Here is a 51,590-nt window from a genome sequence, read left to right as displayed (position 1 = left end):
AGACTCGGGGAGCAGAATCAGAGCCTTCCAGATGCCGCACCCCAGAGGAGAGCCTTCTCCGGCAAAACGCCGCAGCAGAGGATGCCTGGGGCTTGGAGCAGGGCTCCTGGGTTCACCGTCTTCCCTCTGGGAACCTTCCCCTGTGACAGCACTCCCCTCCCCCCTCCCCTCCTCGCAGAGCTGCTTCTGGCCAGCCGGCTCTCACACCCGCTCCTCCAGGAGTGGTGAGGAACCCCTAGCCCCCGTGGGCTCCCAGTCATGTTCAGTCTTTTGGCCTGGACTGGAAGACCCTCAGGCTCCACTCACCACCCCCTCCTTCTCCAGCCACAATCACAACTGGTGCAGGCCTGGACATAAACGGCATGCCAGCTCCAGCCACGTCAGACTCCCTGCAAACCCAAAATGTCAGACAGGGCCTCCCTCTCACCTCTGTTCCTTCTGCCTGGAATGCCCTTCCTGCCTTCATGTGGCAGACTCCTATTCATCCTTCAAAACCCTATTCAAATGGAATGAGCTCTCAGTACAACAACCATATAATTAACTGTCCCAACCAAGATTCTTGAGAGTTAAGAGGGGGCCCCTGAGTGCTTATGCTGGGACAATAGACATAAATTGGACTTGTGGCCACCTACCCACCATCCAAAGCTCTGTTTCTACCTCTAATCTGTGCAGATAGTTCCAGGGACAGGGGCACTGGCTGCTGGAGCCTGGGACTACGAGATTCCTTTCCTGGAATGGACTCCCAGGAAACAGGGCCCCCGGCACCACCATCTCCACGGACAGCCTTGGTGTTCCATCCCAGTTTCTGCCCGGGACACTTTGAAACTGCTGAATCAGGAAGATTCCTGCTCCCCACTGACCCTCACAGAAGTCTCAGCAACTCATTGTGACAAAGAGCCGGCTAAGACCAGAGGAATGAGATGCTTTTTCAAGGTCATGCAGATCCAGGAGAGACCCTTCCCCACTGGGATCCTGGCCCCCTTGGTGCCCCATGTATGCTTCTGTCATCTGCCTCATGGCAAATGGAAGGTCTTGACGGTACAGCGCCATGTCCCAGCCCTGGTCCCAGACATGACTCACAAGAGTTCAAAACCTACAGGCCACAGACCCAAGGCACAAAGTGAGGCAGCATTTTACTTCTTGCCCAGGGAATTTATTCAAGATGTTTTCTTGGGAATGAGCTTCCAATTTTCAAACCAAGATGCTACAAAATTGTGATGTTACACATTGGATGGGTGGATGGATTGATGGATAGATGGTGAATGGATGGATGATGGATGGTGGATGGTGGAGAGGTGGATGGGTGGGTGCAGAGACGGATAGACGGGAGCATGGGTCAGTGTAGGTGTGAGGACAGGTGTCGACATACGAATGGCTGGGTGGGTGGATGAGGGGTTGGTGGGAACCTGGAAGGGTGGATGGACAGTTGGATGGAGGATTGAACGGATCGTTGATTAGCACTTTCTTTGCCTAAAGGGCTGTGAGTCTGAGTCATGGAGAGCGGCTGGAAAGGTACCCTCCACCCTGTGAGGCTGTGGCTCCGCGCCGCGACTCCCAGGGCCGTACATGCCATGCGGCTTCTCAATCCCCAAATAAGGTGGACAAAGTCCACTCTGGCCGCCCAGGGAGCAGGAAGCCCGGGTGGGGTGGGAGGCCCTGCTGCCGGGGCTGAAGTCAGTTCCTTCTTCTCTAAACAATGGGCCTGGCCTGATCCTTGCCCTCCGCCGCCCTGCTCCACCCAGGCCGCCTCCACCTCGATGGGGTGCTGGGGCCCTCGGAACTGGACGCTGGGGGGCTGGGGGTGGGGCAGGGAGCAGAGAAGCGCCCGGCTGTGGAAAAGGTGCTGTCCCCCTGGGCCGAGGGGCCTGGCCCGGCTCCTGCTGCCCTGGCTTCCCCCAGGCTTTCTGCAGGTGTTGGAGAGGGGGTGCGGGGCTGCCTCCCCCGCAGTGTCCAGAACACCACTCGGTTTCTTCTCTGTGCCTTTTTCCCTCAAGTCACTCATTTCTCTCTCTCGTCCTCTTTCTGTGGCTGTCCCAGCTCCCGCCCCCTTCCCCTCCCCCACCATGGCCAGTCTGGGCTGTGCGCCTCCCACAGACCACCAATTGGCAGAAGAGGAGACTGGCCGGCTGAGTAGGGTTCAGGCCCTACCCAGATGCCAGAAGAGGGCGGAGGGTAGGGAGGGGGAAACTGAGTCAGCCCACTGTCCACGGCGTCTGACAGTGGCTCCTAGGGTTGGATTACTCAGCTGGGAATCCCTTGGACCTGAGCCGGGGCTGGCAGGGCTGCCCCACCACTGCACCCGTGACCCCCGGGAGAGAGGGCCCTCCCCCAGGACCCCCTGACCCCTGAGCCCCCACTGTCCCTGACCCCCATCCCAATCCAGGCAGAGACCAAGCCTCCGGGGGATGGGGTCCAGTGTTGGCCAGGTCAGCTGGTCTGGGAGGGTCCAGGAGAGGCAGAGTGAGGGGCCCCCTCGCTACCTGCCCAGCCCGGAGGGGGTCGGGGTCACAGTGGAGGCCTCTTTTCAGCCCACTGCTGCTCTGCCAGCCCTGCCGACCCAGAGGCACAGACAGTGCTTCCGGACTGCTGTCAAATCAGTGAGTGAGTGAATGAGTGGATGGATGGATGGAGGATGGATGGATGTGTACGATTGGACAGCAGGGCAGACAGACAGAGGCACAGAGGGGCAGCACCCCATCTTTACCTCCTGCACTTGTGCTCTCACACACGCATGCGTGTGCAGTGGGCCTCCCTGGTCAAGGCCTCCGGAGCTGTCCTTCCTTCCTCAGGGCTTTAGTGACCAGGCAGACCCAGGGCCAGGGTCCCTGAGCCCGCCCAGTGGCCACCGGGGTCCTCCGGCTCCCAGTAGGGAGCCGCCCGGCCCACGCACATGGCCTCCCGCACCTGCTAATCCCCTCTGATCCTGGCAACCTCGAGGTGAGGGCGTCCGCGGGGACCCCAGGCGGCCCAGAGGGGAAGGGAGCCCCAGGCAGGCCTCGCTCCAGGGGCGACTCCGTCCAACGCCGGGCCCCGGGGAGCCTGAGCTCTGCGGCGACCAGACCCCGGGCAGGAGGGTCTCGGCGCCTGCCAGCGGCAACCTCAGCCGACATGCGGCTGCAGGCCCGGCCTGTTGCTAGGGTTAGCGCTCAGATTAGCCCACCAAGTTTCCAGAACCCCGGGCGTCAGATTCACCAGTGCTATAGAAACCTGGCTGGGCTCGGTGGGCGGGACCGGCTCCCGGGGGGCCTCCCCTCCAGGCCCAGCCGCAGCCCCCCCTCCAGGAAAGGAAGGGCCCGGGGCAGGGACCAGGGCTCCCTGGGCCCGAGCTCCCACCCCCAGCCCTGCTGGGCGCCCTCCTCCTCAGCGCTCCTTGCCCAGGGAAGTTTTAGGTTTCCAGAATCAGCTGTTTTCCAGATACTGGAATGAAAACTAATGACCGAATCGTTCTGTGCCTGCAGTGGAAACGCAGAGCACTTTCCTCCGCCCCCCCCGCCCCCCCGCTCCCAGACCCCAACTCCTTAACGCAGAAAATATCTGAGCCGATTGACCCCGTGGGCCGAAGCGTACCTTGGAACCTCACTTCCCAGGCCCAGCCCAGGGGCCCCTCCTCAGAGCCCCTCTTCCCGCAGCCCCCCTCCCCGCCCGCCTCTGCTCTGGGCAGTGCGTGGGCCAGCCTGGCCGGCCAGGAGTCTGGGGCCTGGGGCCAGCCCTTGCTGGTGAGGCGGCCAGGACGCGGGGCCATCAAGGGGGAAGGCCCTGAGAGTTCCTGCAAACACGGCGAGGCTGGCCCGAAGCGGGTGCCCGCACCAGGGCGGGGTGGGCGGAGACAGCAGCCAGGGCCCGACCCCTTCCCCAGGCCACCCGTCCAGGGCCCACACAGCAGCACCATCTACCTGCAGCCCCCTTTCCCTGACGTCCCGGGCATCTCAGAGGGCCGGCTCCAGTCCCAGGCCCCACCTGAGCCTTTCAGAGCCTGCTGCGCTGAGGCCCACTCCTCCGCTCAGCGCGGGCAACCGCGTTCCTCCGGGGGCTCAGGACAGGCCTGGGGCTCATCCGTCCTGGGCACCTCCAGCCCCTCAGCAGACGCCCTCGGCTCCACCTCAGGCCCCCATTTGACCTCAGCCACAACCACCTCCTCCTCAGCGCCCCCAGTGCTCCGGCCTTGGGCCCCGGCCCCTTTGGTCGGTTGAATCATCATCCAGAGGACCCGTCGACGCTGAACTCAGACCCTCCACTAGCCCCTGCCTCAGAGAAAAAGCCACATCGTCTCAGAGCTTTCCAGGCCCTCACCAGTTCCCCGTGGCCTCTGACAGTCTCTGAGCCACCCTCCCCGCCCATGTGGCCTCACCACCCTCCCCCTTCACCACCCCCCAGAGACAACACCTCACTGTCACGCAGGGGACACTGCGTGCCGCACTGCCTGCCACTGCTTGGCCTCTCCCCAGAAGCCCAGCTGGGTGTTTAGCTGCGGACGGACAGGTGGACGGATGCACGGAGGGACAGATGGATGGATGCGTGGAGCGCTGGCTGTATGGTGGATGCATGGGTGCATACTGTCCCGGCCGCCTGGCCCTGACCTCCCACGTCTATCACCCCCAGCTCCCTGCTGTTGGGCTGCACACAGCCCTCCCCCACCCCACCCCGGCTTCTTAACCTCCAGAGGTTACCCACAGGTTGGGTACTTAAAATGTTCTCTTCAACCGCTTCACCCCCACCCACGTGCATAGACTCAACCCTTCCAAAGATGCAGACCCACCCCGTCCTGCCGTTTCTCAGACCCTCCAATTCTCCCCCACCCGCACCCCGTGCTCTGCCCCTGCGGTAAAGACCCAGACCCTTGCGGAGACGGGGCCTGCCCGGCTCCCTGCCCCTGGAGCCCCTTCACCCTCCAAGCCCCACTGCAGGGCTTAGCGCGTGCCCTTCCCTCTCTGCCCCAACAGGCCCTAGCTGCCCTGGGCCACGCTGCACCTCCTACCAGCTCAGGTCAACGGCCAGGGCCCGGTCACCTGCTCTCCAGTCTCTCAGTATCACCCTCCGACCCCCACCCCTGATTATACTGCAAGCCGCGTGAGCAGGGGGTCCTGCTGGTCCCACCCCAGGCTGAGCGTCCAGCTGCGGAGAGAGCCAGGCCTGTGTGGGGGCCACGCTGGAGGAGAGAGTGTGCATGAGACGGCGGAGGGCGATGCAGCCAGGTCTCCTGACACCTGGGGACCTCGCCTCCCCACGAGGCCAGGGCTCCTTGACTCCGCAGCCTTTTCCTCCCTCCCTCCCTCCCTTCCTTCCTTCCTTCCCAAGGAGCATCTCAACCCCTCTGCTCTCCCCATCCTCCTGCCCCGCGGCCCCATCACCGTCCAGGTCCCGGCCTCCTGTCTCCCCCCCGACCCTTCCCGCCCCCAGGCTGAGCCCTCACTCCCCTGCCCGAGCCCGCTGCCTCCCCAATGTCATGTGTTGCCTCTCCACCGCCACTGACGCCCCTTCCCCCTCTGCGTCTGTCCAGAGACAGGCTCAGCTCTCCCCTACTTGGGATGAGTCCAAGCCCCAGTGCTGCGAGCAGAGTGTGCCAAGAGCTCTGTTAGGGAGGCTGCGAGGGTTCTGGGGTGCCCCTGCCCCCTGCACCCCTCCCGTGCTGTCTTGGCCGAGAGGTCCCCACCTGGTGCCGCCCCTGCTGAGGGCCGTCGAGGCCTTCCCCTGCCGGGGCCCACCTGCCATTCGAGGACCCTTCTCCCCGCGCTGACCGTGGCTTGGGGAGGGTCAGAGCGTTGCTGGGCCCTGCTGACCAGGCCGCCGGACGGACGGGGCTGCTCCCCTGGCCTCGCTGTCCAGCTTTCCCAGCACAGAGCCAGTCCCGGGCTCCACCGCCCTCCCCGGAGCCCCTGGCCTGGCGCTGCCTGCTGGGCAGAGCGTTTAAAAGTGACGCCCGTTGTGCAGGGAACGTCATAGGGCCCTGGGGCCAGAGCCGAGCGGGGTCACTTTTTTTTATTCAAAAGCAAAACCTAAACCAAGAAAACAAAGTGATTAAGTTTCTCCTCGGAGCGACGGGCCTCGCGAGGACGGGGCCGCCCAGCTCCCTGGCGCTCGACCCTCCGCCACCACCGCGGGAAACGACCGGATTCTGCACACAAACAGGAAGCAGCTGGTTTTCCCCAAACGTGAGGCCTGGGCTGGGTCCCCAGGGCGCGGGCTGCGGAGACGGGGGGCCGGAGCCAGGAGCTCAGCTGGGTGGGCTGCCCATGTCCTCGAGGGAACAGTCAGGAGGGACCCCCTGGGCTCGGTCCTGGGCCAGGGAGACGAGGGGGGGGTGTGGGGGAGGAGGGGGCTCCCGCACGCGTGCCGCCACCACCGTGGGGCTCCGTGACCCCTCATGGGCTGCCTGAGCCGCCCGAGGGCACGTGAGTTTAAGCGGGGGCTCCGTGGGGGCCGGGGGCAGGGGTGCTGGGCAGATGCTGGACATATCCTGGGAAGGCCTCCTGCAAGCCGGCAGGGGTCCACCCCGATACCCCCGTCCTGCCTGCCGCTCCACGGCTGGATTCGATCCTGGGCCGGGACGAGGGGGATCTCCCCCCTCCCAGCCCTGGGGTCCTCCCGGGGCCTCTCTGTGGAGTTCTGCTGAGATGAAAAGCTGGGAGCGGCCCAAGCAGAAATGTGTGCAGCCTGGAGCACGTGGGCTCAGCCCAGCCCCGAAGGGGGGCACCCCGAGGGAGGCCCCACCTGATGGGAAGGGGACACCGTGGGGTCCCAGGAGGAAAGCCAGGGTCAGGGGCTGGCAGGCAACTGTCAGCCTTGGGCAGTAGTGAGTTTCCTGTCACGGGAGCATGTAAAGAGAAGCTCACACAGAGAGGGCCCAGGCAGAGTGGACAGAGCCGGCTGGGCTCTGCATGGACGCCCCCCCCCCCGAGGAACCCCATGGAGACCCAGGCTGGAGGCGCCCAAGGCGGGGACAGCAACGCTGGCACACCTTGCTCACCGTGCAGCACTCAGATGGCACTCGGGGCGGAGGCCAAGGCGGTTTTGACACGGCCCCTCGTGGGGAGAGGTCCTGAGTGTGGATCAGGGGCTGGTTGCACGGGGCTGTGAGCGTGCACGGACGCCCCCCCCCCGAGAAACCCCATGGAGACCCAGGCTGGAGGCGCCCAAGGCGGGGACAGCAACGCTGGCACACCTTGCTCACCGTGCAGCACTCAGATGGCACTCGGGGCGGAGGCCAAGGCGGTTTTGACACGGCCCCTCGTGGGGAGAGGTCCTGAGTGTGGATCAGGGGCTGGTTGCACGGGGCTGTGAGCGGTCTGGCGCACGTCCACGTGTCTGTTACACTTCACCCGAAACTTACAAAAAGACTGCTCAGCCGATTGATTCGGCCTGAAGGCTCCGGCCAGTCTCGCCGGGACCCGAGGGGCAGTGTCTCATCTGGGCTCTTCCACAGACAGAGCGAGCTCCTGGGGCGGCCAGGAGGCCCTGAGCTGGGGAGTGAGCTCCCCACTTTTCCTAGCGGGCCAAGGGGCACGACGCCCCCCCCGCCCATGGCCGGCTGTGAGCAGAGAGCCTGGCTGCACCCCAGCCTGACTCTGAACCTCAGGGTCAGCACGGGGTGGGTCCTCCACACCCTCCCTGGGCTGGAGACCCTGACCCCACCGTGGTGATACTGCGGGGTAAAGGAGGTCTCTCTGAGCCGGGTTTGGGAGACAAGTGTCTTTCAAACAGGGTTAAAGAAGAGGCCAGTTTTTCAGGAATGTTCTCAGATAGCAGGGCAGAGCGGGCTTTAGCCCGGCAAGACGTGAGAACACGTCCCAGGGAAACCGTGGCTGGGACCGTGCGCCACTGACACCAGGATGGAGCTGTCACCCGATGCGGACAGACGGGGTCTGGTGATAGACCCAGCCGTTTACACAGGGAGCATTAAAACCACAGAGAAAAAGAACACTGCAAAGTTACAACGGCATACGACCCACCAAGCCCTTCCGACAAGGGGCCAAAGAGGAATTACCTTCAAAGTTGTCTTGAGGTAACTCCCTAGTAATTTGGAGTGAGATTAGATTAAAGGGTAAACCTATGTTTATAGGAAAACCTGCACACGGATGTTTACGGCATCTTTTTGCAGAACCGCCAAAACTTGGAAGCAACCGAGATCCCCTTCTGCAGGTGAATAGATGAATAAAGTGTGGACCATCCAGACGGTGCAATATTATTCAGTGATAGAAAGGAGCTATCAGGCCATGAAGAGACAAGGAAGAAACGTAAATATATACGACTGAGAGAAGAAGCCAGTCTGAAAAGGCCACATACTGTATGTGTGATTCCAACCACATGACGTTCCAGAAAAGGCAGGACTATGGAGGCAGTAAAAGGATCAGTGGTTGCCAAGGTTTAGGAGGAGGCGAGGCATGAACAGGCAGAGCACAGAGGGTTTCCAGGGCAGTGAATCTACTCTGTGTTACCGTGATACCGTCACGGTGGGTGCATATGCCCTATACGTCTGTCTAAACCCATAGAGTGCCCGACCCCAAGAGTGAACCCTAATGTGAAGTGTGGACGTCACCACCAATAATGTCTCAAAATTGCTTCATTAATTTTGACCCAGTGTCCCACCCTAGAGTAAGGTGTGAATGGTGGGGCCGCTTTGTGTGTGGTGGGGGTGAAGTGGTAAGGGCAACTCCCTGTACATTCTGCAAAATTTTCCCATAACCCTAAACTGGTTCTGTCCTCATCCGAGGGCTTTCTGTCACCGATCTTCGACGCCACCTACTTCATGGAGCACAGGCTGTTCACACAGCCCACCCGTGTGAGCCCTTTGCTCCTATGGTCTCTGTCTTACGCACAGGGAAGCTGAGACATGGCAGGTTTGAACCCAGAGCTGCTCCCCAGCCCAGGCCCTGGGAACTCTGCTCCCCTTTAGTCTCTCCTCGGGACCCCTTTATATTCCTAAACATTCTGGAGGATGGCAAAGAGCTTTAGGTGACGTAGGGCCGCACCTGCTGAGATTTGCTGTATTCGAAGTTCAAACTAGTGCATGAAAATGTTCTGAAATATTTAAATTTTTAGAACATTTTAAAAAATTCTAAGTGAATTAAAAGTCACAACAAGAGGGACTTCCCTGGCGGTCCAGTGGTTAAGACTCCGCACTCCCACTGCAGGGGACACGGGTTCGATCCTCGGTTGGGGAACTAAGATCCCGCATGCTGCATGGTGTGGCCCAAAAAAAAAAAAAAAAAAAAAAAGTCGCAACAAGATTCTCCATATTAACATAAAGTTTTTTTTTTTTTTTTTTTTTTACAAAAAAGTAACTAAGCTTTTCTAATCAAAACACGTTTAGTGGGAAGAGTGGTATTGTTTCAGGCTTCGGACATCTCTGCGGCTATGGGGGGAGGAGGGCTGTCACGCGGGCATCCTCGTGCGGTCCATCGCCATACAATGTGGTGTTGGGGAAGAAGGAGAGCCATTTGGTGGACTTCTCAGGTGCGCCTGGGTCTCCTTTATGATACTACACCTAAACGTGACAAGAGGTGGGTTCCTAAAAGTGAGACGCACTGTGGGGTCGGAAACCCCGTCCGTGATCTCTCCGGACGCTGTCATGCGAAAACCCATCCGTCCAGGAGACGAAGGAGATGGATAAACAAACGCGTCTTGGCACCTGGATTGGGAACAGAAGGAGGATGGGGTTCAGAAACATGGGTGAAATCCAGGTGAAGCCTGGAGCTGGGTCAGGGACCTTCGCGGTCTCTTACTTGACGCAAATGTAGGGCGATTCGGGAACTCTACCACCTTTGCAATTCGTCTGTTAATCTAAAATTGTTCCAAAATAAAGTTTCTGGGAGGTGAAAACCCACCGGTCTGTCCTGCACGCTCAGAGGACGTTTTCCTGGGCGTGGTCACTGGGAAATGCCCATCTCCGGATTAGGCAGATCTTCCAAGGTCCACGCTCTCCACCGTCGTGCACGAAAACTCACGTTCATGAACATGACCCGCCTGGCTCCTCAGGGGCCTCTCGGGATTGGAAGGCTGTCCAGTTCAAGGTGGCAGGTGCACGCTTCCCAAAGTTCTGCTTTCTGCTCGAAAGTTCAAACGGGATCACCAACAACAAACGCCACGGGCTGTTTTCCCTGAGGCGACAGGATGGTCCTTCTCCGACAAAGCGGCCAGCACATGTGTGCAGGTGGCCAGCTGAGTTTGTAACTCCGGCCGCCACACGAGGGCTGCTCCTGGACGAGCCGGGTCCTTCCCGGAGCGGCGCCACGGCACAGCAGAATGTTAAGACACACTCCGGGGTCCAGCTTAGTGGGATTCATCGAGTTGACTGCGTCACCAAGTGCTGCCAGCGTAGGTGCCTCCTCTGAGGCTGCCTCTCGGAGTGGAGCTCCGCGTGCTGGGAGCCCCTCGCTCCAGCCCCACCCCGGCCCCCGATCCAGGCAAACGTCCCTCTTGTAAAGATTCCTGGTGGAAGAGCAGCCCTGAACCCACCCTCTTCTCCGTGCACCCACCTGCCTTCACCGACTCTCCTTCCTCCCGATTCAGGTCTCCTCGGCCTTCAAGGCTTTCTCTGAGCCTCTCCTCTTCCAAGGAGCCCTCCCTGATCAGCCCCACCTAGAGGAACACACTTCCTGGAGCTCCATCCTTCTCCCCAGAGTGTTCCTGGCTCCCCCCACGTCGGGTGTGGACCTCTCGGGGGCAGAATCCCCCACTCCCCGACTTATCTATCTCCCCCTTGTCCACCCTGAGGTTCCCCGCCCGGCACGCCCGTCGCTGCCCCGTAAGCCCCGACTGCAGGCCTGGCAGCAGCCAGACTCCTTTGGTTCTGGGAATTCTTTTGACCCCCCGGTGAACCGCTGAGAGCAAACACTGGCCTCTGTGCTAATTACAAGCAGAGCGTGGAGGGAGCGTGCGGCCCTTGCTGCACGGCCCTGTCCCGCGTCCCTCGGTCTGCGCAACTTCCTAAAACGTCACAGGGAATTAGGCCTGAAATCCCCGCGCGACGGGAGGGGTTTCCATGGAACTCACGGTGGGCAGGAGTGGCCAGGATTAAGGGGCCTGAGCCCCCTCAGGCTTCCTCTCCCGGGAACCCCCAAAAGGTCAGGCAGGATGGGTGTTGGGTGCTCCAGGGGCCCTGCCCGAAAGCGACCCCTTCTCTTCAGCCGTGCCTGGAAGCGGCTTTTGCCAGCAGGGCCCCGTCGCCCACAGGACGGGGTTCCTAGCCCTCGACACTGAGCTCAGGGCATCTCCCAGACACCCCCGGCCTGCAGGACCCCGCCTGTTCGATGCCTCCGGGTCTGGGTGCTGGCCCCGGTGGGAGGGCCCTGGTCCAGCTGCGAGAACAGACTTGGCGCTGACCTGGCCCACTCCTTCTTCCAGGCCCAGTGGAGGAGACCTGCCTGTCCCGTGACCCAGGGAAGGGACCCTGGACACAGGGACAAGAGCCTCCTTCCCTCTGGGCCCCTCCTCCAAGCTCCGGGCCGTGTTTCTTGGGCCCTGGATCTGGGAGATGCCCTGGATCTGGGAGATGCCCTGGAGGGACTCCAGGGCACAGAGTGGCTTCCCCAGGCAACCTTGAGTGACCTTGACCTCCCTCGCCATCTCCATCTTCTCACCTGGACAACAGGGCTGGTGACCACAGAGCCTGCCTTCCGGGGCTGTTGAGAGGATGCAGGAGGGTGTGTACAGACAGCCCAAGAGCAGCCCTGGCCCCTGCAAGCTTTGGAAACATGCCGATAATTCTCACTCTTCACGTGAGGGGTCCAGGAGAGTCTGGGGGGATCCGCAGCAGGTTCACCTCTGCACCTGTGACAGGGGCAGTTACTCAGAGCTGGAAGTGAGGCTGCACCCAGCAGGGGCTGGAGATCCGACCCCACACCCCAGCCACACTGGCCCCCAGCTTGCCCTGGGGTGGCGGGGAGACAGCAGCGGGGGCCAGAGCACTGGAGCAAGCTGAGCCTGGGACTGCCCAGGAGAGACTGGCCCACAAAGGTGTCTTGCCTCAGCCTAGGGAGGCGAGAGGACCTGGGCCTGCCCCTCGGCCTCGGGAGGGAGCCCGGGGACAGTGGTCTTGCCAAGACCATGAGCCCCGTTATTCTCCGCAGCCCGTCATCATGTAATCGGCTCATTAAACACCTTGTTAGTTGTCCAGCTCTCCCTCCAGATGGTGAGCTCCCGGGGCAGCCAGCCCACCAGTCCACACGGCAATGGCCAGCCTAGGGCTTGATGTCGGGCACTCAGGAGTTTTCGATGACCATTGACAAGTCTTGACCTTCCTCGGGAGACCATCTGCAAAATGGGGGGAATGGGCTCCACTTTGAGGATGAAATGATAGCACAGATGTACACAGGTGCAGGAAGTTTCCCCCGTTGGTGGAAACTTCTGGGTGAAGGCTGACTTGTAAGTAGTAATTCTGGCCAGAAAACAGTCACCTCAGGTGTGCAAGGTGAGAGAGGTGGGAGTTTCCAGCACCCAGAACGCTGGCGTGGGCAGCTGAGTGTCTGGGACAGCCATTCCTTGGGATGGGGAACCCAGAAGGAAGGCCACATGTGGAACGTGAAGAATTTCGGGTGCTACTGGGTAAATGAGCAGTCACTGGATCCATGGTCCTGACCTTGGGCAAGTGGAACCAGGATCCACGGTTGAGGGTCTTCAGGACGTATGTGATCACTGAGGCTGTGGGAGGATGCCCTCCCCCAAGGGGAGAAGTCCAAGGAAGGAGAGGAGAGAATGTGCTAAGGTCAGGACAAGGCAACCAGCACTTAAGGAAAGGGGGACCGAAAACCCCCCAAAAGATGGACAGGGAAATGACCCCGCAGCCACAGCAGCCAAGGGGAAACCATGTCTGAAGCCTTGAAAATATGGTTCCATTGTCTGCTGGCCTCCATGGTTTCTGTTGAGAAGTCTGTCACCATCAACACATTGTTCTTGGTTATGTAATATGTCCTCCTTTCAAATCTGTCTTTTTGAATTTTCATTTTCATCAGTTGGACTTCAATGAGCCCAGGCATGATTTTCTTCAAATTGATCCTATTTGGGGTTTGCTGAACTTCACGAATCTGTAAGTTTATATTTTTAGTCAATTTGGGCAGGTTTTAGCCATTATTTCTTCAAATATTTTTTCTCCCCCATTCTCTTGCTTCTCCCCTTCTGGGACCTTAATTACCCATGTGTTAGACATTTTAATACTATTCATGTGACCTTGAGTCTCTGTTCTTTTTTAAAAAAAAATTTTTTTTCTCTTCTTCTTTGCATTGGATAACTTCTATTGACCTATCTTCAAGTCCACAGACTCTTTCTTTTGTCCTCTCCATTCTGTCACTAATATCATCCAGTATTTTTTTTTTATTTCAGAGGTTGTATTTTTCTGTCTTAAGCATCCACTTAGATATTTTTAATATTTTCTATTTGCTGAAATTGTCCATCTTTTCGTTCATGTGAATGGGTTTTCCTTTATCTTCACTGGCATAGTTATCATTGCTCTTTTAAAGTCCTTATCTGATCATTCCAGTGTCTGAGTGACCTCAGAGTTGGTCTCGGTTAATTGTCTTTCCCCTTGAGAGGAAAACACATGTTCCTAACCCTCAGGCATGTCATGTAATTTTGGATTGTATTATAGACTTTGCAACTGTTATGTTGTAGAGGCACCCCACGCCAGGAACATGAGCAGAGTTTATACATAAAATTTGTAATGTCCCTTCTCTGGCTCTTTTTGGGACTCCCATCTCACTCACCGACAACACTGATTCCCCCAGGCACCTTCTCCTGGTTCCTCCAGCCAGAAAGATTGGGATTTTAGATGCCTGAACTGTACTGTGACTGCCCTTCCAAAATGACCTGCTTTTGCTAACTAACTCACTAGAGCCCTTGGGTGGTTTTTTGTTTGTTTGATTGTTGTCCAGGTCTATGACTGTTACCTTCAGGAGGGCTTGTTTGTTAGAAACTTACTAGTCCATACAGGAAGGGTCACCAAGAGAAGTTTCAGGGTGGGGGTGGGGGTAGGCGTCAGCAGCAGCAAATGCTCCTGAGAGGCCATGTCTTATAAAGAAAAAAGTGTCCATTGAATTTGGCTGCAGGGATGTGGGTGGTGCTGATGAAAAGAGTCATTCCAAGGGTAGTGGGATAGCAGGGTGGGATAGATATGGCAGGGTGAGTCATAAATATCCTCTCTTGTGTTAAGGAAGTTTCTTTTTATTCCTAGCCTGGTAAACATGTTTTATAACTGGTAGTGCAGGGGACTTCCCCGATGGTCCAGTGGGTAAGACTCCACGCTCCCAATGCAGGGGGCCTGGGTTCGATCCCTGGTCGGGGAACTAGATCCCACATGCTGCAATGAAGACCCAATGCAGCCAAGATAAATAAATAAATAATAAAATAAAATATTTCGGGGCTTCCCTGGTGGCGCAGTGGTTAAGAATCCGTCTGCCAATTCAGGGGACACGGGTTGGAGCCCTGGTCCGGGAAGGTCCCACATGCCGTGGAGCAACTAAGCCCGTGCACCACAACTACTGAGCCTGTGCTCTAGAAGCCATGAGCCACTACTACTGAGCCCGCGAGCCACAACTACTGAGCCCGTGAGCCACAACTACTGAGCCCGCGAGCCACAGCTACCGAGACTGTGCGCCACAACTACCGGACCCCATGCATCTAGAGCCTGTGCTCCACAACAAGAAGGGCCACCACAATGAGAAGCCCATGCACCGCATCGAAGAGTAGCCCCTACTCGCTGCGACTAGAGAAAGCCCGCGCACAACAACGAAGACCCAACGCAGCCAAAAATAAATAAATAAATAATAAGTAAATAAATAAATTTTTAAAAGACACTATACGCTGTAAAAAAAAAAAAAGAAAAGCTACACACATAACTGGGAGTGCACTTTAAATTTTATGGAACATGTTTGGGCACTTATCTATATTACTATATGGCTTTTCTTCTCTTTTCTATCATACGGCCCATTAACATGATGATATTAATGGATTTCTTAATGTTGAGTCATTTTTGCATTCCTGGAAGTAAACTCTACTTGGTCATGGTGTATTATTACTCTAATTCAATACACTGCTGGATTTAATTTGCTCATTCTTTTATTTATAATTTTTGTGTCTATCTTCACATGTGAACTTGGCCTGTGGTTTTTCCTTTTCTTGTACTCTCCTGATTGGGCTTTGGTATCGGGGTTATGTGAACACAGAAAATGAATCAGAATTTTCTGCATCTTCTGTGCTTGAAACATTTTGTGTAGTATAGGAATGATCTTGAACATTGAAAAAAAGAACTTACCCATAAAACTCTCTGGGCCCTGTGCCTTTTTCTAGGGTAGGATTTTATAGCTTTCAGTGGGCAACCTGTTTATTGACAGGTTTAGATATTCTAGGTCCTTAAGACAATTTCCAGATACATACTCAGTTAAACAAGACCTTTAAATTCCATTTAATCAACAAATATATTTCAATTCCTATTATGTTCCAGACTCTAAAGGCAGATATATTTCAATCTATGAGGATAGACATTCAGTAAATTTCAGTCTCTTTGCTTTCCTCGCTCCTCCCCGACTAAGGATGTCACAAGTGACAACACAGTAGATATCCATTGACATGCACTTGCCTTATACACAGCCACGTGTCAATTCATACATATATCCATCCCTGTATCTACCTATTCATCCATCCATCCACCCACCCACCCATCTACCCACACATACATACATACTTACATACATTCATATGTGCATACGTATACACACCTACATCCTTCTACCTGTCCACCCGCTCACCCATCTGTCCATTCAGGGCAACCACACTGAGTCTCTACTCTGCAACAGATACTGGTCCAGGTATTGGGGTCCATGGAAATGTAAGCTAAGTGCTTAAGTGCTGGGAGACCAAATAAAGGATCAAAATGGCCCCAGGAGGCTACAATACGAACAGAGCTGAACAAGATAAGATGCTGTGCTAGGATCCAGGGAACCAGGGGTCCAGAGTGGCAGATTTGAGTGACTGATCTCGGGGTGGGCCACCCCACCTGAGCAGGGGGGCTAGTTTTCAGCTCCTGCTTGGAGGAGGCAGCCTGGAGAAGGAGAGGTCCAGGGTCCCAGGTGAGAAGCCCCCTGGGGGGTAACTCCCCCGACCTGGGCATGCCCTCCGCTCCGCTGTCCCTGTTACCCTTGAGTTGACACACCAGGTTCCTCCTTCACTATGATTGTCTTGGGGGCAGGAATGGAACCTTATCCGTCTCCGTGGCTCCGGGGCCTTGCTCAGAGCCCGGCACCAGCGCTTACTGGACAAAAGATGAGGCCAAGGAGGACCGACGTCTGGGAGGCTGTGCACACTCACGCGGATGCCGTAGAGAGCCGGGTAGGGCACTGCCTCAGCGTGGGTCTGGGTTTCTTCGCCTCCCGCTGAAGCTCTGCACCCGGGTCCCTGGGGGTGGGAGACGCCCCACAGCCTCAGCTCCCACCTGCTGGAACACCTCAGCACACAAGAGGCCTGGAGAACCTTTCTTCCCCACAGCTGCCCAGCAGGGGCGAGACCCTGGCGGAGGAGCACCCCAGGGCCCTGGGCTCCAGGAAGGTGGGGGTGGGAGCGATTGTTCTCACTCCTCCCCCTCACCGCTCCGCTGAGAACCAAATCGCCTTATCAGAGACTCCCTCGAGTGACTGGTTAACCAAATAGCTAGAATTCCTGCTCAGAGGCACATCTGTTCCTGATCGAGGGGAGGCCGGGGATGACAAGGAGGGGAGTGAGGAGCAAAGGTACGAAGCCAGGCCTTCGCCAAGTGATGCTCGGGCCAGACCTCGGGGAGTGGGGTGCCGGCCTGGCAGAAGCAGACCGGATTGTCTCCAGGCTGGGGGCAGGACAAGCCCCCCGCCTGCACCACCCGCCAGTAGTGGGGAGCTGGGACCTGCCCACCAGGGTGGGAGGGAGAGGGACGGAGGCGTGCGCGCGCGCGCGCGCACGCACACACACACACACACACACACACACACACACACACACACACACACACACACACACACACCCGGTGCGCCGGCTCAGGGACCCTGGGCCGCACCCGAGCTCTTCCCGGTGGGCGTGCCTCCCCTCGGGGCTCTGCCCCCTCCACCCCCTAACACCCCCCCAGCCCTCAGGCGCCAGCGGGTCCCACGTTTAGACCATCCCTAGAATGGCACCTGCGCGGCTTTGCTCGTGAAGACCACAGGTCGCTCCAAAGCCTCTCTGCCCCCTGCCCAGAAGGCCCTTCCAGCCTCAGCGTCCGGCCAGCTCCTCTGTGACTTCTTGAGCAGAGTCTCCCCATCCAGGTGGTCCTCCTCCGGTGCAGGGGTTTCCAGGGCGCCTCTGCCTCAGCCCCACCGGTGAGACTGGGGATCTGCCCCATGACACCCGAGCCCTCAGCCCAGGCATTCCTTCTTCTTAGGCTCTGGCTCCCCGGCCCCCAGCACAGAGCACGAGATAACGGAAGGATGAGAGAGGCCTCGCGGGGAGAAGGCAGAGGAGGAGGAGGAGACAGGCTGAGGCCGAAACAGAGGAGGCGATGAAGAGGGAGGCTGTAGGGGGAACTGCACACAGCGGTCAGAGTGGGAAGGGCCCAGTCCCTCCTCCTGGCCAGAGCACCTCGAGTCCTGCCTGGCACCCACCTCTGGGCTCCAGCGTGGGCCTGGCCCCGCCAGGGCTTGGGAGGAGCCCTGCCTTGCTGCTGTCCCCCAATCTGGGCTGGGACCGCCAAGCTCTACACCTGCCACTTCACAGACACTAGCCTTCCTGGGCGCCCGCCCCCAGGGCAGAGAATGTGCCCCCCACCGTGGGCTGCACGCTGAGCCGGGTGAGGGGACGTGGGCCCCGGGCGTCAGGACAGGAAGGAGTGGGGAGAAGGGGCTGCCGCGCAGGGCAGGCGGGTGACGGACCAAGTCCGGTCACCCCGTGGCTCTGAGCTGGGGGGCTGACAGCAGACTCCGGTGGGGGCTTCCTCGGAGGGGAGCCGCTGGGGGCAGCGTCTGCCCGCCTCCCCCTCTGGGCAGTACTGCGCGGTATCCCCAGTCCAGCTAGACGGAGGGGCACCTCCAGCCCCCAGCGCGCTCCCTGTCCCCGACGCCCCGGAAGAGGCGGCGTCCCCTCACCCCAGCCTGAGGAGCCCCCCACCTCGGCCAGGCCCCGCACCCCTTCTGCGAGGCCGCCCATCGCGGAGGGCCTGGCCTAGGGCGAGGGCCAGTGTAAACAGATCGGTTCTGTCTGCCTGGGGGGTGGGGGTGGGGGAGTTGTCTTGAGCTTTGTTATGTTCTGAAAAAAAAGGCAAAAAATTTGGGTCACAAACCACAAACTGTTTTGCTTTCGGCGTAACTGGCACAAACAGGCATTTTCTCTGTGGTTTCTGGCCGCTGAGGCCTGGGCTGTCTGGGGCTGGGGCGGGAGAGGCTGGAGGCTGCGCTAATGAGGCCAGAGGGGGCTGGGCAGGTAGGGGCCAGGCCTCCTGGGGCGGCCTGTCGGCCGGTGGCCCCCCGGGGCGGCCACACCTGTGCAGGAGTGCCAGCTGGGTGCCAGGCCCAGGCAGCCGGGAGGAGCGGGGACCCCGGGAGCCAGGACCAGCCAGGCAGGTAGACACAGGTTGCTGGGGGTGAGGCCTGGGGCCCAGGGCCACATGCGCGCCTGCCGAGGCAAGGAGGCCTGCCTCCGGGAAGGCGGGGTTCTCCCCTGAAGGCGGAGAGCAGACAGGTGGCGAGCGGTCCCCGGGGGTGGATGTGATGGGGTCCCTCCCCACACCCTCCGGGGCCTTCTCCCCGGCTGGCTCTGCGCTGGGGGCTTCGCAGAGAGCTCCAGAGAGCTTGGGAGGACCTGACAGCAGTTGAAACTATGCACCTGTGGTTATGGCATGCATGTCTGGGGGTCACGGGCAGGGGCTGAATGCCAGACCGCTGTCTACACGGGAGGGGAAGCTCTGGACACCAGAGACCCAGGAGTGCGGGGTTGGTGGGCCAGGACAGCACAGAATGATGGAGAGGGCACGGGGGCGGGGGGTTAGAGGGCCCAGGAGAGAGCAGCCAGCCTGTGTGAAGCCCGAGGGGTGAGGGGGTGGGGACCGAGACACGACCCACCGGGAAACCGGAGGGTGCCGGGTGCTTAAGACCCCAGGAGAGGCTGGCCTGGCGTCCGCACTCTACCCAGCGGCCCACGGGAGCCATGGAGGGGCCTAAGGGGAGAGCAGCAAGCTATGGGCCTGCAGAGCAAGCTTGCCTAGTCGCACATGGAGGGCGCCTGGAGCGGAGGCTGGAAGCAGCGTCCAGCTTCCAGTGGGCCTTGGCGACCCACTGAACGTGGGGGGAGGGGGCAGAGGACCCTGGAGCAGGTGTGGGGTGGTGGCGATGAGCCCGCTCTGGTCAAGGGTCTGCAGCACGTTGAGGCAGCTGAACAGGCCCCAGCAGGTGCTGTGCTGCAGCTCAGGTGAAAACACCAGGTGGAGACACAGGTGGGGTCAGCAGCGGGGAAGCAAGTCCAGTGCCTCCAGCTTAGCAAACTCAGTCTCCTCCCATGGCTCACGGTCAAGCCTCGGTGTCCTCCCGCCCTGCCCCTGTCCTCTCCACTCAGCAAGCGGTCGGGGGCCGGGAACACACGGAGTGCTCCTGAGAGGGTGCTCGAGGCAGGCCTCCCCGAGGGGGGTGCAGTTCAGTACCGAGTGATGAGGGCAGGGCCCGGGTGGACGCCGGCAGGGAAAGGGGTCCGGGCAGAGGCAGCCCGTGCAAAGGCCCTGAGGCAGGAACACGCATGTGGTCCAACCAGCCCCGCGGTGGGCGGGCCAGGGCGGCCTTGAAAGTCATCACGAGGGCTCGGTTTGTCTCCAGGGAAGCCAAGAGCAGAGGTGGGACCTGTTCTGATGTTTGAAAAGACCACCCGGGCTCCGCGTGGAGGTCAGGAGTGGAGACGGGAAGGGACCATCCTGAGGGGAGGTGCGGGCGTGGCCACCCGCTGGGCTCACTGCAGTGCCCTCGGCCTCTGGAACGGGGCCAGGCAGAGGAGGTGTGCCCTCGTGTAACTCGTTTCCCCGGTGACCACAAGCTGGGTGGCTTAAAACGGTAGAAATTCATTCTTTCTCAGTCCTGGAGGCCAGAGGTCTGAAATCAGTTTCACTGGACTCAACTCAAGGCGTCCAGGGCCAGGCTCCTTCCAGAGGCTCTAGGGGAGGGTCCTTCCTGCCTCATCCAGCTTCTGGGGGCTCCTGGCTTGTGGCCGCGTCCCCCCAGTCTCTGCTCCGTCTTCACACGGCCCCTCCTCTGTGTCCTTTCTCCTCTCTGCCATGGTAGGAACCCCCGTCCCTGGACCTGGGCCCTCCCTAAATCCAGGATGGTCTCACCTCCAGATCCTTCACTTCATCACATCTGCAAAGACCCTTTTTCCAAATCAGGGCACATTCGCAGGGGTTTAGAACATAGACACGTCTTTTTGGGGAGGACACCTTTCAGCCCACCCCCGTGGGTGCCCATAAATATTCCTTGAATGAATGACAATAGCCTCTGACCTCATCTCCCACACTTCCCCCGCGCCCCCCGCGGCAGCCCCAGCCCCAGCCCCGGACTCCCCAGGTCCTGCTTCACCCCTCCTCCCAGGAGACCCCACCCCCCACCCTCACCTCCTGAGTCACTTTCTCCAGGAGGTCTAGCCACTGGAAAAAGCACCCCCACTGGGACTTCCCTGGCGGTCCAGTGGCTAAGACTCCGCGCTTCCACCGCAGGGGGCAAGGGTTCGATCCCCGGTAGGGAAAGTTCCACGTGCCGCACGGTGTGGCCAGAAAGAAGAAAAAGCACCCCAATAAGTCCCTCCATGACACCGAGCCTGGGGTGCCCCGCACATGTGAGTGAGTGGATGAGTGAATGGATGAATGGAGCCCCGGGGTAAGCTGAGAGCTTGCAGAGCATGTGGAGAGACTGGGCAGATCCAGGGCACCTGGGACACGGCTGGGCCAAGCAGAGCGGAGTGGGGGCGGTGATGGCAGTGGGGGAGGCCGCAGGAGGGCTGGCTGGGCCCTGCTCGTGGCGGTCTTGGGGAAAGCAGGGCGGGGGCGGAGGCACGGGTGAATGCACTGCGGTGAGGGTGAGCGGGCTGGGTGATGGGGCAGCTGGGAAGGGCAGGGGCTGCCCAGAGCTGGAGGAAGGGAGACCCTGGCCCAGCATCCCAAGGCTCCCGGGAGGGGCCCCGGGCAGGGCTGCAGTGGACCTTTCGGGGGGTGGGTCCTACCTGGGGCTGGCAGGAGACAGACTCCAACCTGGTCTGGGGGTGGGCAGGGCTGGGCAGAGGGTCCCGAGCTGTTTCCACAGCCCAACCCCCCGGGAGTGTCTCAGCACCTCCTTGGGTTGGGGGGGGGCCCTCCGCCCCACCCTGGCCCCCCGGGCTCCCCTGAAGGGCCCCGGCTGCCCCGAGGGCACGGTGCGCCCCCATCCAGCTCGCTCTTTCCCAGTCCCCCAGCCCTCCTCATTCTTGATCCCACCTCCTCCAGGCAGCCCTCCCCAGCCCCTGGCCGAGTTCACAGGAAGCCTAGGCAGCATGACCGCCCCTGGGGACGCCATCCAGACCCCAGAGGCCACAGCCCGGCACCAGGCCGGCAATAAGTACCAGAGGTGGAGCGAGCGGATTCAGGTGCAAGGCGTCCCCCCAACCCAGACAGGGGCTGAGAGTCCTGGGCGCCCACTGAAGGCTGCCCAGCCCCCGGGCACAGCCCACCGCCCTCTCCCCACTGGGCACACCCGCTGACCGAGGGCTTGGGGATAGGTGGGGTGAGGGGAGGGCCCGGGCCGGCCTCGAGCATCTCGGAGGCCAGCCTCACTGCCTTCTCAGGAACACAGGGATCCTAAAGGTCAGTGGTCAGAGAGGTCTGGGCGGCGGTGCAGGGCGGAGCAGGGGAGGGGGTTTCCAGCGCCCTCTGATGTGGCCTCCATCTTGGGGGCACGGGGAGCCCGTGTGCGTGTGCAGGTGGGCACACAGGTGACAGGGAGCCCTAAGTCCCCCATCTGTAGCAACAGCTACAGTTTCCGGAACCTGTCGGAACCTGGCCCACGTCCTTCCCCCTGTCCCCCGAGGCTGGGAAAATTCCCTGCGGTTGTCAGACGGCGACGGCATTTTAGTCCACTGATGAGTGGGCTCTTGGAAAAGCCCCCCGGGACCCCTCCCGGCGCCTGGAGCCCTGTCTTTGAGGACTTGGTCCCTGAGACGGTCCCGGAGCCTCCCGAGATCCACGAGAGTGGTGGCACCACTGCTGAGAGCTGCGGGCCTTCGGGCTGTTCTCCCCGCACCCCGTCACTGTTCTGTGAGTCCTTTACACCGCCTTCGCTCTTTTTCTCTATTTCTTTTCCTCTTGCTTCTCTGATCGAATGACTTCTGCTGCCCTGTCTTTGAGTTCACAGATTGTTTTCTTCTGCTTTATCTCGTCTGCTGTTGAACCTCTATATTGAATCCCACAGGGGCCCAGAGGAGGTGTCCCCATCTCCAGGGTCTTCCTGCCCCCCCCTTCCCACCTACCCCGCCCCCTCCCCAGGGCTCAGACCTCCCCTCCCTCCCTCCGCCAGGTACCCAAGTGAAAAAGCAGAGGACTCAGAAGAAAATAAATTTAAATGCTTTATTGGGATTGCGAGCGTTAAAAGTTAAAGACAAAACCCAGGCTGTGGATTCTGCCAGAAATAGCATGTTAGGGGCGAGTGGAGGCGAACACGGCCACGGGATGGACTGGGCGGCAGGTGACACTCGGTGTTCTGCGCGTGGGGGTCCTCAGATGATGGCGTAGAGACCCAAGAGGGGGTCCCGCTGAAGATAGCTGGGGGGACTGGGGGAAGAGACACGATGGAGGGCCACGACCAGGGCACGGAGGTCGGAAGGGGCCCGGGTCGGGATGGCGATGACCCACAGAGAGCTGCTCACTGGGGGACACAGAGGAGCCTCGGAGGACGCCCCCAGAGCCCCCACCCAATCGAGGCAAACGGACCCCTGGGTGGGTGGCGTCTGGCTGAGTGGGCAGGTAATTTGGGGTGCCTCGAAGACAATTTGGATCTCAGGCCAATCTGTCTGGCTTCTCCGATTAGGACAATTTGGCTCTTTGGGCTTCTGTCCAATGGTCCAAATGGCCCACTCCCCGGGCGCTGGCCGGGGGACCCTCTGTGCCTTGGGTGGGCTGGCACGGACCGCCCCCTGGGTCGTGCCGGCCCCGTCACCGGGGCCCAGAAGCTTCGGGCCTCTAGATTGCTGGTCGGGCTGCCGCGCAGGGGGGCTGCACTGGGGGCAGAGGCGGGGGTGAGGTAAACCTCCCAGCCGCCCGGGTCCCTGCCGCAGCCCTAGGCGCTGAGATGGTGGCTGGGTCGGTACCGCCAGACCCAAGGGCCTCGGGGCCCAAGCGACCCCAGCTGTCGGACACACTCGCAGCTCTCCTGCTCTGCGGGGCTCGCGCCCTCCGGACCTCTCCTACTGCCCGGCCTCACCCCACCTGGTCACCGGGAAGCCCTGCGGAGCTCCGAGCTTCCTGGGGCCAAGACGGGGCACTGAGGAGGCGGGCAAGCTGTCACCGAGGGGTGCGGGGAGGGCTCCCCAGGTGCGCGGAAGGCGGCCGCCTGCTCCCGCCCGATGGAGCCCCTCGCTCACGCATCTGCAGCCCCTTCCCCACCGGCCGGCCGGGCCGGCCGGGGGCCCCACCTTGGCGGCCTCCGAGCACCTTCCTGACACCTGAAGAGACGCCTCCCCGCCCCCTCCTCCGCCCCCCAGGACCCCCGGGGACCAGCCACCGTCCCCGGGGGCCAGGCCAGGCAGCGGCCGTCTCCATTCCCCTCTGACTTCTCGGGGGGCACAGTGGCCAGCACCCCCGCGGAGGCTCCACTCTCCACTCAACCCAAGCGACAGGGACAGGCAAAGATCAAACCAAGGGTGATAAATGGCGGAGGGCAGGACGGCGGCGGGCGCCGCGGAGGTGACGGGTGGTTGGCTTCGTGCGTTCCTTGTCCTTGGTCACTGCCCCCCTGTTACACGGGGAGGGGAGTAAGTTTAATTTGGTACATGAGCGCGTAGAAAGCTAAGGAGGGATCAAAAAAAAAAAAAAAAAAAAAAAAGGAAAAAAGCCCCAGGAGAAGCCAATTAAAGGGGGGAAATATAGATCAATTGGCGTCAATTTGGGTTCCTGATTCGATCTGTAATTCTGCACGTCTCCTCGTCAATCCTTCCTCCTGACCGTTTTGTCCAAACCCTTGCTGGACCACTTCCTACCCCAGAGCATCCCCCCCCCACCAGCCCCCACTGCCCCCCCACCCACCCCACCAACCTCCAGACTTCCCACACTCCCCATCACCCTCGCCAGCCTCCGGGGGGCCCTCATTTCTGACAGGCTCCCCCAGGAGGCTGGCAAAGATGATCCCTAGGCGCGCTGGGGGGGGGTCCCCAGATCTCGCAGGAGCACACCTAGGGGGTCAGGCGACGTGGCAGGGCATGTCTTGCTTGGCCACAGCCATCTCCAGTCCGGCCAAACCCGTTCCTCACTCGGCACGATAGTAGGTGCGTGGATGCCAGTGGGGTCTGGAGGCATCGGGACCCTCACTGCAGGGGCCGTGGGGTCAGGACGGGTGCCGAGAAGGAGGGGGGATCTTCCTCATCTCGGAAAGATGGAACCACCCGCGCCTGAGCCTGGGACACACACCCTCCCACCCTAGGGCGCATCCCAGGGGACCTGAGGGGAGCACAGGACGTGAAAACCTCGTTGCAGGGCAGCTTAGAGAAGAATTTGGGATGGAATGCGGTCTCATCTGCACAATGCTGGGTTTGGGTATCCCACATATCTGGGTGTGTGTGCGTGTGCGTGTACGGATGCACGTGAGGGCCGTGGATGTGTGTGAGCTTGAGTGGATGGGCGTGTGTGAGGGTGCGTGTGTGAGTGTGTGTGTGTGTGTGTGCGCGTGTGCGCGCGTACAGGGTTGAGTGTGGGTGCGTGTGCTTTCAAAGGTGAGAATTCAGACGTAAGATTTTGGAGCGTGTGGGCGTTTAAGCCAATTAAGTTTTATCTGCGCGAATTCGGGTTTTCTGTTCCGTGCACCGCTCCTCGGGTCTTGCTGGGCCCCCCCACTGCTCCATAGCGGTCTCAGGGATGGAAACTAGGGGGAGGAACGGCTTTGGGTCTTTGGTGCCATACTGCCAGAGCCCAGCGAGGGGTTGGCGAAGGAGGGAGATGGCTGGCGAGCAGTGACAAGCCTACCTGCAAATTTGGTGCCTTCCTTTCTCTTGGATGGTCAGCTCACAGCCAATTGAAGTCCAGGTCCGAAAGGAACGAGAAGGAAGGGTGGGGGCCAAATTCTTTTATTTTGCCAATTGTTTTGAAGCCAATTTATTTTTAGTATTTTTTTTCAGCTAATTGATTTTTTTTTTTTTAGGGTTTTCTGGAAAGCTAGTCAGCTTTTCCAGTGTTGCTAAGAAGCCAATTCGTTTCAAGGGGGCCGACACGTTTGTGATTGCAATTTTGTGTAATTTGGGGGTGATAATTTGGGAGAGAGAGCTAAAGCCAATTGGTTTTGTACATTTTTAAAGATTTTGTTGTGATTCCCTCAGCCCGATGGAGGGGGCCGAGGAGAGACCAGCCTGACGTGGGGAGGTTGGGGCACGGGGGCCAGGTCGGGGGAGCCCGCAGACAGGACGGTACAGAGGTTTCAGAGGTGGGACCTGATGGAAAGGTCCCGGTCAAGAGGAGGTCACGAGCGGATGGTGCCACTTTGCAGAATTACGACAATTTGGCTCACTTCCGATGGCCGGACGCCTCAAGAGAGGCACCCCCGTGGGCGGCGGGGTCCTGGGTGGGCAGGGCGATCAGGGGACGGTGACGCTTGGCCTCTCTGAACACCTCCAGCTCCTTGGCGAGCGTGCGACCCCGGCGGGCTCGCAGGAGGGCAGGCAGGCCCCTGCGCAGGCGTTGGGCGGACTGCTTCCAGGTGTCATATTGGAAGAATTTGCCCACGGGGTATCTGGGGAAGTTGTCCTGAGAGGGGAAGGGCCGGTCAAGGGGTGCCTGGCCCCCAGCCCCTGCCCCCAAGCCACCACGGTGGGGCACGTGGCAAACATGCAAAGGACTCCCTAGCCGCACTTCCAGCTAAGGAGCTGCCGCACCCTGGTCCCCTGGCTTAGAGGTAACAGCCCCGAGGGGCTCCAGAGAGAGGGGAGGGTCCCGGAGACCCCGGTTCCCCTCACAGGGGCTGGGCCGCCCACTGGCCCAGAGCTGGGGGGCCGTCCACGGGCCCGAGCTGGGGGGTCGTCCACGGGCCCAGAGCTGGGGGGTCGCCCACGGGCCCGAGCTGGGGGGTCGTCCACGGGCCCAGAGCTGGGGGGCCGTCCACGGGCCCGAGCTGGGGGGTCGTCCACGGGCCCAGAGCTGGGGGGTCGCCCACGGGCCCGAGCTGGGGGGTCGCCCACGGGCCCGAGCTGGGGGGGCCGCCTTACCGGAAGCACGGTCGGAGGGGTCGACACGTCCCTCTCGGACTTGGCGGGGGTGGCGCAGTAGGTCTCCAGCAGGGCCAGGTCGCAGCTGCGGAAGCAGCACTCTTCCACGATGCCACGGCTGCGGCGGTTCACGCGGCTTGCCGGCCTGCCTGGAAGTCCCACAGGAGGAAGGAAAGGACACGTCAGCACCAGGGGGCTCCCCAGGGTTCCTCCAGCCAGCCGCCCACGGGCCCGAGCTGGGGGGTCGCCCACGGGCCCGAGCTGGGGGGGCCGCCTTACCGGAAGCACGGTCGGAGGGGTCGACACGTCCCTCTCGGACTTGGCGGGGGTGGCGCAGTAGGTCTCCAGCAGGGCCAGGTCGCAGCTGCGGAAGCAGCACTCTTCCACGATGCCACGGCTGCGGCGGTTCACGCGGCTTGCCGGCCTGCCTGGAAGTCCCACAGGAGGAAGGAAAGGACACGTCAGCACCAGGGGGCTCCCCAGGGTTCCTCCAGCCAGCCCCCCGGCCCTGCCCTTGGGACAGGATGCCGGTCACCTTGCAGGGACAGCCGGCCTCGGCCTGGAGGGGAGGAAGAAAGCGAGAGGGGGACGCGCAGGGGCCCCAGAAAGGAGAGAAGGGACAGCGGGGTGAGCGCGCTCCAGGACCAGCCCCCTGGCCTCTCGGTGCCTCCCTCGTCGTATGTAAAGTGGGCACGGCCTCCTGGTCCACCACCAGGGGCTGTCTGGAAAAGGCACGGGGCCCGGCCCCACATCCTGGGGTCCCAGGGTCCTGACCCAAAGGCCGACTGCGACCCAAGTGCCATCCCCGAACCAACCAGGAGCCTGGGTGCCTGCGGCCCTAGAGACGCCGCCGAGACAGGTGGGAATGGGAGGCAGAAGGAGAAGACGGGAGGAGAGGAGTGAGGACCTGCAAAAACCACGCCCTCCTTTCTTCCCGTCCTCCCCCTCTCCTCCACGCACAGGCTCCGGACTCAGCTGCAAGGAAAAGCCCCCGGCCTGCCTTCCGCCATCGGTGGGGGGAGGGAGAGGAGCCCCTAGTAAGGGGTCCAGGTGCAGGGTCGAAAGGGTTGGGGGCTCAGCCCAGCCCTCCTTTCAGGGAAACCTGGTGCCAGGGGGCCACTCCCCGGGCAAGGGCCAGCCGGCACCAGACCGTACGGTGACATCTCCTGCCCCCAAATGTGGCAGGAGAGAGAGGCCACGGGAGAAGCCAGGGCAGGCAGGGGCCTCGGAAGCGTCAAGAAGCAGGAATGCTTTTTAAAGAGAAGCTTTGACATGCCGAGACGGGCATTTTCGGCCCGTTTCAGAGGGTGGGTAAGTAAAGGCTGCAGAAGAAGGTGCCTCGTGGTGGGTGATGGGCTGGTTACGACGAGCCTTCGGGCCATTGCCTGCTTGCCCCGGCCACGTCCCCACCCACACGCAGCCCCGAGCGGTGTCTGGCTGAGCCCAGGGGGAGCACACACTCCCTCCCGCCTTGAGGGTCAAGAAACTGCTCCCCCCAGTTTCTCCCGTTATCCAGGTGGACAGGCTCCGGACAGGCTCCGGAACGCCCCTGACCCGTCCTACAGCTAAAGAAACCGAGGCCCAGGTTGCTGGGAAGCGAGGGCGAGAGCCCACACCCCGAAGGAGAGGTCACCTCCAGCGGGAGACCCGCCCTGCCACGCAGGGCACAGGGGCAAGGGAAAGCAGGGGTCCCCACGTGCCCAGCCAGCTCCCGCAGGTCGGCAATCAGAGAGGAGGGCGAGGAACAGCCAAAGCACTCGGGCCAGCAGGCGGGCACCCTGCGTTGTGCCCTGCCCCTTGGGTGCAGGTCCCACCCGGGCCTGGGGGCCCCGGCAGTCCCCTCCCGTGGATGGAGCCGAGCGGCCCCCAGCACGTGGGGCGTGCACGCCCACGCCACCAGCGACGTGTGCTCTTATTCTTAAAATCTAACCATCCGTGGGTATCTGCCCGTCGCCAAGGGGTGGGCAAAACGTGCGGGGAAACCAGCGCCCGCAGCCCTGCCTGTGGGCGGGTCAGGGAGAAGCAGGAGGGGAAGGGCTGCCTCCCTGCGGGGGGCCTGGGTCACCCCGCCCGGAAGCCCGGCCTCCAGCCCACTGTGCACCCCACCCGCCCCTGCCACTTAAGGTCGGGCCCCCCTGGAGATACCACCGTCCACTCTCCCTCCCACCTCGAGTCAGGCTGCAAGAGATGAGGGAGTGCGGGCGCCGCCCAGGCACACTGTAAGTGCCTAATAAATGCGGACTGCCAGGGCGTGACCGCGCTCTCAGAGTCTCAGAGCAAGGGCCCCGGGCTCATTCACCTCCGCGGGGCCTCCCTGGGCCCGACCCCCAGGCCAGGTGTGCCGAAGGACCCGCAGAGGCGTCTGACGTGAGGTAAGGAGGACTCCAGCATCTATCGAGCACCAGCTGTGTACACCCCTCCGCCCTTGCCCCGCTGAGCTACTTACTGAAGTAGAAGCCGCGGTCCCCGCAGACAAACTGGAGGGTGTCCACCAGCTCCCCGCCGCACAGAGTCTCACTGGGGCGGTAAGCAGCATAGCAGCACGAGGCGAAGGCCAAGAAGGCGAACGGCACCAGCATCGACTTTCCCACTCGGATCCCCATTGGTGCCTGCGGGTGGAGACAAGAGGCGTGAGCCCACCAGCCCGCCACGTCCAGGCCCAGGCCTCTCCCACGGTCGGCCAGCGAGGGGACGAGGGCCTGCTCCCTTTGGGGACACTACGCCCAGCCATCTGTTAACTTAAGGTCCAGTTACAGTTTTCAAGCGTGGCTTTCTCCTTAATCTTAACTGTTTTAATTACAGGAGAGCGGGAGCTTTCACTGCTGAGGCAGGCAGGACGCAGAGCTGCCCCGCGTGCTGGGCCGTGTGTGGAGCACGTCTTTGAGGGGCACGAAGTGCTCGTCAGTAACTTCACGTGGGGATCACTGTCCCCATCGTTATTACTGCGGGGGCTCAGCCACACCCAGAGCTGCAGGGGCCAGTGCTGGACACTGGACCTGGCCTCCATCCTATGATGTCATGGGGGCGGGGCCGGCACAGGGCAGCGGCCACTCCTCTGGCCTCCCAGCGCCAGCCAAGATGGCAGACGGCCCCACCCCAGCACAGACCATGTGCATCCCAGAGGACCAGCTAAGCAAGGGTGCCAGGAGGACCAGCCTCCCTCCCAAAGCAACAGGGGGCTCTGCTGGGCCGGCAGCACCCTTCTCCTTCCCGCGCTGCCCTTCCCACCCTCTCGGTCTGCGGCCGGGCAAAGCCTGGGTCGAGGGTCCGACGGTCTGCACGGCGGTGCCAGCCACGCTCCCAGGAGCCTCCTTCTCCTCCATCACTTAGTCCCTCGACTCCAGCCCGCCCTGGGCACCCCAAACACACCTAAAAGCCCGAAGCCTCCTTTCCAGGCCTCGCATCACACTACCCAGGGCCAGGGACCTCAAAGTCCCTGCAGGACCGCCAGACCCTCTCCCCATTTGGGGTACCAAACCCCACCCCAGGAGCCGGAGAGAACAGGTCAGGCCACCTGGAGGCCAGACCCCAGGTCCCGCAGGGTGCCATCTAGAAGGAGAGGCACATCTCGAGACACACCCCCCAGCAAGGCTTTGTGGCTGCAGACCTGGGGCAAGGGTTAATCAGGTCCCCTAAGGAGTCGGGGGGGGCTTGAAAGGGACCTTGACTCCTTTGGGACACAGCAAGCCACCCCTGCCCCTGCAAAAGGTGGAAGCCCCCCAGGCAGGCAGCCCCAGCCTGCCCTCTGCAGGCCCAGGTACGAGCCCCTTCTGGGGGGACAGTCACGGCCGGGTGCCCCTGAGCCCCGGGGCACCCGCAGGCTACCCTAGTAAGGGCCTGGGTGGAGCTGCCCACGTGTGTCCCTCCTAGGCTGTGCACCCAGTGAGCACAGAGGCACCGAGCAGCACGCCCCTTGCCAGCCTGGAGCAAGGCTGCTGCATGCTGGGCCCAGGGGAATTTTGATGCAATAAATCGTGTAGGAAATGAGGAGCTGAGGAGGAAGCACAGTCTCGCTTAAGCTCCTGACGAGCAGGGCCAGCTCCATGGAAGATGGAAACTGCCGCCTGGCTCAGCTCACCTCCTCCCTGCACCAGACCCCAGCCTGTCTCCCGACACCCCAGTGCCGCGCCCCCCCGCCCTCCGAACTCTAAGAACAAATTTGGCCAGCTAGGGATTCGGTGCCGTCCGCGCGGCAGCTCCATCCTTCTGCAAGCCCAGCCACTTGGTGCGGGGTCCAGTCCAGGGCACCAGCAGAGAGCAGAAGAGTAGACGAGGGGCATGCAGCTGTGCGGGCCAGGTGAGCAAGCGGGCAGGGGAGGGAGGGCAGGGGTGAGAGGGCAGAGGCAGAGAGGAGGCATGAAGGGGCTGAGTGAGAGGCAGCGGGCAGGGGCCAAGGGGCTGAGGCTGGAGGTGCTCAGCAGCCGGCAGGCCGGAGCGGGAGGGCAGCGGGGTCCTCGCTCAACAGCCCTGGTTACCTGCAGCTGGACAGGAGGCTCGCTGGGGCTGGAGGAGGAGGAGGAGGAGGAGGAGGAGGAAGAGGAGGAGGAGGCTGGAAGGCTGCCTCAGAGGAGAAGCTAATGTCCAGTTTGCAGGCTGGTCAGTGCCTCAGCTTTTATGTCTGAGCCGGCTCCTCCCAGCCCCGGCTCCACCCTACCCCCACCCCTCTCCCTGCTGACCACTCCCCCCGCCCCCTTTGCTCCCGCCCCCTCCCTCCTTCCAGCCATTCCCTTCTCTGCGGCACCCCCAACCGCCTTCCCCACCATCTCTTAGCAGAGAACGGGGGGCGGGGGGGCTCATCCTGCACCCCCAGCCCATCTTGGCACCGGGAAATGGGCGGGGGGGGGGTGGTGGTGCAGGGAGGGGGGCTGCTTTCCACCTCCTTGTATGGAAACTTCCATCTGCCCACTGGGGCAGGGGCAGTTACCCTCTCTGGGTTGTCCACTCCTGCCCTTTTGAGCCCTGGACCAGGCCCTCTCTCCAGATTCCTGGTTGGCAATGCTGGGGACAGGGAAAGGGAGGCTGTAGGGGGGTGCGCTGCGAATGCGGTGTCTGGCAGGACTCTTTTGCCAACTCGGCCCCCCTCGCTCCATCCTGGCCCCGCCCACCCAGTTTTCCTCTCTCGGTCTTGCTGGCACCGAGTCAACATACCAGGGTGGGTTTCTGCGACTTGCGCCCGTCCTCGTTGCACTGCCCCCCGCCCCCGCCCCCGCGGCACAAATCACAGACTTTCAGCAACACCCGCTGCACCCGTAAAGCGACCAGGAAGTCGCCTTGCAGACAGCTCACACCTCCCTTGGCACTTCCCAAGTCCCCACCCCCGCCCCCCCCCCGGCCCCCCCCCCCTCCCCCCCCGCACCACGACGCGGAACGTGACCGACAGCCCCCCACCCCGCGTGCCCCGGGCCCAGCCGCCCCGCCCGGCCCGGCCCGGCCCGCACGCAGCTTACCTGGAAGCCGGCGCAGGGGCCGCCCACCTCCCTGCTGCGTATTGCAAACCGAACAGCGGGCGTTGGCCCTCCTGCCGGGCACTCCTCTGCCAGCGCCGCTCTGGCCGAGTCGCGGGGGCCGAATGTGCGACGGGGCAGAACGGGGGGATGGCTTTTTTGGGGGGGTGGGAAACTCGTCTGATTGTTTGGGGAGGACGGGCTGTCTGCGGGCTGGGGCGGGCCAGATGTTGTACTTTTAGGGGGGGAAAGGGTATCGGGAAATGAGGTCAGCTGTTGTATCGAGGATAGAGAGGGGCAGAGATAGTGAGAGAGACAGAGTGAACGTGAAAAGGGGGGGGGCCGAAGAGAGGGCGAGAGAGAGAGAGAGGACAGTGAGAGACGGGCAGGCGCACAGCGGGAGAGAACAGCGGAGAGAGAAACAGAAAGCGTATAATTAATCCACTTTGGGACGGCGAAGGCGAGAGGGCGGGCGTGGAAGGGGGAGGGAGTTGGAGGCAAGGAGCTGGGGGGGGGCGGGAGGGAGCAAAGGGAAGGCTGCGGAAGAAGAGAGGGGGCCGGGACCAGAGGCCTGAGAGGGGACGGAGAGCGCAGGGGGGGGGGGGGAGGGGGGGGGGGGGGGGGGGGGAGGGAGCAAAGGGAAGGCTGCGGAAGAAGAGAGGGGGCCGGGACCAGAGGCCGGAGAGGGGACGGGGAGCGCAGGGAAGCGAGGAGAGGGCGCAACGTCGGGGGCCGGGGAAGGTGCTGAGGGGGGCGGAGCGGAGGCGTCACCCGGGCCGCGGGCGCCCAGCTCGGTTTGGGCCGACGGAGCCCTCGGCCGTCGCGAGCCCGGGCCTCGGGGGGGCGGCGGTGGCGGCGCCGGGGCCGCTCGGGACGCAGCGAGGAGGGGGAGCGGCCGGGCTGCGCGCCGGGGAGGGCCGGGAGGGAGCGCGGGGGATGACAACGCCGGCGGCCTGCGAGCCGGACTGCCTGCGGGGGGGACCGCCTCCTCGGGCGAAGCGGGACGGGCGTTGAGGTAGATGAGGAGGAGGCGGCGGGGGATCCGCAGGCCGGCGGAGCGCGACCCCGCCGACGGCGCCCGAGATGGGAGTCAGCAGCGTGGCGGCGGACGGCGTCGACGCGGGGCCGCCAGCCGGGTGGAGGCGCTGGCGGGCCGAGCGCGGGCGGGCGTGGGCCAGGAGGCGGGGGCGGCCGGAAGGGGGGGGCCGGGGGCCGGCCTGGCCTCACGCAGCTCCGCCGGAGAGCAGGCGAACTCCGGGCGCCAACGCCCGGCTCTTATAGCCGCGCCACCCCGCGGCTCGGCGCCCGCTTGGGCCCCGCTGGCCGTGCGCCCGCGCCAATGGGCGCCCGCGGGGCCCTCGCCCCGCCCCCGGACCGCCCTCGCAACTCGAGCCAAGGGCGGGGGGCGGGCTTGGGGTCCCGGGGGGCGGCGGTCGTGGGGGGGGGGGCTGGGGGGCCGCGGGGCCCTCGCCCCGCCCCCGGACCGCCCTCGCAACTCGAGCCAAGGGCGGGGGGCGGGCTTGGGGTCCCGGGGGGCGGCGGTCGTGGGGGGGGGGCTGTGGGGTGCGCGGGGGCGAGCTTGGATTGGGGGCAGGGATCGGCAGAGTTCGAAAGAAATCTCGACTCGCCATGCTAAAGTGTTTGGGGGCCCCGTCTTAGGTTCCGGGGTGCCAAGGTCCCCGCATTAGTGCACGGGGGACGCGGGGCGACCAGGGTGGGCGGCGTCACACGCCCTAGCGACGGCCGGGTCCCCCGCGCCCGGCCAGGGGGCTACGCGGCGAGGGTGCCCTGTCGGAATGCGGGCGCAGGTGGCTCGACACTGGGTCGGGGGTCCCCGAGTGCCGCCGGCATGTGCAGGGGGAGTGGGGAGTCCCGGGGCGCGGGCGGGGCGCGCAGCCGCCACCTGCCCGAGCAGAGGCGCAGCACCTCGGGCCGCAGCCGGAGCCCGAGCGCCCCCCGGTGCCGCGCGGGAACCGGGGAGTAGCCTCGGCGGCCGCCAGGTGCGGTACGTGGGGAGGGCCGGCCGGGCCGGGGCCGAATCTGGGCCAGGCATGGGGCCGGCCCGGGCCGCGCCTGCCGGGAGAGACACGAGCAGGGCGGGAAACATCGCTCAAATCCTACCTGCATGACCGGGCTCACCGGGGTGCATCTAAGCAGCTCGCCTTTGGGGCCCACCCAAAATATCCGGATACTAGTTCCCCCGTCCTCAGTGCGTTGGGCTTGCGTAGACTCGGGTTCAGCCCCAGGGGCCACCACGATAATTTGGGGGTCTGGGGAAACCATCTCCTGGAGAGTTTGGACGATGTAAGAAGTCGTTGTGATTTTTACCCAGTCAAAAACCACGCACGAGCCCCCGCGCCCCGCCCGCCCCCAGGAACCCCGGCCGCCAGCGCCCCTCCGAGGGGAAGGGGCCGCCGGCGGCGGAAGCCCGCGCCCGGCTCGCCGCCTCGCTCCGCCATCAATCACGTCGCCCGCGCTCGGCGCGCGCCTCCCGGAGTCCTCCGCCCGGCGGCTGGAGGCGCCGCGCCGCCCGAGCCGGGTGCGCCTCTCCTCCGCGTCCCTCCTACCCTGCGCCCTGCCTGCCCCGCTGGGGTGCCGCCGAGGCGCTTTCCCCACGGCCGTGATCTTTGCAGAGAGCAAACGAAAGCGGCGCGGGTTTCGGGGCGTCCGGCCTAGCGAGCGCGGCCGCCCGCCGAGGGGCTAGCCCGCCGCAGGCTCCCGCGCCCCGCGCCGGTGTCCCCGGCAGCCGCTCAGGACGGCGGGACGGCGGCGGGTGGGTCTGGGAGCCGGGCCGGGACGCGAGGCGGCGGGGAGCTCACCGCGAGGCTGGAGGCCGGAGGCTGCGTCCGCGGGCGCGCTAGGAGCCGAGGCAGAGAGCGAGCGCTCTGCAACGGGCTGCGGACGGGCTGAAGGTGAGCGAGACCCCGGGGGCAGTCCCCAGTGTCCGGGGGCAACGCCCAGTCCGTTGGAAGACCCGGGGACAATGCCCAAATTTGGGGGCAACTGGGGGCAATGCCCAGTCGTTTTCCTGGACGCGGGAGAAGCACTGCCTACGTCCTGGAGGACACGCTGCCGGGCCAAGCGTGTTTGGGGAACCCAAGAGAAATCTTCCAACTCCGAGGAGCTCCGGGGACTTCGTAGGAGACGCAGAGAGGCCCAGAACCAGTGCCCGTGGTACGCGGGATCGGGGAAGCTGCAGAGACCGCGGCGGGGCCGGGAACAACGCCCAAAGGCCGGGAACGCAAGTCAGAGCCGCCTGATTTGCGGGCGAGAGGACGAGTGTCCCGAAGTGGGGACCCATGGGCGGTTGCGTCGGTGTGGGGAGCCGCGATTCGTGACTAAATCCGAGACTCCAGAAAAAGTGTCCGCGTCTGAGGACCGGGGCGGGGGGCGGATTTCTCCCTGCAACTGGGCGACAGGGGAGCCGCGTCTAAAATGTGGGGTCCCCAGCATCTGGGTCAGCAAGCTTGTGGGGGTCCCACTTTGTGGGGAAGTAGGTTTGGGGATGACCCGAGGGAAAGGCTCAGCGTGAAACTTGGGAGAACCCCAGAGGCGTACCGTCTAAAACTGGGGGCAGGAAAACAATGGACACATTTTGGGGATCTAGGCAAATCGTCCATGCGGTGGAGAAGAGTGGAGATGGATTTCCGCAACTTAGAAATTCAAGTTAGTGGCCTGGACGCTTGCAGCACCCAAGGAAAGTAACTTCCATAATTGCTGTGGCTTTCGAGAAAATTCTCAATGTCCTTTAGGGAATCAAGAAACACGATCTAAATTCGGGGCAGCCTGGGGTGTGAGCAGGACATTTGGAGAACGCAGAAAATCAATGTCCCCGTATATCGTAGTTTTTACATTGGTTTCAATTAGTTTATTTTTGGTGAACAGGAAAGAAATATATTTTCCCGGGCACTGTCTGCATTTGGGGAACCCCAGTAAGATGTGGCCCAAGTCTGGGGGATCCATGAAAATTGTTCAATAGAGACTGGTACCTAAGTTTCAGGGAACCTGGTTAGCAGCAAGGAAGCTTGTAGGACGCGGCCTGTGATACCTGCGATTTCCAGGACCCGGGGTTATTTTTCGGTATCTGGGCAATTTCGCTTTGGGAGGCCTGTGGAGAATTGCCTAAATTTAGGGGGACTCGGGGCAAGGATCATAAAGTCAGGGGACCCATAAATCAATGTTCAAAAAAAGTTCACTTCTTTTGTGGAGGGGGGAAAACAGTCTCAGTTTATTTTAGAGGGCTGGCAGGCAGTATCTCAATCTGGAGGCCCCAGAAAAATCATTTTTGAATCTGGGGATCCAAAGAAGTTCTTCAGAGTCCTCAGGAGAATTGAGGGTCGATATCTAAGTTTTAGGGGGAAAGGATTAAGAGTTCCTGAGTGGCGGGGCCTGAAGAATCAGTGCCTGAAGTTGGTTATCTACAGGGGGACTGCAGCGTCTGGGAGACTCAGAAAACGTCGACTAAATTTGGGGTGACTCAGTGGGTGCCTGGAATGCTTTGGAGCCCAAGAAATCAGTGCCTTTCTGTGGCAGAAGTGTAACATTGAATGTGTCTGGGGGGCCTGGAGGGCAATGCCTAATGTTGAGAGCCCAGCGTGTCCAAATAGAGGAAAGGGTCCAGTGTCGGTTGGCCTGGGATTTGGGATCAGTTCTGAGTTTTAGAAAACCTGGATTCTTGTCAGTAAGCTCGTGGGGCCCAGGGAATTTTTTAATATTCAGAATGTTATGAGGCGGAGAAAATATTCAGAATATTTGGTTCCTGGGACACTCAAAAGAGCTTGGTATAACAAGATATAGGCTCTGTGAAAGAGTTTGTTTTGTGCGGGGTTTGACCCAGGGGGACCTGGGAGATTTGTGATTTGGGGGAATCTGCCTGTTCCATGATCACAACCGAGCAAGCCTTGGATAATTGCTCCGTGTGCTTTCGGGGCCTGGGTAACAGTGTCTAAATTTTAAGGAACCTGATTAGCGGCAAGGAAACTTGGAGATCCCCGGAAATGAACGCCCCATATCTTCATGGCCCACCAAAAAAAAAAAAAAAAAAAAACTTGGGGGGGGACCAGAAATGAATGCGTTTTGGGGACCAGAAATCATCCTCTCAGTTTTGTGGAACTCAGGAGATCAGAGCGCAGAGTGTTTATGATTGAGAAAGGGGATCGGATCGGCGTACTTTGGGTGTAATGCCTAAATTTTGGTGGAGGTATGGGAAGCAACGTTCAGACTCTGAGGGTCCCGGGGAAATGGCTTAGTGTGTTGCGGAGGTGGGGGGTGCCTAGGATTCTTTGTGGAAAATTTAGGGAACCCAGGGTGAGGCCAATACATTTGTGGGACTCAGCAGATAATGCCCCGAACTCTGGTGAACCAGGGGAACAGGGCTTCAGTGTGGGGGGCCCAGAACAGGGGTGGTAAGCTTGGGAGCCCCTGTCGTCCAAAATTACGGGGACACAGGAAGAGAGCTCCCCTTGTTTGGGAATGACGCCTAAAATGCCAGAAAAACACTGCACATTCTGGGGAGCCGGGCGAATTGGTCAGCCTGACCACAGGACCCAGGGTAAATGTTTAAATCTTCCTGGATAGGGTTTGCCACTGTGTAACTCTGCAGAACCTGGGGGTGGGGCTGGGGGGTATATAAAATTGTGAAGCGCCTGGGCGAAAACACCCAATGATTTTGGGGACCCAGGCCACTACTGTAAACCTGGGAAAGCCAGTGGGGGTTATGCGTTTTCAGATCCCCAGAAATTAATGTCCAGAAAAACCCAAAACAAAACCAAAAAAAAAACCCCTTGTGACCTGGAGAAATGTTGAATGTACGGGGGGGACCTGAGCAAGGCTTAAATTTGGAAGAGACCAGAAAATATAATGTCTGCGATCCGGAGGAGCGGGGAAGGTGCTGGGTGGGTTGGGACCCTGGCAACGGAGGGCTGCGTTTGAGAGGCTGAGCTCCGGGCCCGGGGAAGCACCCGCCGCCGGGCATCGGCCGCCCCCGGGACTCGCGCGGAGCAGTGGCGCCCTCCCCGGGGGACGCGAGCGCGGGTTGCGCGGCGGCGGCGGCGGCGGCGGCAGCCCCGGGGCTGGTGCGCGGGGCTCCCAGGGGCGCCCTCCACCCCGGCTGGCACATCGCTTCTCACGCTTTCGCCTCCTCGCCCCTGCGAGCGCTTCCGTGCAGAAGCCCGGCCGGGCGGGCGTCGGGGTGCAAGGGAGAAACCCGAGAGCCGCGGGGGAGCGATGGGGCGCCGCTACCCCGGCGCTCCCGGGGCTCCGGGCTCCCCGCCCGGCCGCCTGCGAGGAGGCCCGCGGGCTCCCCGCCGCCGCCGCCGCGCCCCACGCGCTCCCGCGCTGCGAGCCTAGGCGAAGCCGCGGCCGGGCCGCCGCCGCGGGCAGGCTCGTCCCCGGCTCGGTTTGGGGGCCCGGGATCACCCCCGGCGGCCACCCCCTGCTCGCCCCGGCGCTCCGCGAGCGCCGTCCGGGCCTTCCCCAGCCCCCAAACGAGAGCGAACCCAATTTTGTTTTGGTAAATGCTGGAGAACAGAAGGGCTGGGGAAGAGGAGGAGAAAGTGGGGGGAAGAGATGGGGGGCAGGCCTGCACGGTGGCCGGGGGCCAGGGGTCTCCTTTCGTTTTTCTCGAAGAGAATTTTCACGAAAAGCCTCCCTCTCCGGGCTGTGAGAGCCTAGCTCCTTGAAGACAAACACTGAACCCTACCCAGCCCCAAGGCACTGGCGGGAACTGGATCACCCCTTCGGAACTGGGCACTGTGGGAGGTGGGGGACAGCCACCCCAGGGGCATCTGTGGGTTGGGGGCGCTGCCAGAGAGGGCGTGCTGCTGGGGGCAGCAGAATGGCAGGGCCCCGGGACCGGTACGCGGCCGCCGCTTGTCCCCGCTGTCACCCCACAGAGGGATCCCAGCTAGAAGAGGGGCACCTCAAAGCCTGACACTCTGGGAAGGCAGGGGTTAATGCCCTTGGACAGGTGTGGGGACTGGGCAGGGCTGAGGCAGCCCTTTCACAGGAGCTTGGCAGGACAGGGAGGACACCCCCCCACCTATGAAAAAAAACAGCCCATTTTCCACCCAGAGCCCAAGGCACGTGGGGAATGTTCCCCCTTCAAATTCCAGTCCGTATCAATCACCCCCGTGTCCATTCCAAGAACATCTGGCCTGTCTCGCCCCCCCCCCCGCCCCTCACTGCCCCCCTTCCCCCCTCCACCAGCCTTCTGCAGTCCCCTGCGTCCCTGGCTTTCAGGCCTATGCCTATAGGAGGGAGGGCGGGGAGGGAGCCTCCGGAAGGGAAGCCTGGCTGCGTAGCTCCCTATTCTGTGGCAACTTGTAAATTTGGGGGCGAGGGGTATTTTTAAGTGCCTGTCTGTGGACCCGGCTCCCTGGGATCCCAGAGCAGATTTCAAGTCCTGGATGAGGGCCTCTGCTGCCCTTGGCCCTGCTCTGGCTTCCCCACCTCTCCTCCAGTCCCGCTTCCCAGGCTGGGGGCGGCGGAAGGCTGGGGTGAGACGTGTGTCAGTGGGGCTGCCTGGGCGCATCCGTGCCAGTGGCCCTTTGGTGAGCCCCTCCCCTGCTTTGTGCCCTGAGCAGGCGCCAGCCCTGGAGAAGCTGCCGCCGGTGCTTGCAGACCTGGACCTTGGAGGTAAGACGGCCGAGGCCACCTTGGGGTGCCAGGCTGGGCCGTCAGGGCGAGGGGGAGGGGGGCAGAGATGCACTCCCCGTGAGGGGCTGCCTGCTGAACTCTCGCCTTATTTAGTCACGAGTTCGGCTAAAGGGGCAGGGTTGTCGGGGGCAGATCCGGGTCACCGCGGGGCTCAAAAAGGGCACTGGCCGCCCCCAGCCAGGACCAGCCGCCCAGGTCGCCCCGACTTCCGGCCCCCCACGGTAGGAAGGGACCTGCCAGCAAGCCTGGCATGTCGTGGGGCTGGGGTCTCCCCCAGCACAGGGCTTGGCTGGCAGGAACTTCAGCCCCGAGCGCCATTGCCCCCCCGCCCCTAACGACCTCCCCCACCACCACCCTGCAGCAGCCCTGGCCGCCCCTCTAGATCTGCAAACCATATTCCAAAGAGAATAACATCCCCCCAAAGATTCGGACTCACCCCCGCCAGCCCCGCCCCCGCCCCCCGGCCCGCGGCGCCGCCCCCGCCCGCCCGCCCGCCCGCCCTGCAGCCGGCCTTTCCCACTCCCCGGTTTCCTCCCCCGGCTCTGGCTCCGAGCTGGCCGCCCCCCCCCCTCCCTGGGACTAAGCCCAGCATTTTACAAACGCGGCTCGTTCTCCGAGAGTCCCCTGAGCGTCCCTCCTTCACCCCCCACCACAGGGCACCCGCCACTTGGGGCAAGGACCGTGCCCTCCAATCTAGGGGGGACACCCGCTCCGGTCAGCCCAGCTGGAAGCAGGGGGCCCAGGCCCCAGCTGGAACGGCGGGACCCGACGCACAAGCCACCCAAGGCACAAGGCACCACAAGCCACTGATCAATAAACCAAAAGTCAGAAGTATGTATGGGTCGGTGTGTGGGCGCCAGGGGAGGGGGCCAAGCAGGCGCCCTCGGGAAGGACCGAGGCATTGCCACGATTGTACTATTTTAGGTAGTGTCTGAACTAAAGACACCTTAAAAAAACATTCTTGGTTTCTCTCTCGGATGGGCAGACCGGCCTGCAAGGGGGCACCTGCTGGGTCCCCCACTGCAGGCCCTGAAGAGTGGCCTCTGTCGCTTTGGGGTCAGGAGGAAGAGCACAGACCCACCCACCTCCACCTCCAAAGCTCTCCGAGAGCCTGGAGCGAGCGCCCCTCTGGGCCAGCTTAGCCTGGGCCCCCACCCCGGTACCTGATGCGTGAACCCTGCGGCCACCACCACGGAGCTGGCTCCAGAAGTGTCCAAGGAGGCTCTGGCCCCTGGGCCTTTCTAGTCACCCTCCCCCCGGCCCCCACTCACACACAGGAAGCCCCGCCGGCCTGAACACAATGGAATCATGACAGCAGCACTCAGAATGCCTCTCCCGGCCTCTGGTCATACCTCACTTGTGCCTCACAATTCTCAACAGCCAGGAGGGCTGCGACTGTTGCCCACTTTGACACATGGGGACACAGAGAGGTCAAACCACTGGTGTGAGGACACACAGCCAGCAGCGCAGGGCAGGGAGGACTGGGTCTCCCATGCCCCAGCTGAGCCCAGCCTTCCTGGGGTCCCCTTTTCCTCCCCAGCGTAGGAGTTTTTCCCCTGTGCCCTCCTTCTTCCCCCCTCCTCCAATCCTGTCCGCACCTTGACCCCCTCCCTGGCTTCTCCCCGCTAGGCTGCTCCCCTCCCCCTTCCCCTGTCCTTCTTCTACCAGGAGCTCCCCTCTGAGGACCATGCCGCTGCGCTGCCCACACCTGGAGACGACCACCTGAATCCCAGATTCCAGCTGTGTGACTCTGAACACACCCCCAGCCCCTCTGAGCCTCCACTCCTTGTCAAAGGGGGGATGGGAACTGAAACTTCCCCGGGGGGCTCTGAGCACCGGAGGAAATCAGGCCCCTGTACAGAGCCTGCTGCACAGAGATCTGTACCAGGGGACGCTCGGTCCTGTCCTGGGAGTCTGGAATCACTCACCTTCGCGGGGCTGGAGCTGACTGCCGGCTTCAGTTCTGAGCGGGTGGGGGTCGCCTGGGCCACAGGCCGCAGCAGCTGACCTCCGGGCTGGGGTCTCGGGTGGCTCTGGCCTGCTGGCGCTCGGGCTGCGGCTCAGGCTCGGGGTCGGGGGCAGCCTGGGCAGGGAGCTGACCCGGAGGCGATGTGGGGCCTTGGGGCTGGGAGCTAGAATCCACCTCCTCTTCCTCAAGCTCAGTGGTGACTCTTCGGCCCCTGGGGAGAAGCAAAAGGGTGTTCCTAAGGTGACCGCTTTTTAATCAGACCCACCCCCCCCCAAGCCAGGGCCCTGGTCCCCTGCCCCTCCCCTGGCTGTTGGGTGGAGAGGCCTGCAGGTCACCTTGTCAGGGTTTGGGCGGTGGTTCCCCTTCCGGTCCCTCTCTGGCTGCCCAGCTCTCCCTTTCTTAAAGCACTAGGGAAGGAGGAAAGTGAACTGCGGACGGCAGCCCAGCCTGCAGAGGTGCCCGTAGAGCAGCAGGGCACCCGCTTGTTGGACAGGCCGCCCCTCCCCGGGGTGGACCTCTGCCTGGGCGTGGGGGTTGCGCACCCACAGCCTGCCTCGGGGGGTCACAGCACGCGACAGCCAAGCGCTCCCCTCTACTCCCCAACATTCCCACCTCGGATGGAAGCAAGGAGGGAGCCGGGCACAAACCGAGGGACACAGCTCTGCCTTGGGAAGGCAGCTGAGAGCGGGTGGGGGGGAGACCGGGCTTCTCTGGGGAAATGAACCCCTTCCCCGCAAACACCACCCTGGGTGGACGGAGGCGTCTGGGACCCTGGGTGGTGGGAAGAAACACGGCATGCGCGAAATAATGCACTCCTGGAGAAACTACCCAGGGCAGGGGAGGCTGGGAGGGGGTCCAAGGGAAAACTGTGTGGAGGAGAGAAGTTTTAGTTTTTAAAACCTGCTGTGGGGTCCCGAGGGGCATTGCCCCTTCATTGTCCTTCTCCCTCTCCAATGACATAGTGGGGTTCTTTGGGGGGGGGGTTGTAGGGAGTGGGGAGAGAGGGAAGCTTTACTTTTCAAGTGGCATCAAAAACCAAAACAACAGCTCCAAAATCTCAGGGCCCTGGCCCCTCTGCACAGTGTCCTGTTTGTCTTTGGTTGCCGTCGGGGAGGGTGGGGTGCAGCAAGAGGGAATTTCTCACACAGAAAAACCCTGCCATTTACATTTGCAAAAACAGCTGTGCCTTCCTGCTGAAAAGAGCAGCCCTACCCTCCGCCTCTGCCCCTCCCATTTTGCAGATGAGTGAAGGAAAAATTACTTTCCTTGCAAAAGACTCGAGGGCTCTGGGCAGCTCTACAGAAGAGTCCCCTCTCCACCTATCCTTCCTGTCCCCTCCGAAGTCGAAGCTTGCCTGGGTCCTCTGGCGCAGAGATCTCTCTGCTCCTGTTATAACTGCCCCAGCCCCCCGCCCACCCACACCTGAATGCCCAGAATGCAGCTTTTCTCACACACTCAAAGGGGAGGGAGGGAAGCCCAGTCACCTGTACTCTAGTCTCTGCGTGGTCCCCGAAGCTCCCGGGCGGTGGATAAAGAGGACTGGGGAGTCGCTGGTGCCCCAGGCTCTCTGCCGAAACTGCCCGGCTGAAGATCCGCTGGCCGGGCCAATATTAGCGGTCGCCGCCAAAGCAGGGGGTGCTCTGGCTGTGCTGCCCAGACCCTCCAGCCGGCTTGACGCAGAGGCGGAGGAGGAGGGGGACGAGGCTGAGGCTGGAGAGACGATAAAGGGCACTTTCAAAGTGTGCATTATAACAGGCCCCGAGGAGCAGGGGATCCTCTCCGCCACTGAGCACGGCACCTGCTCAAATGCCAACTGAAACTACGGTTTTGCCCCTCACCTCCCCGTCCCCTCCACGCCTTTCCTCAAGCCCCTCCAAATTTGGGTAGCTTTGCGCCAACTTGGTGGTGCTGGGGCAGCTGGCTCTGGCACCTCCCCACGCGAGGGCGCGGCGCATTAGGGGGTGGAGATCTGGCCCACCCCTAGCCTGGCAGAAAGGCGTTTGTGGGCGTGGGCATTAGCCGGAAGCACTCCCTGCCAGCTGGAAGGTGGGTCTCTTCGGAGGGGGTGGAGGGGGGTAGGGCCTCACTAGATTGACGCTTGGCAGTCACTTGACACCCTGGCACGCCAGTGGGCGTGGCACGGGTAAAATGGGGGCGGGGCATAATGGGGAAAAGGCCAGGGTTCGAGAACGGTCAGAAAAATCTTTCTTCCTGGGCTCCCAACACAGCTGCGACACGATGCGGCCATGTCCGTCCTTCTTCCAGAGGCAGGGGACTCACCTGGGAGTTTTCTCCCTTCCCTAGTGGCATCTGATACTACCCCCCACCCCCTATGTGTGGTGCTGGGCACCAAGGATGCTAAGCAAATGGCAGGCAGCAGGTGGCAAGCAGCAGTGTCCTGCTCACAGGTACCCCTGGGTGGGATGACTGGGGTTCACAGCCTTTTGAGCTTGGCTGAAACTCCAGTTGAGGCATAGACTCAGAGGTGTCAGAAGCTGGTGGTGGTGGTGGTGGGGGGGGGGGACCCAGATAGAAGTGCTACCTGATTAGACTAAGTCTCACTGGGAACTTAAACTTTCCTGAGCCTGCAGGTAGAGCAGGAGGCAGATCAAAGACTCACTAAGAGGCAAAGACATGTGCCGTTCCCAGAAGACCACCAGTCCACGCCCTCCCTGTGCCCATGCACCCCAGCTTAGCAGCCTGTGTTGGGGTTTAATTCTCCCCTCTCCCTTTGTCTTTCAAGCCCTCGCCTGAACTTCCTTCCTTAGCTGGAGGTATAGGTCATCTGGTGGGAGGGCGGGGCTTTCAGTGGGGAAGAGAGTCAGACCTGGGGGGACTCAGATCTGGTGGGGGTGTCCTAAAGAAAATGCAGATGCCCCAGAGCCATACCCTCCTCTGGGAGGAGGGAAGGTGGACCTCCTCACTGGTCTCTTGGCTGGGGAGGCGTGCAGGGATGCTAAAGGTCCTGAATCAGGTCCAGGGCACAGAGAGGGGACTCAGCGTGAAGCAGCCCACAGTTTGGGGGATGCGGCAGTCACTTGCTCATGCTGGCTCTGCTTTGGGCTCTGTGGCTTGGAGTCTTCACAGCCTGGGCCACACACCTATGCCCCCCCCCCGACCCCGGTGTCCGCTGCCAGATGCCCAGATGTCACGAGGAGCTACCTGCAGGTCCCTACAGAGAAACTTAGCTGGGACTTCCCAAGCCTCAGGTGGGGCTAGGGAGGGTGAAGGGCCGACCCCCACGTCAGATAATGGGGTTCCGTGGAAGGCCCACCAAAGGGGGTGTCTTCAAATTGAGAAGGTGGGCAGATAAGGGGTTGAAAGGGGAGCAGCATTTCAAACCCACAGATCAAACTCTTGGAAATGTGGAACCTCCCACCCCTAAAACAGCGTATCGAATCTGGGCTCTGCCCTAGCGTGAATCCCCGTTTCTGGTACAGCCCCAGAGGGGATCACACCCGTGCAGGGCTGTTTTATTCCATCAGAACCTTGAAGCCCAGAGTGCTTAAGCAAAGGAAGGGGAGCAGAGAAAGGGGGTCAGGGTGGGGAGGACCCCTGGGGGACTAGCTAAGCAGTGGTGCCACTGAGTCAGGACTAGAAGTATTGTGGGTGTGAGGGCTGTGACCCTCCACATCTTATTCCATTTACTGTCCATGGTGGGAACACGTGGCCTATAGGGGATACAGGGTAGTGGGAGAGAAGGGACAAATTTGGGGTGCACCTCACAACATGAACCTCGCTGCCCCACTGCCTCTTAGGCCTGAGAGAGGGTTATCCCATCCTGGGCTTCTGGTCAGATCCTATTTATGCAGGAGAGACTTGAAGGACCCTTAGAAATTCCCAAGTTTCCTCCACTTGGCTGCTTAAGTGGCCTCATGCTGACACCTGGTGGCCACTTCTAGAATTACAGAGCGCAGCTCAACAGTTCTTCGGAGCGGCACTCTGGGGCACCCTGGGGAGAGGGCTGGGGGCAAAGTGACAACATCCTTCCTGCAAGGGGGAGACCCCCTGCGGTGTCGGGGTACTGGTGGGCTCTGCACCTTTGCGCTTGGATCTGAGGCTCTCCTCTGCCCCCGCCCTGGCATTACAGAACTGACGGTGGAAGGAGGCCCAGGGGAATTCCTCTCTGGCGGTTCCGATCCCAGGGGTGTGGCGAGGTGGTGCCTAGGGCACAGGTTAAACCCGGGACGCCTTCCCAAAACATCCGCTGTGTTCTGAGAATTAGAGAAAACTGTATTATGTTTATATCAGAATAAAATCAGATTCACTACTGAGAGGCTCTGGAGAAGAATGTTTGGGACCCCCATCCTGAGGCAGGGTCCCCGAGCCCAGATTCAGGGGCTGAATCTTGCGCCAGCGACCCCCAATCCCCGCAGGGCTTTCCAAATCTGACCCGAGCCTGGCACCTTGTGGCCACATCGAGAAATGCAACCGCAGCCTCAGAAAGCACCTGGCTGTCCTAGAGATCAACGTTGCCGTGAGGATAACAGAAGAGCCACTTTACCAAACCTGAGAGCCGAGAGAAGACAGCAGAGCCACTTTACCACACCCGAGAGCCGAGAGAAGAGGGGGAGGAAACGGAGGCCCCGTGCTGAACTCACCAGTTGTCCCGAGAGCCCCGCGCCACTGGGACCCGTCTGACCCAGCCACCTCTGTGCGGGCAGCCGGAGAGGCCAGGGTGAGGCCACCCCGGGGCAGCAAGGCCACGGTGGGAGGGCCGAGGGCTCATGCTGTACAGCTCACCCCGCGGTGTATCCAGAAGGGAAGAAGAATGGGCAGGAGGGGGCCTGGAGGCTGACCCGCCTCAAATCCCTGGTCTGCTGAAGGACCCGGGCGAGCCCCGTCACCCCTGGGCCGCCACGTTCCTCTGACCTCACAGGCTTGACATGCTGGTGCCTGAAAGCCTTTAGGTCGGCGTCCAGCACAGGCCACATACTGATACGTGTCTGTTATTGTTCAAACTTATACTCTCTCGCTGCAAAGGTATGTTTGCCCCTGCCTCCCCTGACCGACGGCACCCGAACCTTCCTTCCTGGGTGTTGGTAGCTGAGTCATGGCCCCGGCTGGTCCTGGGTGAAAGTGGCCACCTGAGAGGACTCTGGAGTTTGCGGGGAGGGGGACTGGCCAGGCAGGGAGTCTTGCCCTGTCCCCGGGCACAAGGGAGCCCCAGAACCCCTGGGCCGTGCACACCCCTTCCCTCATCCTGCTTTCGGCCTCATTCAAGACGTGTGAGCCCTCCACGACCCCAGCCCTGGGCCTCCTCCCTTGGGGAGCTGGTCTTCCTGGCAAGCCCCACCCAGCACCCCGACATGCCCACGGGCCACCCCTGGTAGCGAGGAGCCGCTCCTTTCCCGGCGAGGACGCGTCAGCTGCCTTTTGCCTTTGCTGCCTGGAGGGGCAGCAGGCTTGTGGAGCACTAATGCCCAGAGAGGGGAAGGAACTCGCTGGAGATGCAGAGCGAGAAGCCGCAAGAAGCGCCCTGCGCCCGTGGCCCTCCCTCAGCCTTCCTCACCCACATGCCTGGCCCACAGAGGACAGCGCAGTGCCTGCCGGGCGCGTGGAGGCAGCCTGTGGAGACCGCGGCCTGTCCTACTGGGGAAGGAGCTGAGAATACAATTCAGAGGACCTGCTGACACCATGGCAACGGGCCTGGGGGGCTCCCCACTCACACACATCGCCCCACTGGCCCCTCACCCCCAAGGCGGGGAGAGTCTCCTTGGGCTCCCTTTTGATGGATGAGGAAACCGAGGCTCAGAGACGTTATGTAACTTTCCCGAGGCCACACAGCCATGGGCAGCGGAGCAAGGACTTAGTCCCCAGGTGCCTGGCCCGCCAGCTCTCACCCTTCAGCCCTGCACTGGCCCGAGTGGACCCTCCTGCTGACCCCAACATGCTGAGGGCGTTCGGGAGGTGAGGCGTCCACAGGACTTGACCCATTGTGTCCTCCAGCCCGCAACCTGCACCTTCTTTTTGGCCAGGGCCTGGAGGATGACATCTCTGGGTGAACGCGGCTCCCAGCGTGGCTCCAGGGAGGGTGGCACGGGCTGTATTTGCCCCATGGCAATCCCTGGGCTCTGTTTGCACCCTCGGCGGTGACAGCCAGATGCGGACACGATCTTAAGGTCTAGGCACCTGAATGCGGACACAGGACTCTTCCTCCAGGAAGCCTCCCAGCCTGCCTGTTCTGACCTCCTCTGATCTGTGCAGCTGGAGTTGGGGGGGCCCCCCTCAGCCCTCCCCTCTCCTGTTTTTCCTCTAGCTCTTCCTCCCACCCGGAGTCTGGCCTCTTTGCCCTCTCCGTTCCCACAGCTGGACCCGGGTCCAGGAAGCAACCCCAGCAGGTGACCAAGAACAGACCCATCACGTAGGCCTCAAGGGAGGAAGCCCGTCTTCCACCCTCTCCCTCTCCCTGACCCTTGGAGGGTTTCTTGGACAGGCTGAGTTTGTTGGACCTCAGGTGGGTGCCGGGGAAGGCCAGGGAGACCATGGAGGGCTAGGGAGGACCAGAGAAAGCCAACAAAGGTCATGGAGGGCCAGAGAGGGCCAGGAAGGACCGTGAAGGGCCCGAGAGGGCCAGTGAGAGCCAGGAAGGGTTAGGAAGGGACAGAGCCTCGGCTTCAGAGCCGGGGCCCCCATGTTCACCTCCTCCCAGCCCTGTTCTGGCTGCCCGCTGAGCTACCACGCAGGCCTGACCCACAGCCCAGCACCTGAGGCCCAGAGAGGGAAGGGGATTTCCAAGGTCCCCCAGCAAGTGGGCCATGGGTGTGGGAGGGGCAGGCAGGGTGCCCCCAGAGAGGCCAGGCTGGAACTGGGCCAAGTTCTGAAGTGAGGATGGACTTTGAAGAAGAAAACCGTGTGCTTTGAGACGCAGTGTGAACGGCCTCAGGCTGCAGGGCTGCCGGGGCGCCGGCTCTGTTTTCCAAAAACACAGATGGACCGGGCAGGGGGTCAGTGAGGCTGGCGGAATGCGCTCCTGGCCCCCCTCCACCCCCCCACCCCCGCCCCACGAGGTTCTGATGAGCCGGCAGCCTGGCCCACATGGGGCTGCAGAAGGTGGGACACCGGAGCTCACAGGCTCTGGACCCCGAGGCTGGGGACCTGGAGGCCCCCCTTCATCCCTGGCAAAGCGCAGAGCCAGGCTCGGCTGGGAACGGCCCTGTGACCTTGACCCTGGGTCTACGGCCTCCGAGCATCTCTGGGTGAAGGGGGGGGCCTGGGAGGCAGCACCCACTTGCATCCCCCTCCTGGGGCTCCAGGGGTGCCCCCAAGATCCCATACCTCAGCCCAGTGCCTTGGAGGGTGGGGATTGTGGAGTGACGGACCCAGGCCCAGCTTCTGGGGGCAGCCTCGGTGACCCATCTGTGGGCTCCTGGAGATTCTCCCCGGGGTCTCCGGGTCAGACGCCCGACAGCGGCAGGCAGCAGAAAGTGGGAGGTTTGAGCCGGGGGGCGGGGGGGGGCTGGGGCTGGCGGGCTGCCTGGGGGGGGGGCTGAGCTGAGGACCCGGGGGTAGGTGGGGGGCCGGTGCTTGGCTGGGGAGTGGTAGGGAGCCACCTCCGCTGGTCTCCACTTTCGGAGGACTCTGCCTCGCCGTTCCTACGCCAAGGCCAGAAACAACAGTGCCGGAGGGAGGGGCGTGGGCCGGTGCCCACCACCCTGCCTGTCTGTTTGTTATCTCCACGGCTCCCAGACCCATGACCACCCCCTACCCCCAAACGTTCTTTCTGGAACTGACCTCTCTCTCCTCCCAGCACCGGGAGGGGGACATGGGGATGGACATGGGAAAGAGCTAACCCTGACCCAGCTGGACCCCCGCCAGAGGCCTCCTGGGCCCAGGGTTCCGGGCCCCGAAGCCCCCGCCTCACGTGAGCCTTCTGGCTCGGGTGGCCAAGGTGGCTACAAGCATAGCGAGGCGCCGCCTGGCCTGAGGGTGACAGCCACCCCCCAGCCCCCAGCCTCAATTCCCCCAGGCCCTGGAGACCCTCAGCCACGGCTCCAGCTTGGCACGGGTGCCTGGCTCGCTCAGCCAGGGTGGGGGCCCTGGAGGAGGTCAGCCCCAAGGACTTCCGGCCCCAGGTCTCTGATTCTAGAGGGTCAGACTCTCACTGGAGACGTTTCCAGAATGTTGGGGGCCCGGCACATTTGTCTAGCTGCTCCCCCAGGAAGCCTGGGCCCGTGAGGGGGGTGTGGGCTTGAATGGGGGGCTGAGACCTCGGCACCCTCTCCCCTTCCTTCGCCTCATGGCCTCCAGAGCCCGGGGCGGCCAGCCCGTTGGGCATCCCCGGGAGCCCCTGTGCCTGCCGGCAGGGGGGAGTGCGGGCGGCCTGCGCAGAGGACCACCGTCCAGGACAGTAAGCCCAGCACCGAGTGGAGTGTGGCAAAAGTGGGGCTTTGGCGCCCTCTGCTGGTTCTGCCTGTGAATGACCGCTCTGACCGCCTTGCCTGGCGTGGACGGGTGCCCACCTGGTAAAACCGCCCGCGCAGGGGGCCCAACCCTGCCTGGGTCCCGGGGCAGGCTCCCCAAGGTGGGGACTCACCGCCTAACTGGACGCAGACACCGACCGGGGCTCTGCCAGGGGGCCTTTCCCAGGAGATCAGGCCACTGGTTCCTGGTCTTGCGCCCTCTTCCCAGCCTGGCCCCCACCAAGCACCAGGCCCTCAAGGGCAGAGAGCCCACCCCAGCATCCTTGAGTCCACCTCCCATGGCCCTCAGGATCTGCTCAGGCCCGGAGAACAGCGAGGACAGTAAATATTTACTGCCAACAGGAGAAGGCAAATACAGCCCCAATGGCCAGGTGGTGCTGCCAGTTCATCCGTGCCAGGAGCAGATGCAATCCGGGGAGCCAGCCTGGAGGCAGCCACACAGGCAGCGCGTCCTTAGTGGGTGGGCACCAGAGGGCCTGGCCCCAGCCTCAGTCTCCGCATTAGGATCACAGGGGCAACAGCACACACCCGCCCCCCCACGGCATGCGTGACAGCGCAACACAGAAGACGCAACAGCGAGGGAGTGGAACGTGTGGAGGGGCTGCACTCGGCACTTGGACCCCACCGCCCACGTGAGGGTTACACACGGGCCTGCACACCGCTGACGGCCACCGCCAGCCGCATGGGCCAGTGAAGCCCGGGGCCCAAGGGCAGGCCAGGTCTGCCCTCCAGTTCCCAGAAGGGGCGGAGCCTGGGCCTGGGTGGGGTGGCAGAGCCGAGGTCTGCGGGCATGGCTTCCGTGGGGCGATGTGGGGGGTCCAGAAGCAGAGGCACCTGGGGTTCAGTGCCCAGGGCGGTGCCGAGCAGGAGACCGGGTCCGATCCGGCCCTCGCCCCCCGGGACCCTGGCGGCCCTGGGCAGCCACTTCTCCTTCCTTCCGTGACCCCGTCCCTGCTGGCGGTGTGGAGGGCCCCCACCCCACCTGTTCGAAAACACATCCGCTGTTACCCAGGGGCTGGTGGGAGCGGCTGGGGCGGGGGTGGATCCTGGGCCTGAGAGCGACAGCGGGTCTCAGGAGGGGAAGGGGAGACAGGCCCCAGCCCAGGCAGGGGGCCGAGGGCCACGTCACGCCCTGACCCACCGCGTTCCCCACCTGGTGGGCTCCTCTCCCGAGCCCCCACACCACCCGGCACCAGCCATGCTGCGAGTCCTGCTGGCCGGGATGGCCCCGCCGGCCCTGGGACCCCAAGGGCCCCCTCCCTCTCCACAGAGTCTGCTGGCGCCTGAGGGGGAGGGGAAGCGTCCCAGTCGTCCCCAGGGTCTCACTGGCTGGCAGGGCCTTGAGGGCAGCCTGACTCCGACCGGCCCACTTCCCAGCCCCGGCTGCGTGCGGCCCGGCCTCGGGCACCCACATACCTCAGCTCCTGCGGGGTGCCCCTGCCTCTACCCGTGCTAATGGGGCCGCCTGGGTGAGTCCATGGGCAGCTTGCCGCTCACCCTGGCCACCCCCCGCCCTCCTCTTCCGGGTCCAGTGTCCGGCCGTCCACCTGCCTGCCCAGCCCTGGCCTCCACTCCAGGGGCGGGGCCTGCTGGGGGCCTGCAGCATCTCCCCTGGGGGGTGTCGATGTGGCCCTGGGATGGGGGGACCGGGGTGAGAGCCTCGGGGTCGCAGGGAGGGCCGCCCAGCCAGCTGGGTACCAGGCC

The 51,590-nt window shown here is 62.3% G+C and overlaps 1 protein-coding gene across 1 annotated transcript; it reads right to left on the bottom strand.

Moving 5' to 3' along the window:
* Nucleotides 1-24,309: 24,309 nt before the first annotated feature.
* Nucleotides 24,310-34,813, bottom strand: IGF2 (insulin like growth factor 2). Its single transcript, XM_024117562.3, has 5 exons — nucleotides 34,658-34,813; nucleotides 33,960-34,124; nucleotides 28,841-29,003; nucleotides 26,674-26,822; nucleotides 24,310-25,936 (listed from the first exon to the last, which is right to left on the bottom strand). Exons 2-5 carry the CDS (start codon nucleotides 34,119-34,121, stop codon nucleotides 25,697-25,699), a joined length of 714 nt encoding a protein of 237 aa, XP_023973330.1. The 5' UTR covers nucleotides 34,122-34,124; nucleotides 34,658-34,813; the 3' UTR covers nucleotides 24,310-25,696.
* Nucleotides 34,814-51,590: the final 16,777 nt, after the last annotated feature.

Source organism: Physeter macrocephalus, chromosome 18 (genome assembly GCF_002837175.3).
Source record: "Physeter macrocephalus isolate SW-GA chromosome 18, ASM283717v5, whole genome shotgun sequence".
NCBI classification, from domain to species: domain Eukaryota; kingdom Metazoa; phylum Chordata; class Mammalia; order Artiodactyla; family Physeteridae; genus Physeter; species Physeter macrocephalus.
Note: the sequence above shows the minus strand (reverse complement) of the source record. Positions and strands in the feature narration are given on the sequence as shown.

Bases quoted from the DNA above. Each gene is read 5' to 3' on its own strand.
- IGF2 (XM_024117562.3), bottom strand. From the start codon at position 34,121: ATGGTTTCCCCAGACCCCCAAATTATCGTGGTGGCCCCTGGGGCTGAA. The intron at 29,004-33,959 runs GTAGGATTTGAG...CTCCACCCGCAG, and splicing joins CGGTGAGCCCGGTCATGCAG to GCACCAATGGGGATCCGAGT. The intron at 25,937-26,673 runs GTAAGGCGGCCC...TTCCCCTCTCAG, and splicing joins CCCCTCCGACCGTGCTTCCG to GACAACTTCCCCAGATACCC.